The sequence below is a fragment of the Apus apus genome, chromosome 6 (genome assembly GCF_020740795.1).
Source record: "Apus apus isolate bApuApu2 chromosome 6, bApuApu2.pri.cur, whole genome shotgun sequence".
In the NCBI taxonomy this organism is placed as follows: Eukaryota; Metazoa; Chordata; class Aves; order Apodiformes; family Apodidae; genus Apus; species Apus apus.
The window spans coordinates 24,945,394-25,017,482 of NC_067287.1; the positions used below are offsets into that span (position 1 = coordinate 24,945,394).

The 72,089-nt window shown below is 40.9% G+C and overlaps 1 protein-coding gene across 2 annotated transcripts; it reads left to right on the forward strand.

Annotated features, from left to right (window-relative positions):
* The first annotated feature begins 5,713 nt into the window (after positions 1-5,713).
* On the forward strand, positions 5,714-59,125 carry UBE2E3 (ubiquitin conjugating enzyme E2 E3). Of its 2 annotated transcripts, none has more exons than XM_051623563.1 (6): positions 5,714-5,910; positions 7,128-7,330; positions 9,562-9,612; positions 55,403-55,535; positions 57,299-57,446; positions 58,490-59,125. In XM_051623563.1, the coding sequence occupies exons 2-6, from the start codon at positions 7,137-7,139 to the stop codon at positions 58,585-58,587; spliced, it is 624 nt and encodes a 207-aa protein (XP_051479523.1). In that variant the 5' UTR covers positions 5,714-5,910; positions 7,128-7,136; the 3' UTR covers positions 58,588-59,125. The 2 variants fall into 2 exon arrangements, with proteins under 2 accessions (XP_051479523.1, XP_051479525.1); XM_051623565.1 differs by lacking the exon at positions 5,714-5,910 and adding an exon at positions 6,302-6,361.
* Positions 59,126-72,089: the final 12,964 nt, after the last annotated feature.

A 72,089-nucleotide genomic window follows, 5' to 3' on the forward strand; every position in this document is an offset into this window, starting at 1 on the left:
CCAGTTATTTGCAGTGGTGATTTATCATAATGGGGCCTTGACCTGTCTTTCCTGTCCCTTTGTGGGAGGTTAGGGCTTCTGCAGCAGGAAGGGAATGGATAAATGCAGACAGTAATGTTCCTAGTCAAAAAGCAAGATGCCACAAAGCCACTCCACAGGAGTCTTCTGTAACACTAATCTTTATAGGCTAAAAAAGGTATTACTTCTTTATTGTAGAATAGGCGATCAGCCAAGCTGGCCTTTTATCCAGTTCAGACATGATAATGGAAAATAGGTATGGGCCTTACCCTATAATTAGGGTGCATTTAGAAGTGTCACAGGCTTTCCAGGCAGGCAGATGTAAAGCACCGTGACTCATCACTAAAAGGTGTGACAGCTCTCAGGGATTTGTAAGATTTTCTTTAAATGCTGAGCAGTTCCTTCCTCTTCCATGGGATGTCAGAAATCAAAATGTGAAGAGCCTGTTGGGGGCCAATGTGTCAAACTGGTGACAAGGCAGTTAGGGCTGTTTGTGCCAACTATCACCAGCCCTAAAAGTGATTAAAGAAATCTTTTACCCACCTGACCCCAGGGAAACAGGTTAGCCCAGCTGAAGCAGTAAGGAGCTGTCCAGGATCGTTTTTTTTTTTAATTACACCCTCAGGATGGAACAATTTAGTAATGTGCATTTTAATATTTAAAAGAAAACAAAACAAACACATCAACCAGCTTATGATTAATGCCTGCCCTGTGCGTATTTTTCTTTATGACCTCAACTTGATCAAGTGAGTTTGACTTTATAACTCTCTTGCTTTCTTCTGGCTGGCATGATTGAGGATATTAGCTCTATTACTACCGGCCTATTAACTTTCTGCTTTCACTCAAACTTTGGTCTTCTGGAGCCAAAGGTTTTAGGAAGCCAGAGGTTTCCAATCTAAGCAGACTGTCAATAGAACTTAAAATTTATGCTTGTGAATATGCTTATAAATAATTTCATCTGAGATATTTTAGGGGTGGAAAATCTCTCTCTGTAGCAGGGAAATGAGAAGTTTACTAGGCCTTTAACATTATTCACATCAACAGCTACTACTTTCACAGCAGAATATCAGACAGTGAAAATGACAGGGGTATTTTACTGCACCCCGTGAGCAGAAAAGGGGCAGAATTTTTCTCAGAATTTTTTCTGAGAATGCTGGTCTGCCAGGGTTGTATCTGTACAGCCAAGTTCTCTCTAACTTATGATTTACACACTATGCTGTCAAATGCACCACACAAAATTCTTTTATGGAGTTTATACAGTTGCTCTTAGACTTATCATTCTGACATTTTGCTACAGGTAAATGCCTGACAGTATATGCATTTTACTCTACTATAGTCAAACACACATGATACCGTACTAAAAATTAAGTCTGTCTTGAAGCAAGCTGAAACTACACATATATATACACATCAAAGATGGTTTTTTTTCCAATTAAAATTTCTCATGACATTGCTTCAAAAACAGAGATTTACCTGTTGTGTTTTTAAGTGCTTAACACTAATCTGTCCATCAAAACCTAGTAACCAACTGATCATTTAGTGTTCTGGTGTGTAAAAAAAAAAAAGTCAAATACACTGTATATCATACAGCAGAACTTACTATCTACTTCATAGGATTATGATGAAAATTAATTAATATCTGTAGTGCTTTAGTGTATGTTAAGTATTTTTCTACTGATTTAGATACTGCAGTGCTCAACACTATAAAGAACTCTGGATAACTAGCTAAGTCCAGTGTTAAAATACAATTAGTAAAATTCTTCTCCTGGCTTTATTTAAGCACATAAGAATCCAGAGAAAGTAAAGATATCCTGAAAACTCCTCTAAGTATCCCAGATTCCAGGGTTCATGACAGTGTGCATTAGAGCTGTCTCAGGACTATGGCTGAGCTACAACAGCCTCCAAAAAGTCATTCTTCAAACAACTGAAGCACAGTAGTGTTCTGGCTCTTGTCTTCATCTCTTCCCCCACCCCACTCCCCATCCTTCCTCCACCATATTCCTGTGCCAGGATTTGAAGGCGGAAATATAAAACCAACAGATGGGCTAAACACCAGCTGACAAAGGGACTGGGAGGTGGTTTCCTAATGGTTGGTTCCTGCCCACTGCCAAGCTTCCTGTACTTCTTGGATTGAGGACAAAAATATTACCTCTGCTTTTCTTGTAAATTCTTGAAGATACAAATTAATTGAAACACAGTAGGAACATTGTTCTTTAGAGGCTTATTTTTCATTCAAAAACCCAACTGAACCTATAGCATCACAGTGTAAAAACAATCCTATTTATAGTGGTGATTTTAATTTCAAGACTCGACAGGATGAGCTGTGATTACTGACTCTACAGCAGGCTTCCTGCACTCCATTCTGTAAGTCACTACATCTCTTCCTGGCCCAAGGTTTTTGCCTAATCTACTCTTTTTGTCCTAATTTACTCTCCCTGTAAAAATTTCAAACTGTCTTTGGAAAATATAGGCTGGATACTTGTACAGGATCTTCCTTACAAGGAGCACTAGTTGCTACTATGCCACTAATTACTACTAAAAACAATCTAAATTTTATGTCATTTACTTTTAAAAAATAATGTGTTCCTTTCCTGGCTGTAAATTTTGTGCTCACCTAGCTGTGGCATTTTAGCAGAGCTCCAACAGGTGTTTAAACAACACAGGCTGGTGTGGGAGCACACATGGAAGAGAAAGATGCATTGCTAGGTGGAGATACATTTACTGTCAGGAAGCAACGATTTTGTGATAAAGAAGATAGAGTACACGACTGTAAACATTAAGTAGTATTTTCAATTGAGCTGCTCTTATTAATGAAAAATGTATGCTGGCCTTATCTTACCATCTGTACACCCTAAAAAATCATGGGGGCCAGGAGATCAAGCAATGATTTTTCTGCCCTTCCTGAGAAGCTGAAAATGCCTTTCACCCTAGTTCTGGTGCCAGGCATTGAGTTGTTTGCTATTACAGCATTTCATGTCAGATGGAGAAGACTGAACTGTGAGTTCCTAAATGTAGAAAAATATTTTTACTTGTCTGTGCAGCCCAAAGAAGCTGTAAAACATCCACATGCTGACAGTAACTTCATACCTGTGCTCTAACAGAACACGGATGGAGACATACCCACAAAGATGCAGGGCTTCTGAAAAACATCAGCCACCTCTGTGAGTGTGGCTTGTAAAAAAAACAAACCAAAATCAATGAGCCAAACAACCGAACACCAGCAAACAAAAAACCCACAAGCAACAAAAACAACTGATGGGGGAAAATAATGCAGGCCTCAGCCACTCCCGAGTGCCCAGGACTGTTCAGACAAGTCTGAACTGTCCTTAGGAAGGCTCTGCACATCACAATACCAGCTTCACTTTCACAGTTCAAATAGCCAATAAACTGGCAGAGAAAAGGCATTCATGATGGGTTCATCTGTTAAAATTACACTGACGTCAGGTCACAAGGGATATGAAAAGCCAGAGAGCTTGTGATATGTAGCTTTGTAACAATGGCTGTTAAAATCAGCAATTCTCCCTCTCCTTCAAACTTCAGTGTAACTCTCAGTTCAGCACTCTTCCTACAGTTGACAACATAACAAACATACCCAAGAAAAACACAACCTCATAAGAATAAAGTGTCATCCTTCGAGACCTGATGTCGAATGAATATTCATTCAAATAAACATCTGGTATATCCACATATTTCTGTAGTAAATTTGTTTAATAAAGTACAATTGCCTTGGAAAAATAAAATCTAGACTGGCTTTTCTGTTAAATGGGCTTTCTTTATTTTCACTTTGTATCCTGGAAGCCACAGAAGCCACACAATGTGTAGTAGCTGATGTGGTTTGCAACTCTTGACCAACCTACATACTTTCATTCTGTAGATGTACACTCTTCCAGTATTTTTTTTTTATATATACCTGTGCTAGTTTTAATCTGAAAAAAGAAATTAAAATAAAGACTTAATCCTAACATTCAAGGCTTCAGCAAGCCTCACTTTGAACATCATCAACAGAATGGGAAGGGAAAAAAAAAAAAGGGGGGGGGGGAAGCCTCTTGAAGCTAACTGGTAGATTTTTGATATTGCCATGCTTCCCTTTACTAATTATGCCCAGACTGCTCATCGTGTCAGATACTGTTCATGCTAGGAATTTTCGTCAGCATACCTCAGGGGCAAATTGCCTGTAGTGGTGATTTGGGAATTCTCTATAGCCTACTTTAACAAACAAACATTCAGTATTCCTGCACGTCACATCACTCAACTCTCTCACCAAATTTTCAGCATACTTTTCAACTGAGCTAACTTCAGCTACCCAGAGAAGGGTACTCCCCGACACACTGACAGTTTTTTCCCTCTAGAGAACAATTTATGCTCTCTGCCCCCTTGATCCTGCACAAGTCAAGAAAATACCGTAGTTTTAAGTTATTAGTGTGTTGATAATGAAAGCCCTTGAGGTAAAAGCCCTTGTGCTGGACAGCAACCTTAGCCTGAGATTTCATGTAAATTTCATGTAAAATGCACAAACATTTACAGTAATTGTTAATTCCTTCTCTGCTGAAGCCAGTTATCCACAGCCTCATCTACTTTTCACAGACAGAATAAATCTTTTACAAGTGGATTTTATGGCTAGTATGATCAGGTTCTAAGTTTGGGATATTTATGTTATTGCAACTGGTGGATTGCTTTTACCACATGGCGTACTCTAGGTGTGTGGCATGGAAAGCTGCTCAAGTGCACACCAGAACAGAGCATTTATGATGGGCCAGAAAATAAACTAAATCTCCATCCTATACTATTCTCCTGTGTCACCTATGGCAACTGCTATCAATCATCCCCTTACCTCTTTAAAACATTCAGACTCTGGCACGCTGGCTGCTCATGGAACAACTCCTAACTCGGTTGTTAACCCCAGCACCCCCCTTGGGAGGGGTGAGGCTGGTGGGACAGCCAGGGCCGTTGCTCAGCTGCTCAGGCTCCTGCGGAGATTCTACACCAAACACTGAAGTTTCTCCAGCTCCCATGTGTGAAGATGTGCCAAGAGTGGAGACTTTTTGGAGAGGGACACACGAGGAAGGTGAGAAACCACCAGTGGTCCCGGCTCCTGGGTCGGCAGCCAATAGCTGTCCCCACCCTGACACCGGCCACAAGGCACTAGGGGAGGAATGAGGTGCGAGGCCAGGCCGGCTGAGTAGGCCGGCGGTTCCGGAGGCCGCACGGCCCCCACCAGGCTGCACCGTCTGCGGGCACCGGCCTGGCAAAGCCCGCTGCAGGCCCGGCGGGCGGCGGCGGGATAGAGACAGGAGCCCCTTGGAGCCGGAGCTCGGCTGCAGCGGGGCTGGGCCGGGCCGGGCCGGGCCGAGCAGCCGTCGAGGACCACCCGCCCCCAGCACCGCTTTGTCCTTGCCCGGCCCGGAGCACGCGCGCCCCCGGCCGCGGCGGGAGAGCGCCTGCGCGCGCCCCGGCCCGGAGGGGGGCGCGCTCCAGCGGCCGCCAGGCGGGAGCGAGCGCCCCCTCTCCCTTCCCCCCCTCGCCGGCAGCTCCGCCGGCCGCGGCGGCGGGCGGGGGCGGGTGGCGGGGGCAGCCCGAGGCTGCCGGGCCCCCTCCCCTCCCGGCGCGCTCCCGCCCGCCGCCCCCCGCCCCGGCCCCCCGGCCCGCCGCGGGAGCCCGCGCCGCAGAGCGGGGCCCGCCAGCGCCACCCGCCGGCCGCGGGGCCGCACCGCGCCTCCCCCCGTCCCCCCCTGCTCCGGCTCTCAATGTTCCACACTGCCCGGCCACAGAGCCGCCGCCGCCGCCGTAGAGCCCCCCGGCCGCCTCCGTCCCCTCCTCGGGCGCCGCGGGCCCGGCCCGGCCCCCCGCCATCCCGCCCCTCCGACCCAGCAGCGGGACAGGACGCCGGCGAAGGTAAGGCAGAGGCGGGCGAGGCGGCTGCCGCGGCGGCTGGGCGAGCGCGGTGGGGGGAGGCGGGGAGGAGGCGGGGGGGCTGGTAGAGGAGCTTTGTTCTTGTTTTCGGCGCTCGCTGCCTGCCGGCGGCCGGGGGCGCGGAGCCGGCCCGAGTTCACGCCTCACTTGGTGCACACGCACGGTGCGGTGCGGGGCCGGGCGAGCCGCCGCCGCCGCCCGCCGAGCCCAGCCGCCCCGAGCCGCGCCGCGCCGGGCTCTCCCCACAAAGCGCGGCCGGGCGGGCGCCTCCAGCCCTGCCGCAGCTCCCACCGCGCTCCTCCTCGGCCCCCCCGGCCGCCGGGGCAGCCCCCTCCTTCCCCCCTCCCCCCCCCCTTCTCTCCGATCGGCGGAAAAATGTCGGTCTGCTGGTGGAGCTGCGCGGGGAGCGGCGGCGGGGAGAGCTGTGCAGAAGGTGCGGTTTGAATTATGCTTCTTCCCCCTCCGGCAGGTCTGTGGTGGCCGAATGCAGTTCTCGCTGCTGGCCATGTAAATAACCGGGGCTGCTGCTGCTGCCCGAGTTCCTTTAAATGCATCTTGGGGTTTTCCTTTTTATTTTATTTTTTTTTTTAAACCAAACAACAAGCAATAACAACAACAACAAAAAACCCTCGCCCCCTCAACCACCCACTTCCCTATCCCAGCCCTTTAAATGCACAGAGCAAGTGAGCATTTCCATCTGAAATCAACCCAAGTGTTATTGGCAATATATTTTCTCAGAGAGAGGGGGAGAGGGGGGGATCTGGCGTTTGGACCCAATAAAATGCTCTGCTCCAGTGTAAATATTTACAGGGTATTACTGACTTTTTAAAAAACATTTTCGAAGAGGTCTGTTATTTACAATGTGTCATAAGTTATTAATGTTCATTGCCTAAGTACCCAGCTAAATCTGTCTCATGCCTTAGAACAAAGTCAACAATTGGCATATTGTTTAAAGTATGAAAAAAATGTGAGTGGGTTTAAAAATTGGAAATGTCTGTATTTCCAGGAGTGTAAATATTTCTTTGTAACTGTCAAACTGAAGCCCTTGGGGACCAGACAAAGAAGTATATTTTGGTTAATTTTGCAGTGAAACTAAGTTGTCACTGATTCAGGTGTTCTCTGGAACTTGGGGAACGGCAAGAAAGCGTCCTGCCTGTTGTATTAACTCTGCCTCTTTTCTTCTCCTCCCCAAAAAAAAGTTCCCCACAATGTCCAGTGATAGGCAGAGGTCAGACGATGAAAGTCCAAGTACCAGCAGTGGTAGTTCAGATGCCGATCAGCGGGATCCACCTGCACCTGAGCCCGAAGAGCAAGAGGAGAGAAAACCCTCTGCTACCCAGCAGAAGAAGAACACCAAACTGTCTAGCAAAACTACTGCTAAGCTATCAACTAGTGCTAAAAGGTAAAAGGGACAATGAAATATTCTGTACTATTTTTGCACAGAATTTTGAATCACAGTATTTGCATTCCACTTTTCAAGGCAGAGGGGTTTCTTCTTGTAAAGCTGTGTGAAAAAGGGTGGAATACCAACTTTTGTAGTCAGAAGCCTGCCAGGCAGTATCTTCATTAATCCAAGTCTTATTGGGGTAATAATTACACAGACTTGTTAGATGTTGTCGCAAGCTGGTACAGTTTCCCACACATGTCTTTTGAAGAGCTGTTTGAGAACTTGGTAACTTACAGGCTGGTTGGAGGGGGGGGGGCACCTAAATACATTTCATATTTGCAAAAATGTGGGAAAGAGTGTCAGCTTCAGGTGTGTTTTCCAGAGTTAGGTCTGCATGTCTGGTTCGTGTAGGGTGGAGTCCTCTTGGTGTGTTTTAGTGTGGTCTGTAGACTGATGACAAGCTCTGCTCTTTAATTAAAGAAGTCACAAAACCCCAGGGGCTTCTGTGGGTCTTAGGAGTTGCTTTTCATGTCAGTGTATGGAAGAGTCTTGCACACCTTTAAGTAATGGGTTCCATCTGCAGTTCTTTCAGGAGAAACTTAGGGAGTCTTCTCCCTTAGTATCTGCAGATTCAAACTACAGGGTTCTACAGGTAGCCTCTGCCTTTAGGTATTAAAATCTCCAGAAACCTTGTTTAGTTACATCTGTTGCATTTTTACTTGTGTATAAGATTTCTGGTAGTCCAGCTCTCAAGATATGCACCCTGATAACTTTCTGCAAGTTCATCTGTGTGAAATAAGCAAACTTTAAATCCCTTGATTCCAGTGGTCTTCAGAGACACAATGTAACTTTCCAGTCCTTTCCCTGGAGTTAATTTTCAAACATTTACATATATCCTGTCCCAAGAAAAATTATTAGCTTCAAGTTTTGCTTATTCAGCATCAGTACTGTATTTCTAACTTTTAGGAACACTTTAGTAATTTTGTATGGAACTTAAATTCAGTAAGCACTTTTTGAAATGTGTTAAAATTCCTGCAAAGACTGGGTGGCTTTGATGACTTTTGAGCTTGTTAAAGAAACCCTTTGAAATAGAACTGGCCAAAGGAAGATCCCAGAGTTTCTATGTAGTAGTCATTTGTTATTACTTTGTAACTTGCTACAACTTATCTTTTTTTAAAAGCCTGAGATGCAGGCTTTCCAGATGAAGTTTTCCCTTCTTGCCTTTATTTCTCTTAATTGCTGCAAGTCTAATTCTGTACATCCCAAAGAGTTCATTAGTCTGACTGAACTTAATGTACTAGTGCAAAGATGTGCAGAGCATCTTCTGTTAGCTCATATTTTAACATTTTAACATGTGCTATTCACATGAAATTCATGGTCTTGCTCTCAAGAGGTCATACAGGTTTTCTTCTCAAGAGAAATCTTATTTGATATTTTTGAGAAGATTTAACCATGTGTCCTTTGAAATTACACCTCTTATGTATCTGAAAAAACTATTAAATTGACAAAAAAGTTTTTGGTATTTCTCTTTGGGATCTTAACACATTGGGAATGGTTGTAATAGAATAAAGCTAAGCACAGATTATTTCAAATTATTATATAACTTTTTCTGTAAATACAGCTACTGTATAAGGCTGGGGGAGGAAAGGCAACAGAAGGCGTAGAGAGAAGCAAAGTTGATGCCGAGAGATTATTCCAGTAACAGAGACAGCCTGGGGAGATCTGCAAATTCACTTTTTAAACACACTGCAAAGTAGTAGGTAAAATATTGTGAAAGGTGTGTGTCTGCTGCCAGCAGGGTTCACCTCTTCAGCCTCAGTCACAGGTCTGTAGCGCTGGTTTAAAGTCATTGTCACATTTGCCTGTGCAGCACCCCCCAGCCCCCCCCCCCCCCCCCCCCCCCCCCCCTAATTTGCATATTAGCTTGAAAAGAAAATCTCTCTGGTAAGAAGTGCTCGGACGTGAAAAAGAGTTACTTTTCTGAATACTTGTGGGAAATTTCTACCCAACTCGGTTGTAAGTGTTCTGTTTACATACAGTGTGGAACAGGAAAAAAGCTGCAAAGTTTCTCAGCTGTGGGATTTGGGTTCTGCCTCTGAGAACAAAGAGGAAGCAGCCATGTTAGCATTACTGAAGGCAAAGCCAATCTTGCATTTAACTGCATGGTGGTAGAGGGCAGTGTAATTCCCTGATTTATTCTATAGACTGTCTCAAATGCTTTGTGTCTGTTCTCATTTCACCAACAGAATCCAGAAGGAGCTAGCTGAAATAACCCTTGATCCTCCTCCTAACTGCAGGTATGTAATGGCTTTTTAAATTGTGGACGGTAGTAGGAGATGAATGTGCTCAGGATAACAAGTGGGAAACTTAGTGTTTATGACTGGTGACTGTTAGACAAAAATTGTGTACAGCAGCTTGAACAAGCACAGGGAACGTTTGGTACTGGAGTTTGCTGTTTTGTCTGCATGTTGGATGTGTAGTCATTAGTGATTGATGTACATAGTAAAGTTATTCATTTTGGTTTTTGTAGCTGGTCACTGCCTTTGTGAAACATTAATTATATGAACTTCAAAATACATGGAAGCTTTCAACTTAATGTCTATAAGTATTCTGAACTGGCTTTTTGAGTGCCAGGTTTATAGAGCTATCACTTAATTCTGAAGTAAAGAACCGCATGTGATTTTTATGTTCTTTGTGTGTTGCTTAACAGCTAGATAAGCTGAAGTGTTAAATTTATATGTCTGTTGGTCAAAGTTGTAGTCTCTTGATAGAAGATATTTTTAAGGATATTCCCAACTTGGGAGACACTTGTGTTAGGTTTTAGAAAACAAAATTGTAAACTTGCAAGATTGAGTAATTTAGTCTTAAATAAAGTGATTCTAACTGGAGCACTTGAACTGCAGGGAAGTGAAATTGGCACATAGCTAGCTAGTTTCTTTTAATCTTTTGCACGTTTTGCTTTTGTTTAAAGGTGACATAAGAATGGTCATTCGCTGTGAGAACCCAATGCTCAGATTTGCAGTAAAACTGCATTTAAATAATGTTCCTTTCATTTGATGCTTCTCAGTAAGATTTCCTACTGCAAGGTAGCTTCAGATTAATAGCTGATGTGTAACAGCAAGCCTCATAAACGTTTTAAAAAATGCTGGAAGTGCTTTCTGATTTTGTGTTGGAATCATTTGGTTTTTTGAACACTTGGGAAGGTTGGGTGCTGGTTTCACAAATTCAGTAAAATGTGCATTGTTCTCCTATGTGAATGGTCTGTGAGAGCAGGGACTAACTAGAGCTGTGATTCATTGAATTTGTGGTCAAGGTGCTTACCCTGAGGACTGTGCCTGGGAATGCCTCTGGCAGTCTGATGTATTTGCATGCAGGATCAGTGGCTCTCCTCAACAGAGGCGAGAGAGCAAATGTCTGCTGAGTTTGGGGTTGTTTCTTTTTGGGGGACAGGTGGTTTTGTGCTGTTTTGCTTTGAAATAACTGTTTTAAATAACTTATTATATATTAGCTCTGTGTTGTCCACTTGGACCCCTGGAGGGGCCACGTAGGAGAGATAGTATTTAAATTAAATAGGACACAAATACTTTGCCTTATAGTTGCTAAAAAGGTAATTGTAGCAGTTTCGGGTACAGCAAGTTGTGGCTTGGCTCTCAGAAAGGGAAGCCTCCCCCCTCACACTCCGTCTGATATTTAGCTCCTTGGGAAAGCGTGTTCCTGTCCTATTAGCACAAGAGTGATTTTCTTGTGAGCTGGTACTACCAGATGCCCAGGAAAGTGTCTAAAATTAGTTAAGTTTCTCTCCTATAGAGCGTAGGGGAAAATATAATTTTTTTGCCTGTGAGGAAGTGATCTTTTTCCCGTAATTGTTTTTGAAGAGGAATTTAACCCTTTTGCTCAAACTGGCAACTGTATGACAAGTGCATTTTTGCCTTTTGCAAAATCAAAAATATTTACAAGTGACATTTGCTTTTGTAACAGAAAATTCTGTGTTTTCTGAATGAACAGTTTGAACAGAGTTTCAGTGCCTGAAGGATTACCGTTACACTGGGGCTTACTTGTTAGAAGTAGCCTTTCTGGTATCAGAAGGTAAATACAGCTGTGTGTTATGCACAGAGCAGTTGAAGCTTGTAAAGCACTTTCTTCTAGGGTGCACTAGCCCAGGTTAGGTAACAGACTGACACAGCAGGCATATGACACCTCTCCATAGCTTGTCATGCAACGAGCAGCAGAATGCTACTTACGTGTTTCTTGTCAAAGAAAGTGACTTTGTTAAAAAAGAAAAAAAAAAAAAAAAGAAAAAAAGGCATTTAAAAGTCTGTATAACTTGGGCATGTGTTTTAGAAATAAAAAACCTTGTGTCAGGAGTTCTTTGCAAAGTTGTTTCTCCTCCTGTTCTAGAGCACACCTTTATCATTTGCAGTCCACATGTTGCAGGCTTCACAGAACACAACTGCCAACTCATGCTTTTGGAGGTTGATAGCCCTTCTGGTTACTGAGTTACTTGAGTTATAAAAATTATCAATTAAAAAAAGCTATTATAATGATACATGTAAAACATGTGTTACTTTAACAAGATCCAGTGCAAATACTGAAGAGTGTGTTGAGCTCTCTTGTATTGTGTTAAACGCTGATGGCTGCTGCCAGTGTAACTGCACCTGGAGTCACTCCCTAGTCCAGTTCCATCAGAATGATCTGAGGCTATTTTAACTACTTAAAAATGACACCGACTGGTTGCACTGTGATTCTCATGCAAAGAGGTTTAGATTTCCTCCACAGTTAAATTTCCCACAGTCACATCTATTGCTATAACATCTGTTCTATGAAAATGCCAGAGCCCCTGAGAGAGCCCCGTTCCTGAGTGTGCTGAGCAGGCCTGGGCTGCACAGTAACTTCTATTTTAGGCGCTGGGATAGCAAAATGACAGGCACAGCAAAAATGTCTAAATCGCAGGTTTTTGCTTGCTTATCTCAACAGTAGAGATTGATTTCTGATTCTGTTCATTGGACAACAAACTGTAAGAAAAATTGTGTTGTCATGCATCACGTTGGCATGTTTGTGAGCAGTGAATATGAACTGCATCTTGGGGTACCAAGTATAAAACTTAAGTGTCTTTCTGATGATACTCTTTAACATCCAGTGATACTAAAAATTCCTGGGATTTTGGTTTGATTTGCAAGGAAGACAGAATGTTAAGAACAATTAGATTTGGTGTTAAGCCACTAAAGATGCTGGGGGAAAAATCAGGTCCTGCTTTCTCCTCATGTTTTCCCCTGTCCAGCAGAAGAGTCAGATACCATCCAACGTGCACCGTAGCACTAGGACAGATAGGTAAACTGAGGACACAGGTGTCTGATCCTGTATTTTCTTGCTTTTGCTGGCTTAACTCATAGCTGTGCTACTTAGTGCAGTGTGCTGTATTTAATTTCTTTTGTGCTTTTAATAGCATAAAGCAAAGCTAAAAAGGTCTTGGCCTTATTGCTCCTAGGCAGCTCAATTTCAAACCATGGCCAAATGCTTATACATACTTCAAGGTATGGAAGTGTGCCAAACCTTACGGTTACACATTCTCAAGAAAATGCTGCAAAGATCTTGCACGTAATGTGTGGTAAATCTGGGCTGCAGAGATGCTCTTAAATAGGTTTGACATATCTGGAATAACTATTTTCAGTTCATGGCATAAAACTGTTTAGATCAGAGGTCACTGCTCTGTATTTAAGGTTATATCTGAAGCTGCTGTTCTGAATTGCCCAACTTGGAGGTTGCGGCTCAGGTGGACCAGGGCACAGCTGGTGCTGATGATCCTTGTACTTCCTGGATTTTAGGACTGGCACAAGTGAGGCTGTTCCCAGGGGTACTATGATTAATAGCAGCCTCCTTTCCTTATTCCTGGCTGCCCTGCTGATCCACAATAGCAAAATTATGTACTCCCTGTCTTCTTTCCTCATTCCTCCTCATCTCCATTCCAAAATTCATCATTGTTCATCTTCATGGGAAAATTTTTCAAGTTCAACCCAGTATTAAGTAAATTTAGTAACACCTATGTCAACTTAGTGTATAGTTTACAAGCCATTTTACAACAAATCCAGTTTGGTGTAAACTTTGTAGGAAATGAAAGCAAACACCACAGTCAGTGTATCCACTCAGAGCTTAATTCATGTGGTTTAAAAGAGGTGAGTTGAAAGAGTGTATCTTTTCTATACAAGTGTGAGAATTTAAGCATTTTGTAGTCTGTTCTGACAGCTGGCTTTACTTCTTATCTTCGTTAAATTAAAGATCAGATATCTGATAGCAAGCAGTTTTAAAAAAAAAAAAAAAAAAAAGTCAGACAAAGCATGCCTTAGAGCACTGGTCAGAGGGACAACTTTCCTCCGTAGCTGCCGGAAAATGGTAATTCTTACCAAGGGAGAGCTCCCTGCTCTGTCTCCTTCTCTAGCTAGTGAGTGCCTGACCTGATAGGTCTGTTGAAATTATTTTCCTCAATAGGGATTACTATCTTGATTACTATTTCTTTTCAGGCCTTGTATGCTAATACGTACAATGTCATTTCCTGAGCAGTGCTAGCAATTGATGATTTTTGCTGTTCATATCCTCTCCAAGTCTTGCAAGTAGGTTGATACTTTATGAGTAGTTAATTTTAAAATTACTTTAAAATTACACTCTAATGTATGTGTACTGAGCACAATGGGAGCAAGACATGTAGGGGTTTTGTTTTAGTACAGGATTCTTCTGCTTCCTAAGGTCTGCATTTGTCCCTTTCATTACTGCCACATCTTGGGCTAATTCTACCCTGCAGAGTGTTGCCAACCCAACCCCACAGCATGGAGTCTGACACAAAGAAAAATGCCTGCAAAACCCTGGCAGACAAATGCTATTACTGGTTTAGTTATGGACCCATGAATCCAGATGTTTGTAACTGTCTCACTCTGGTTATTACCCCATCAGTGGGGACGCACTGCAGTATGTATTTAAAGCAATATTCTGAAGGTATTCTTCAGACCAGCAATTTAAACTCTTTCAGTTGAGCTGTCTGAAACAATGAGGAGCAATGAGTGATTGTGCTAGTGGTGCAGGCACTTCCGGGTGCAGAGGTAGCACTGGATTTGAGCTAATGCGGCCCTGTGTTAGGAAGGAGGGTGCTGCAGCCAGGCTGGTAGAAAAGCCTTCCTCTTGTTAACATACTCTGTCTACTGTAAGGTTATAGGCAAATGTTTACTCTGCTAACAGTTGTGCCTGTTGAAGATGTTACTGCACAGCTGTGGTTTGCTTCAGTTCTGCCATGGAGGTGACTACTCCAGTCAGTAAGTGAAGCAGATTCATGTGATTACTCCACAGTGCTCCCTGGGGTGGGGTCTGGAGGTGTGTGAGGAAAATAATCTGTTTGCTTAACTGTTTTAAATAGGTGATTCAAACTAACTCTGCTGGATTTTTCCTTCCTCCCTTCAGAGTAAGCATTGTTCACACAAAGCATTTTGTCAGGCACACCAGGATATGAACAAGTCAATCCATTCCTTTGTCTCTCAAATGTAATAAGTTACCATCTCTCCTTTGTCAAAGCCAGGCATTAGTTCTCTTGGTTGTTTGAAATCAGTAGGATTTCAAGTAGGAGGAAGAATATTCTGAATGCAGTCAAATGCCAGGCCCTTATACAGTAGCACAAATGTGTGCTCAAGTCTTCACATGTACTTTTTTTTTTTCCAGTCAAGCTGTTGACTTTTCAGATCAATGACAGTCCCACAATTTTGTTTATTCTGTTAATTTCTTATTGGGCAAACTACTTCATATTGCTAAATACTGAGTCTCGCTGAGAAGAAAAACATGTCAGTTTTGCTTGTTTTCACCTCTACAGTTGAAACTCCAGCTGTGAACACTGAATAGTTCCCTATAGAAGGAAAACTTGATTAAGGTATGTAAGAGACAAATATATTAGGAGTATTTGCAAAAATGCCTGTGCTGAAACTGAATGAACAAAACATAGAAATCAACTGAACTCTACTTGATCATGCATAGTTATTGTATACTTTTTATTATCTCTCCCTGCCCTGCACTTTCTCACTACTGAGTGCAATAAATGCATGCTACAAGAAAGCTGAAGTTTTCAGAATGGTTCTGAGAACACAAGCACACACAATTATTTCTAACACTTCCTTCCCTTTATAGAAGCTTGCAATTACAAAAATAAAACAAAGACGGTTCACAACTCTTGTAAGAATGTGCTTGAAGTAGCTCTCAAGTAAATGTTGAAATACTACTTTTTAGTATTGTTCATCTCTGAACAAGAGCTCCATGGTTCCTTCTGAAGTAATTCCTTCATTAGTAGTTGCTGAATGTAAATCCATGGCTCACAGTGATTTAAAGATATCTAGCAATAGCCTTGATTTATATAGAACTATTTCTACTAAGCTTTCTTCCATTCTCTTCCATTATTTCTAGTAAGGTTTTTTCCATTCTCTTTCTTCCCCCCCCCCTTCTTACTAGAAGAGGATAGCTGAGATCCAAGTAGAAAGGAGTGGTATCATTTAGCACAGAAATCAGATGTCTGTTATTTTTGTATTTCTCTCCATTCATAGTAACAGCCTGATTCTGCCATCTCCTCTGTGTGTGCAGTGGCTTTTACCTTATTTGCCAGTAGCCACTGAAGCTTCTTAAGGAGTAGTGATGAAACAAATTTTAAAAGGTGTTTCAGTAAAAGACTTAAGTGTTAAGTAGCACTACAGTACACTGATACTTAACATGATTTTATTTTAAAAATGCAACAGTGGAAGACTTTGTAATTCTTCCATGTATTGAATTGTTAGAATATTTAAATTACTTTCTTTTCAGTTGAGAGTAGATGACAGATCCACTAACTAAAAATGCCTCTGTATTTTTTCCCCTGTGCTAATATTGACCTCTTGCAAGCTATAAACCAAGTTTTTTTTACCAACCCCCACACAGTGAATTTCTCATGCAAGTAATCTCAGTGGCATAATTAAGACAGGGTTATGCAACACAAATCAACATGTCTACTCATAGGAGTAAGTTTTCATGCCTACAGATTTGCAGGTTAGGCTTTGTGTAAGCAAAGCCACAGTGCTCTCTAACATGCTCTTAAATGTGTGTTAATCAAAAGACTGTATAAATCTTTCACTTGTTTACATTAGCATTACTGTTAAAATGAAAAGAAGAAAAAAATCATAGCTAACTGTCTACCCTCGTGTTGTAGAAACAATTAAAACACCTTTCACTTAGCTACTGGTGTTTGAGAACTGACCCTCATGTCTAAGTTTTATCTGGAAACAAAAGAAGAGCCTAAGCTGGACGGGTTTTTTTAACAGTTCTTTAACCATTGTTGTGCAAAAATCTGCAAAAACCACAAAGTAATATGTTCTTAGATTTATGGACAAATCTGCTTTTCAAATATCCATTTGTGTAATTGTACAAAAGGCCTTTAGGCTTTGTGGTAAAACTGATTCAAATATGCCGTGTATATATTCCTTTTTACTTGCAAAGCATGCATTGCTCACCACTGCCTGCCTGTCATATTTTGTTTGTGATAAACAGTATGTATGGCAAGGTCCTGGCACACCGAATGTTTCCCCATCAGACTGATTTGTCTGTGTGTACCAGTTACTCTTGGATTTTAATCTTTACTTTTATAGGTTTGGGACACCTAATTTTAATTCAAATTAACAAAGTACAAATATAAAAGAATCAGCTAAACTACATTAAATCCTTTATTTAAAATTAGTGGACTACTTCACATAAAACTCGTGTGTGGAGATTTCTGGGAGCTGATATAAGTAGGATTTGCTTATATGAGGAACACTTTGAAACAAGTAATAGGGACATCATGAAAAATACCTTGAGCATGTTTTCTGAGTTAAGGGCTAAATAGGCAGGAGCAAGGACACCCAGCTGCCATCTAGGACAGGAGCATGCACACTGTCAATCTAGCCAGGAACTATGTTGTAACTTTAAATTGATTCCTTACTTCGAGCCAGTAGTGATAAATGAGTCCTAGCCTGTTTGCTTTAATTTGGATTAATTTTCCCTCTGCAGAGTGCACTTACACTGTTATCTAGTTCGGGTCTGTGGCTGAAGCAGTTGTTAATTTTCAAGAACTTACTTTAAAAGAGACTGGCCAGATCTTTTAGGAACTCAGATACAGATTCAGTTGATAGTGTTGAAACTAGCGTTGTAAGCATCACTTTCAGAAACAAGTGACGGGAGACATTGCCTTGATGAAATACCACGATGATCTGGAGTTGCCAGTGGGTCACTTTCAGGTTGGAAGAATTTGTAGAGAGGGTCTGTAAAGGACCATCCTGCAATCAGTGTTTGATGTTATCATTATTGATATGGATACTGGACTACAGCACATAAAAATTGCATTTGCAGGTATCAGCGGGGAGGAAGGGGTTGTAGGCACATTGGAGGACAGGACTAGAACGCAAAGTGTTGTGAGCAAATACAGGAAGTGACCTTAAAAATAGAATGTAATGAGAACTGCAAGGCACAGCACTTTAGTAGGCATAATCATCTGCATAAATCCATGGGGAAAAAAAGACTGGATGTGGAGCAGTTCTTCAGAAAAGGTGTAGCCACTCTTGAGGATCACATACTTTCCAGGAATCAACAATACTAGGTCACAGAAAGAGAAATAAATAGAACAGCAGTCATAATAGAGGAGTGTAATAAAAAAAGTGTTGGAGACATGGTATATAAAGTCATCCCATTCAGTTCCACACTGGTAAAGGCCAGCCCTTATCTAGTTCAAAGCACAACACTGCAAAGTGACATGGGCTAGCTGGAAAGAATACAGAGTAGAGGAAAGGATGGAAGAGTAATTTTTTAATGTAGAAGAAAGTTGCTGCAAAGGCAGTAAGGCAATTGTTGCTAGTCCTGTCTGGTGGTTGTGGAGAGCAAGTTAAGTTGGCATAATGAAGACCTAGTTTAAACATGAGCAGTATCTGGCTATAAGGGCAGCATGGATGCAGAGGTGGCAGATCTGCATCACCAAAGGGTTTTACAACTGATTAGACAAATGACTGGCAGAAGCAGTTTAGATGGTTGATTCTATCTTTAAGCAAAAAATGACCTCTTGAGGAATAGTTTGACCAAGGTATCTGTGATACCAGATTTAAATTACAATGTTAAAGGAAAGCATCAGGAAGTTATTTTCCCCTCATTAGAAAACTATTTTAATCAGAGTTTTGTAGTATAATAATCCTGGAAATATACAGGTTTTATGATTTCAAACAAAAGCAGTAACAGCTATTATTAAAAAAATCACTGGAAGTGCACAGGTTTTGTCCTGTTGTCAATTAAATAAGAAAGCTAAGGTTTTGTTTGGGGTTTGTTTGTTTTCCCATTTTGGCTTTGTTTTCATTTGGGTCCAGTCCTACTTTCCTTATACAGAGTTGTCACGTACTGCTAACTAGAAATAAGCTATGGACATGTCATCAGTTCTCCAGAGGTATATCACCTTTGTGAGAAACTAATAGCACAGTTGTGCAGTAGATACTGATTTTTGAGACTTCATGTGCTCTATGCTTGTATTCTCTGTCTTTATTCAACAGGCACATAAGTACCGCTAACACTGAGCAAGGGACATCTTTTCCCTGCTTCACAGAGGCAGTTTGCAGTAGATATGCAAGCCCTAATGCATCTGCACACAACCCCCCAAATGGATCCAAGCACATCAGAAAACAGTTGAATAGCATGCTGCCTCTGACCATGGATCCTGTCTCAGCACCCCCTGGAGTCAGGGCTCAGAAGGTTGTAGTGAAAATGTGAGCAGTCTGGCAGGTTTCCAGCTGATGAGTTAATGCTACTATAAACTTCAGTAGTTCCTCTCTGAGGCATGTAGAAGGGTGCAGGCACTGGGAAAGTAGCCAATGAAGGCAGAGAGCATATGGCAAAGCTACAGGCCAGCCCCAAGGATTCACAACATGTTTTTCTTGGAGGTGGGTTCCTTCCTTGCCAAAAGCCCTCCAAGTAGCCCCAGTGGCAGGGCTGGAAATTGGTAAGCAATTTAAGGTGTGCATTCAGTGTGAAGCCAGCCTGACTTGTGGATGCTATACTAGCTTGAGCAAAGGTAGCTATGCCCAGCACTGAAGCCACCTCATAACCAGATCAGCAGTACAGGGTGCTGCAGAAAGCTAGGTGTTCTCAATCATGCCAGGTCAGTTCATTGAGCTTGAAGCTGCAGTGAGGCAGTTTAGGTTTGAACTCAGGTTATCACTACACCCTGAAGCCTAAACATGGAAGTCATCAAATTATTGAAGACAGAATAAATCAATATAGCATCAGCAGGTCAGATTCCATGGGGCAACAGGAAAATAGAAAGAAACATTCTGAAGGGGAGGTTAGCAGCAGAAAGCTGTTTTTGTTTGCAATTTAAGTAGAGTATTTAGACTGTAAATACTTTGAGCAGAGTAAGTTTGGGGAAATAAAAATAGAGTTACAATAGGTTAGTAGCTGTGCAATAGGAGATATGTTCAGCTGATGGTGACCCATGCTGTGAACCCGCAGCTTTTGTTGCTGACAATGGACAGCCAGAGTCCTCCCTGCACACAGGCACCTCTTCTAACAAACAAAGGACTTGCCTACTATGCAGTAATCGCCTGGGGTATGCTCATACATTAACTAGCTTTTCTCTTTCTCCCTGGTTTCTCAACATCAGAGACCTCATCCAGGCTGAAGGATCCACAGGACAAGTGAAGTGGTGCAGGGATGGTTATTTGTCATTGAGTTGTGTGTTATCATTGTACATCAGTGTTCATCCTCACTTGTTCATAGACACTCAGGGCATATCTGCATCTTCTTTATTAATATTGATGGCAAAACCTGTAGTGAGACATTACAGCTGTAATGGGACACTGCAGATTAGCCACACCTCCCTCTGCAGACACTTGAAGGGTCCATTGAACCAAACCCATTATGCCAAAACCCAATTTTGTGTTTAAAGTTTTGGACTTCGACATCTTGGGGAGAGGGACGGGAGATATTTGGTTTAATTTCTAGCCTATAAAGCGAAAACAGAGATGTCTGAAGAGACTAAAATCAGCTTGTAATGAACACAGTAAGAAGCACTGTATTCCCACAGAAGCAGATTTAATTGATCTAAGTTACACAGCACAACCTACTACATATTAAACATACTCCGCATGATTTAAGAAACTTCTTATGCAAAAGGTAGAAATGCTATACAACTATTAAATTCTACAGGTGGGATTAAACAGTAATCAGATCTGAGAGGGTGTTCTTCACCTGATAAGCTGTTTAAATCACAGTCTATGGGTGCAGAAGTGTTTGCTTATTTGGAGTAGATCTTTTGTATGATATCCATACAGATTTTATACAGCCAAGTAGAGCCTAGCTGCACATTCCTCCACAGAGTGCAGGGATTGCTGGGTTAGTGTGAAGAGTTGCAACAGCAACCTGGGATTTGCATCTTTTTTCTGACTGAAAACCAGAATTACAGCTGATGTACTTACTTGTACTGGGACAAACACACTGTAAGGTTTGTTTTTTGTTTTTTTTTTGTTTTTTTTTTGTTTTTTGTTTTTTTTTAAATAAGTTACTTAAATAAAAGGGACATCAGCAAAACAGAGCAATAAGAGAGCCGATTTGCTTGGTAATATACAGTACTAAACCTTAAATAGGTCAATATGTAGATAAATCAATTACTTTCTAAATTAGTTGAGAACAAATATGGTGAATGCATTTTTCTTTCAAGTGTTGATTGGCTATTTATCTTTCATGGTAACATAGTAGACTAGCATTATTTTAAGTCTTTGTTTTTTGTTAAGTCTGCTTGAGTTTTTTGTGTTAAAATAGAAGGAACAAATAATTACTTATAGTTGTTGATACTAGAACTGCTGTTGTAGGCCTACACACTTGAGTGTGGTTCTGTTAGATATAAGGGACGTTCTGGGCAAAATTCCTGTGCTGTACTAGAATTAGTGAAGGTGGGGTCAGGGATGGAGGAAATAGAGATGTGAGCTGTATTAATAGCATATATGTTGTTGTTCTTTCTGTGCTGAAAGAAACCTCTGTAAGAATATGCTTTTTTTAGACTCCGGTAATTCTGATCTGGGGAGAAGGAACTGGGTACTGTTACGTCCTGTGGATTGCACTTGTTTGCCTTTTGTGTGCTTTTTCTATGCTATACATACAATGTCTAAATAAAGCTAAAAATAATTATTTGCTGAAGGTCTAATAAACTCAGCTTGGCCTGGCATTGTTTGGTGGTGATCTTCACTGTTCTCTGTAGTGCTTTAATGCAGGTGAAAAGGAGGAGCCGGTTCTGCATATTGATGCCAAATGATAGAAGCACCTGAGAGATGCTTTGGGCTTTTTCTGTGGAACCATGAGTGCATAGCACTGCAGCTGTTGTTGCCAAACACATAAAGCTATTTTCAGTAGTAATTCTCAAACAGGTACTAGAATGTTAAGGGAGTGAAAAAACCCAAAGTTTGGGTTTTTTTCCTTTGCAACAGTTAACAGGGTTGCTACTTTAGGCACTTTACATTAGGCAGTTGTTGGGTGGAGAGATTGAAAAGGTTTCTTCTGCTGTAGCTAACCTTCTTCACCTTTAGCCTTCTATCCCTTCAGACATAACCAGTGAGAAATTGCATTTACTTCTTAATTGTTAAGACATTTATCAGGTGTTTTTAGATTCTCCTGAAAGTGTCTTTCTGTCCCTTTCCTAAGGGGAACTGGTGGTTGCAACAAACTACATTGTTTGCATTGTGGAGGTTTTCTGTCTCAGTGCTTTGTTTCAGGGGTGGGTGTGGAGAGGCCGGGTGGAGCTGCCCTGCATCAATGATGTCCTAGTCTCTGTGGCCAGGTTCTGTGCTCCAGCATAATTCAAATGCTGGAGAATCTTACGCAAAATTTACAGATTTTTGTTAAATCTGCATGGTGGCACCTCCTGCTTTGCATGGAGCATGGTTAAATATGTATGTTGTGTGCTCATGTCTGGATTGGCACTTAATGAGAAAAGTTGAAGCATGGGAAGGATTGAGTTAGGTGGAAGTGTGTTGTGGATGTGTTTACTGGCAGCTTCTGTTTGGTGATCATAAGTGAAACTGTGAGGTGCTGACATTTTCATTTTCACACTGAGTTTTTACTAGAAAATTTCAAATTCCCCAGGTCTTTATCGCATTTAAGCATGAGGGAGAGTTCTGCGTTCTGAGGCAGACAAAGCTTTGCTGGCCTAGAAATTATAAGTCAGAATGCTGTCTTCACAAATACCTAGGCTGTATGTAACATTGGAAAAATGCATCTTTTAGCCTGGGACTCAGCTTTGTTGATTTCTTGGCTGCCCAGTGTATGTGGCTGTAGGCACATGGCACTGGTGAGCTCCCTGGCACAATGCTGCCAACTGAAGTAGCCTGAGTCCAGCAGGGAGGGAGGGCTGTGTGCTGGCAGGTCCTCTGGGTACCTATACCTTCTGCAAATGACTACTGCCGATGTTTCATTCAGGCAGGACTGTAAGAGAGGTTTTAGTAACTCTCTGCTTTGTTTTCTGACAAATGCACTACAAAATAAATTACAATTTCACCAGCAAAAGTGAGTTACGTACAAATTTGGTGTCCTTAATTTTTCTTCATTCCTATATTTAGATTCTGACCTTTGAAGAATAAATGTAAAAAACCCCCTCTACCTGGCTTGTCAGACTCAGCTGTGTTTGCACTCTTTTTTTTGTTTTTAAACATGGGAGTAAGGAGAAAGAAGTGACAGTGAGTGTACCTCTTCCTACCCCTGAGATAAACTGGATACCTCCCCTCTAAAATCCTCCATCCAGCCATCCAGGCTGGGCAGCTTTCCAGCAAAGATGACACTCGCCCATCAATGTGATAGCAGCTAGTTTCAGGAGGTGGGGAGATAAGAATGCTGATAGAAAAATACTGCTGCACCACTAGAAATATCACTTTGATTTTCTGCTTCTTGAAAGTGCTTGAAGAAGGACAAGTAGTTATGAAAGATCATATTGCCCCAAGTCTTTGTCCAAATCTGTTTATGCCCAGAAGCATTCCATATTTGTTAACGTTGAAAGAGCCATTGACTTTTGTATCCTGAAGGATAAAAAAAGGCAACATTAAATCATGCTGTAAACAGTCCATGCACTGCACTGAATGTTATTTCTGAGAGGAATTCTCTTGATCTTTTTCTGAAGTTGGTCACTGATGACAAAACGGAGGGGTCAGTTCTGATTAGTTTTGCAGTAGATGTCATTACTTGACGAGCAGCATCTGTGAAATGCTGTGCTGCAGCTGCTTGTGCTTTCCATATGCAACATCTCTGTTTGGTACAAAGTCAGCTGGCACGGTGCAAAGCCCCATGAGTCATCCTGGCACTGCTGGAGTGTATAACTACAGCCTCTAAGCGAGGTGCAACCCAGACCCTGGATTTTATCCAGTCTGCATGCAGAACAGGACAGGGAAACACACCTTTCCACTCTTCTGTCCTAGGGTGGGTGTATAACCTGCTGTATTTGGGGTGCTGTTTGAAATGGCACCAGCTGCATGCAGATCCTAATGGCTGAAACCTGTGTTAGGAGCCAATGTGTTTCTGGGGTGCACCAGCTCTGCTCCAGAGCCAGCAGCTCAGTGCCAGCCATGGGCACCCTGTTCTCCTTGGGAGAACAGTGTTGACCCAGTGTGCTGATGGGGTAGCCATGCTCTGCTTGTGGCCTTGCTCAAAATGAGTGTGCTAATCAGTATTGTGCCTCACAGTCTCTTGGTTAGTAAGTTTCTCTGATCTTTTTCTTATCTCTCAAGTTTTAGTGTTGGAGTCTGAAATGCCACTGGTATTTGGGGAAAAAGATCTTCTTAAGTGAAGTTTGAAAGAGAGAAGCTTTACTATAAAACCTCTCTGTTCTCTATTTTGGTGTCTGCAAGAAGTTGTTCCCAATATTATTAATTCTTCTGGCAGGTGGAGTTAATTTATTTGTGTATTGGTGTTCATGCTGCTGGATGAATTATAGATTTAATTATGGTCCAGGTGCTCATAGCTTTGCTGTTTTTCTAAATGTGAAATATAAAGAAAAAGTAAGTCTGAGCAATTTTTTGGCTTACTGAATAAATGTAAACATTGGGAAACCATGCCTGGGTATAAATAAAGAGAGGATTTACTTTGAGAGAATATTATCTTCTCTAGGGTATTCTGCTTTGTGGAGAGGATTAGTGCTCTGTCTTATACTGAGACATACCTTTTCACAGCTCCTAGTCTATGCACCAGAAATGTAAAAACTTTTGCCTGTAATTCCTTGTATTTTCAGACAAAGTTTCTTTTACAATTACAGCTGATTACTAGTGGCCAAAGATTGAATGGAGTTAATGTAGTCATAACAAGAAACACTCCCTGGTAGGTGTAAATAAACTGCCTACAGTATCCTTTATCTGTGTTAGTGTTTCCTTTTCTGCCTGGCACAGTTTTATTCATAGCGCTCAAATATTCTCATACTGTAAAGCAACTTTTAAATGTTTGCTTGTTTCTTGTCCTGAAACACTTTTCCATCATACTTTCCCTTAATGTGCATGAACATTTCCTTTTTGGATGACATTTAATTCCATGAGAGTTATTCTCATAACTGGCTGTTCACGGTCACGCCAGAATAAAAATCCATGAAAAAAATCATTTTTTACTGAGATTTCGTAGGATATTTGGGCAAGGGGCAAGTGGATGAGCTATGTTTATAAACTGGGACTTATCTTCATTCCTGTTTTGTTTACCTTTCTAATTATTGTCTTTCTGCTTTGTGGCCCTGAGTCAGAAAAAGCAGACCAAACCTTTCTCACATTTTTCAGGAAAAAGTGCTTTTTGTAGGGAGTGTGAATTGGCCCTGTTTCAGCTGCCACAAGCCATCACTTGGCAGAACCTATGCAGTAATGTGCCTGTGTGTCTGCTACAGTATGGACTATGCTTCTTTAATATTTTTCACTATTATAATATGCTACTTATACATACAGTAGTATGAAATTCTCAGGTGAAAATCAAACACTTTCTTCTTGCAATTGTCTCCTTATACTGCTTTTAATGTGGGGTTCAGAAAATTTTGTATCATGATTTAATTTTTCTTTTTGGGGCTGCTTCACAGCTATCCTTAGGAGGCTGCTGGTCTTCAGGCAGAAACCACGTATTTGATGCATCTCCTGAGGAAGCAGCTGAAAGTGCAAGTTCTGACCTCATCTTCAAGCTTTTTCGTTTCCTTTGCTGAGAGTTAATTAAGTTACTATCACAGTCATTAAAGATAATTTTGTAAAAGAAGATTTTGTAATTATTAGTTTCTTGTTAAACTGTTTTTAATGCAAAGTCAAGTACAGAGGCTGATGCTTCATTTAGGTGCAGTAAGGCAGTGCCACTTTGCTCTGGTTGTTAGATAAGAAGTGTGTGTTGGGAGTTTGAGGTTGAGGTGGGTAAGGAGTTTGTTTTAGGAAAATCTGCATGTTTTAGAGCACTTTGATATTTTTATTTGAGATAAGAAATTAGCTTAAACTGAAGAGACAAGTTATTAATGTCTCTGAATTCTCCCATTTTTCTGTGATGCTCAGTGCAGAGGATCATTTCCAAATGTTGTGTCAGTATCACTGGGCTCAGTTCTGGTTCATTGGTTTTGATGTTATGAAGAGCTGTGCAACTGTCTTCTTTATATCACTGGTGCTAGTGGGCCTAAAAGTGTATTCCTATATTTTTTTTAATCTCTCTTTGTTATACTGCAACTTTTGGTTAGGGAAAGAACACCCACAATTTCTTAATTTGAATACATCTTTAACGTGGTTAAATTTAGATTAAGATTAGGAAGTAAACTCTTCATAGGGATTTTCCTATTACAAAGCCAAAATTTAACTTCTCTTTTGTATAAGTGTAACTTTAGATCATGAAGTACCTACACTGTGTGGGAAATTTCTGAATGAATAGAGTAGGGGCTGGCAATGTATAGGCTTTCCAGTCCTTTACTTGAGAAGGAAATGCTGTTGGTGTCAGCATGTTAGTTTGATGGAGTGCATTTATAGGAGACTTTATATAACTCCTGGGTGTTAACTTAAAGCTGTGTCTTCATTTGGTATGTTTGTCTCTTTGTTGTGTTCTTAGGTTATTTAATAAAACATGTAGTGAAAGACTGGACTTTGTCTTCCAAATAGCTATTACTGTCAGTATTCAAGTTCTTCATGTTTTCAACAGGACAGTCATTTTTCATTACAGACTAAGTGTGATTCTGAAGAGTTATTTACTCTTCGTGTATTACTATATATTTTTATTTTAAAACTTAATTATATAGATTGAGCCTTTTCCCAATGTTGGAAATCAAATTGAGTGCACTGTAATTTCTGGAGATAAGAATAGTACTGTACAAAATCCTTACTAATATATAAAATACACAGAAACAATTCAAGACCGTGCCACACACTTCTCAGATTTGTGTTGTTACTAATACTGACAGCCTCTGTGGGCTTCACATGTATTTTTGTGTCTGGTTGTGTGTAACTGCTTTCAGTGGTACAGTGCATTAAACAGGGTTGGCTTTGCACCACTGAACTGTAATCAGTCCAATCTCATTATTGCTTGGTTCACTGTAAACACACTATAGATGCTTCCTGTTTAGTGCTCAGGAACTCTTTCCTTGAAAACTGTGAGCCTTTTTCATGTCATGGCTCAATTATCACATTCCATTTTGGCTGCCAAAATAGCCATCTATATTGTCTAGCAAGTGACAGCCTTAGCCTCTATCTCTTCCTGGCTGTTTGCCAGCTGTTTCATTGAAGGCCTGTGTTTGCTGTGTCACATCTTATGGTGGTCTATTATACACAGCTAAAACAATATTTTGAAAATGTTTCAAATGTAAACTAATTCTGTGAGACTTTATGTGCTGTTATTTACATGATCTGCTGAGGATGTAATGTAGCAGGTTGTTTTTTCCCCTACAAATCTGAAGATTTTTACCTCCTATCATCTCATGAATATCCAGGGCAGAGAAAAAACAGGATGGGGATGTAAAAATGCTCTCTCGTCCCCTTGAGAGATGTAATTAAAGCTGTACACTTTGCATGTAATGTTTCATTTGTAGTTTCCAAGGCATCTTGAAAGCCAAATATTATCTTTGTTCTGCTCTTTAGAAAAGAGCAAGCATACAGAAACTGAGCTGAGATCCCAATGGGAGTAGCAAAGCTATGGGCCATATTTCTGCTCAGATACTTTGGGTGAAGAGGACGTTGGGTTAAGAATGAACGGTGTCTCAGAGCACGATGCAGACACTGTAGGCAGCACGTTTGGTTTGGCAGCTGCCTGCTTTCCATCTGGAAAGACTTCAGGCTCATGTTGCTCATGGCAGAGCTGAACTACTGAATTGTGTGTGTTCTGCAACCCCACGGTGCCTGGGGGATGGAGCCAGGCTGCCCGAAATTGGGATATCAGAGGGCTAAACGCTCCACAGCAACTAAGTGAACATGCAATCCTCGGACTATGTATGAACCCAGTTTTCCCTGCTCCTCTTTGTGCAGCTATTAATCTCTTGTTCAGTCTCTCTCTGAAGAGCACGTGTCTTGGAGATTTTCAGCTCCTGGGTGAGATTCCTATCTGATGCAAACTGCTTTAGCCTTGACAGCAATGAATGTACATCAGCTAACATTGTTGGCTGTGTAGATTTTTTGGCTGAAACTTTGCTTTTCCGCTCTTTAAAGAAGAAATCAGGATTTGTTCTATTGCTTGTTTAGTAAGAGGAATAACTATTTAACAAGAAAAACATGATAGAAGTCTTGGGAAACAGCTTTGCAATTTTAAGTCAGAGGAACTCAGAGCACAAGAGAGCTTAAGAAAAGTCCCATTTTTGTGCAAAACTCCAGATTTATAAGTAAGTAGTAAGTGTTGGCTTTTTAAAAAAGAAAGAAACAGCCTGTAGGCAGGATTAGATCCACAGAATGTTTTCTTCTTAATTGCAGGGGAAAAGATCTCATTTAGCTAAAGCCATCTAGCATGCTGGTAGAGTTTTGATATTAAAATGGACTTTTTTAAAAACAGAAATAAAATTGTTAGAGTGCTCTTAAAACTGCTTTCTGAAAAGTGTGCGTGTAATATAGTCAAGTGTGTGCAATTTTATTTTTTTTTTCTGGTTAATCTGCTAGAAAAGTTCTAGTAAATAACCCCCTCACACACCATTTCCAGAAGCTGACCCATTTAAGTAGGTTTACAAAGTGAGTATTAAAATATATTTAGGACACAATTGTGCATATATGGGGCAGCTGGAGTATGAAAGGTTGTGGCAGTTCTGCTGTGCTGTCACTGCCCATCTTCTCAGAAAATGCATCAAAACAGTCACTGTCGTCACTTTGTTGTAGCAGGACCTACATAATCCCAGTAGTTTACAATGTGACCAGCCTATCTAGTGTCAAAAAAAGGCCACTTTGCTGTGCTTGAGTTTCTGCTTGAATAAGCTCTTCCCTGTTCCATTAAGCTTTTGTGTAAGTGCTGTACTTACTATATTTTATATATATGTCAAATCACATAACTTTCTGATGAGTCTGAAGACATCATTGACTACATTTTTAGTATACTGAGAAAGTGAATGCTGAAAGGTAGCCCGACAGAAATCCTTACTGTGTACATCCTGCCTGGTTTGATAAGGCAGGTGTGCGTTTGTGCCGTTGACATGGAGACTTTAGGCAGCTCCCTGGTGTAGATGTTTACATGGTTTGTTAAGAAGTTATTTCTGAAGAGTAGTTACAACACCCAGTTCTAGATACCATCTTGTTGAATACAATTGCTTACATGTTAGACACGTTCGTGGCAAATTAATGGTGGCCTTGGGGAAGTGAAGCATTTCTTTACCATTCAAAGTCTTCAGGTAGCCCTGGGAGTTAGATACAAGGAAGTTAAATCCCAGCAAGTCTTACATAAAGCCCAGTGCTGGTAAAGCAATTGATGCCACTTACTCGTCACAGCTGAACATTAAGTATCTGCTTGACAGAGTTGACATGAAGGAGGACAGTGAAGCTCAGGACAGGTCACAAGAATCCACAGCCCATACACTGCTACAGGCTGATGACGCCCTGAATGTTGAAATAATGAAATATTGATCAAACACAGAACACTGGGGGAAAGCAGAGTGTGCAGCACAGAGATGGGTGAGAGCAGGTACCTGTGCAGCAGTTGCTGTGGTACTATGGAAAAGTGCAATATGGTGCAGCCAAAATAGAGAACTGTTGTGAGCCCATGGCATTTGGGGTGAGTGTGAGCCAGCTGCAGTACTTGTGCTTGAGGGTTTTGCTTGGCTTTCCACACACTGGGCACTGCTTCTTGCAAGTCCTGTTTCATGTGCTACCTCTATTCTCAGTTTCTGACTTTTCCCATCTTGTCCCTCCCTCTCCCATCTTTACAGCTGTGAAGTGAAAATAATTGGGGCTGAACACTGGTTGTTGTGTTTTGTTTTTTTTTTTTCCTGAAGAGTATTTGTTATATCTCTGTAGTTACTTTCTTTGGCAATTCAAAAAAATGAAAAAATGAGACATCCTCTCCAGGAACATGCAGCACAGTCAGGGTTAAAGCAGGCCATGAAACGGGACATTTCCCTTTCTTGTCAAATTGGCTTTGGTTTCTTAGATCCATCATGCTGGAATGCAGCCCTGAAATGCCAATTTTCTTGTAAGAAGGAAGCAGAGCCAATTGATTTAAACTTCTAGTTGTGTCTGCTGGCAATTTCCACCAGAAGCTAATTACAGCTAGCAGCTATCACTAGCAGATGACTGAGCGAGCAGTTCCACCTCTTAAAGAAGGACAGTTAAAACCTGCACAGGGTTTCTTTTCCCTTGGGATTGTAAAGCTGGGGTTGAATTTTTCAAGCAAGTATTTTACACACACCAACAGAAATTTTAAAAAATTAGGTAAATTTTTTTATCACACAGGTAATATCTGTAGCTATTACCAAAGCTGGAAGGTAACTTATTTGGATTTGCACTGTATCTCTGCATCATTTCAAGACTACATGGTGTGCATGTTTCAATTCTGATGTGATTAACCCAGCTCACTAATTCTCTGTTGTCAGTTCTGAAAACTACTTGGTTCAGACCTTTTTGCTAAATTAACACTGTAGGTTTGAAAATGCTCATAGGTACCAAACATTTTACATCTCTTGAACCTGTAGTTCCACTAACAAGAATTTTGCAAGAGTGAATATTTTTAATATACAGCATTATTTTTTTCCACTAGTATCACTAGATGGCGTTGCCTGGTAGTCCAACAGTGGAGTGTTAGTTTGAAAATAGCTAAAATGAATGTAAATGGATAGAGTAATTAAAAAATATTTAAATCTTTCAGTGTGTATGACTCAAAGTTTTTTCCCTTTTGAATCATGCTTCTAATTGTTCAAGAGGAGGCGTCTCATTTAAGTGTTATTTCTGCATGTACAGCTCTTAGGCAAGCAGCCTGCTGTAGTCTCCACTGTGGTTTTCACTCTTCCTTGGCTCACTTGAAAACTTCTTGAAGTCACTTGCTGAGAGACTGAGGCTCAGCCAGACCCCATGCTGCTGTTTTGTGCATGGTTCCCTCTATACACAATTAGCCTCTTTTAACTGTATGCTGAAATATTAGCAGAAGGGCAGCTTGGAGGATGCTAGATCAGACACATGACAACAAAAAGCCATGCCAGTCTTACTTTATGGAAAGCTCCTGGGATGGCATGTTTTTTCTAAAGTATGATGTCCACTCTTATTACAGGCAATGAGAAATAAACAAAAGTGTTGTTTGGTGTTTTTGTTTGGGGGTTTTATTCTGTTTGTTTATTTTGTAGTTTAGACAGCATATGGTTTTTTTCTGGCTGGTTTCCTCTGTTTTGTTAGTGGTCAGTCATGCTCCTGGCTGCAGCACTGGCTTGACACCACTGTGCCTGCACATAGGGCATGACCATGCTGGCCCACTGTTCTCTGGCATGCTTTTTTTCCCTGGGCAAGGCAAGAGGAAACCTGCCTTTCACATCAGCAGTGTATTTAAGTGAAAGCAGAAAGACATCAGGTAGGTGGGTTTCTTCAGGATGGTAAGGAGAAATTTTGAACCCAAGCAGCTTTTGTCCATTGCTTTCAGTTCAGCTCCTTCATCTGCCTCTTCTAAAATGTAAGCGTGAATTTGGCATAACCTACTCCCTTGTATTGGTTCACCAGCACTTCTAATTTAAAAGATCTCCTGCTTGAAGTTATTTTAAAATTCTTTCTTAACCCATTGGAGATGTCTTTATCAGTCTACTAAAAACTAAAGAATTATCCTTGTCAGGAGTTGGTATAACTTGCTTGTTTGGTTTCTTTGTTTAAATAATGGTTCTTTTTAATGTAAATCTGTTTTTCCTGAAATTCTACATTTAGAGGTAGAGTGTGCACACTTCTGGTTGCTCTTACACTTCTAGTTACAAAACAGTATTTTTGAAGCTTTTAAATAGAGTTTTAGTTGTAGAATAATGTTGCTGATTTACATTAACAGCCCTAACACCTTTGAAGGAGTATCATATTTTGCAAAAGAATGAGAAATTAAACGGCAAAATTAAAGAAATTACCAAACAGTAAGCATGTACCAGAATGCATTTTGATGACTGTAGGTCACCAAAGCTACTGTTTACTTAAGAGATTTGATATTGGGTGCTAGACCTTATTTGAACAACTTTCTGAACACCACTGCAGTGTATTTCTGGAGGTTAATATAGATTTTTGCGAAGCCTAACTTTAAATAACTGGCAAATAAGACCTGGGGAGAGAGCAAAGTTGTTTGACAACTGCAGCACAATGCTTAACAGCCTCCTCCTGTGTGCCAGGGGAGGGGTATAAAAATACCATGACAGAAAAACCCGTCATCTTCTTTTATTTGTCCATGTTTTTAAGTCAGAATGAACGTGAGTAGCTACAATGCAAACCAATCACTTATGGGCTAATTTGTCATCACTTTATACAGGGTAATTGATAATAGAAGTACAAAATTTGTTTCAAAAGAGCAATGATGGGTAAACACCCCAGTCAGTACAGTACTGAAGCATGTGCTTATCTCCTATTGAGGTTGGTGGGTTTTAAGCACATAAAGAAACAGTTTCCTGAGCTGGGTCCAAGGGAGAGGAGTCAGGTAAGCAGGGTCAAGAGCAGAAGGAAAAGGGGAAAGCACTTTCGTGATTGCAAGTTGGGAATAGCTACTACATTTGATATTTGACAGGAGAAAGCTCTACCTGTACCTGTGCAATACCCTAATTATATTTGTAACAGATTTCAAAGCCTCATCTTCCAAGATGTCTGATCCACCAGTGGTTTCACGTGGGGCTTAGCCCAGTACTTTGGAAAGCATAGCCTTTGGTACCTGAGCAGGGTGCAGAGAGAGAAAGTGGGGAAAGTGAAACCTACCTGCTGTCCCCTTGCCTTTGCCACCTTTCTGTGGTTCTCTCAGGAATATGGCATTCAAAGGAATACTATTTCTGCCACACCTCCACCCCAGTATGCTGTCTGCAAGCAGCAGGAGGCAGAAATGGGAGCCAGTAGTTGTCAGGAGCTGCTCACTATATTGCTGTTAGGAGGGACTGTTTCATGAGATTAAAATCAAAGTACACATTCAGTGTCCATTTTTTCACCTAACTTTTACATGAGGCCTGAATGCTCATCTAATCCTGTTTATTTGGGGGCATTCAGCACATAATACTAAATGTGCTTGATTTTTTTTTTTATTTGCAGGTCACCTTTTAATGGAGCTGTAAAAGTAAGTGTAAACTGCACCTTCTTTGTCATCAGTAAGTGCTGAAGGGCATAATGCTCAGGGCAGGAGCGTCTCTGGGCTCAAATGTGGGAGAAGGGTGGGCACCCCTAGCACTACCCAGTAGTTAAGAGGGTTGAAAGGTAATATGGGCTCTTGTTCCTTTGCACTGTCTGTACAGGTCTCCTGAACACTGCAAATACCTCCTTTTTTGCCTTGGGATGCCTGTCAGGGGACCCTGTTATGATAATCCTGACACAAACACATTCAGGACAGTTTTTGCTCTAAAGAGTTTACCCTCTATAGTTAATGGTTCTCCTGCTTGGTTGAAAAAGAGGGATAGTTGGCTTGTCTTCATGACCTCCAGGTCAGACATAATTAGGAAATAGAGCTCAGCCTGTTACCCTGCAGAAGGCTGTAGCACTTACTCCTTACACAGTTTCTTACAGAGGATCTTGGTTGTTGGTAGAAGTTAAGTACATTTTCCATGCGATACAGGCACTTCCTGTGGTCAGTATCCAGAGAAGAAAGCGTGATCTGGATGCACTTTGCACGTATGCCAGAAATGCAGGTGTAAGCCAGATGAAGCAGTCATAAATCTCAAATGCCCTTTTCCTCTGCCTGATTTGCAGCTGTTGAATTCATTAGCAGTGTACATAAATGGACAATGGCCCAAACAGGGCGGAAGGCTTTGGGTTGTATTCTGGGTGGGTGTTGGCATAAAAAGTCACATCTGGAGTCAGCATGTCTTTCTGAGCTGTTGTCTTCTGTAGCAAGAGCAGTTCATGACCCGTAGCAACTGCTGCTGCAGATCCTCCTCATTCACTCTGTCCCGTGCCAGCTCCTGTTGGAATAGGCAATGTCTACATATCGATGGTGGTGGGAGGAGATGAGCCTTAGGATGCTTCACCCCAGAAGACCAATCCCTTTGAGGCACCAGGCAGCAATGGGCAGTGTCTGGAGGTGCCTGCCCAGCTGCCAGTGCTGTGTGTGTCTGTCTGTCTGTCCGACATGCCTGGCCTGCATGCTGAGCACTGCTATTACTCTAGCAGTTGTATGGTCACTGAAATAGGGATTGAGTTGTCATTTTCAAAAGAAATTTTTTGTGTTTATTTTAAGTCACAACTTTTGGAAAAAAAAACCAAAACAAACAAACAAAAAAACAACAGCTGTTTAACCATAGCATTTCCAGGAGGGTGGGGGAAAATGTCAAGTGGAAGCAAATATAGTTTTTAGCGATTGTGAGAAGCAGGTTTGAGGATCTGTGTTACACGTGGCTGCCATCACTGCAAAAGTTGTCTTCCTCTGCAAAGAGCTGAGCAGCTCAGTATAATGTCAGCATTGCAGCAGAGCATCTAAAGGAGACCTGATTTATGACCTTGGTGCCAAGTGTGTGAATGTCTCTTTTTGCTTTGAATCAGTTGCAATTAAAAAAAAATAAAAATCTTTGGCTTGTCCTCAGCACCTGAAACACACCTTTATGAGCTTGCAGGTGATTTCACACCACTCCTGTTGTTTCAGAGCCAAACAGCTTGGATGACATTTGTTGGGTCTATTCTGTGAACGTGGAAGAAAGTCGTGTGAAGTGCCAGAAGCTGGGAGCTCAGAGGGACCTCAGCCCTTGTGTGGGCAGGGCTGTGGTGAGAGGCACGGTGGCATCAGCGAGCTCTTACCTGGAGTCATGTGCGTATTTTCAAAGTGTAGACCAGGCTTACAGGCAGTGGGCAGCTGCCAGAGGGTCTGTCTCTATTTGCAGTCTCCTCGGAGAGCTGCTCTCCTTGTGAAGCAGGGTATGTGGCTGCCAGCGTTAGGAAAGGCAGAGCGGAGCTGGGGCGGCAGGACCTCCCAGCCCGTGCTGCTGGGAGGATGGGGAGGAGCCTGAAGCGCAGGTGAGCAGCCAGGCCTGACGATACACACTGCAGAGATGGCCAAAAGGCGGAGCTTCATACGGGCATGAATACTCTTAAGGGAAAACCAGCTGGCCTAACTTCATCTTGAAGGCTGCCTGCTCGGTACGGAAACATTGCTGGATCCTGTGAGGAGCTGTGTGAATACACCAGAGACCAGCACAACCGAGGCAAGGCAGCTGGTGCCCCTGGGAGAGCGTCCTTCCACATCCTCCACTAGTGTGAAGACAACAGGAGTGGCTTGGGGTGGGAAGACTGGCAGAGTGTTTCTCAGGAGAAACTCCCTTGCCTTATAGTGCTCCAGAAAAACGGCAATATTGAAGTAAAAAGGAAAATGTTTGGGGTTTTGTGTTGTTGTTTGGGGATTTTTTCCATAAAAACAAAGCACTAGAAAAAACAGAAGGTTCAACTGGCACTTGCTGGGAGGAAACACTCATGATTCAGGTGGGGACAGAGTGGTTTGTGTGGGACATTTTTGTGTAGGGCTGTGTAATGAGACTCCTCTGCCTGTCCCCCAGCTCAGAGGCACTGTGGTGTAGCTTTATTTTATTTTTTCAGACACTGTGTGAATAAACTCAGGAGCAGGAGGTTGAAGCAGCAAGACAGCTGTTATCCTCTCCTTGGAGACTGGGAAGTATCAGCATGCCACCAGACCTGCTTATATTACATGTACTGACCACACTTGGCTCCTTTCTTCTGTCTGTTTTTCATCAAAAGGTTAGAGCACAGGCTGAAAGAAGGAGGACTTTGAAGGGCAGGGCCCCCTGCCTAATTATTCATTAGGCACCTTACAATAAACAAATGAGCTGCAGACTGTCTCCTGAGTGTTCTAATTCCTAATGTGGTTGTACAAACCCACAAAGAGTGGTAGTGTTCAGTTCCTGCTTTCTCTTTATGGTCATGGGTGCTCCACTCCTGAGTGCCTTCTCTGCCTGGAAGCCAGCTCTCTGGCCAGGGAGACACGCTCTCACCCTGTTTGTTGGATGTGAGACAAGGAGGGGGAGGTTGCAGTTTCCAGGGAGAGTACATCTCCTTTGTAGTGAGCATTTACCTGGGAGAGCCAGGGACAAGCTTGGGTGCCTGCCAGTCCCTTCCAAAGCTGTGATTTGGCAAATGGGAGGGGAGGTGGGAGGGGGATAGGAGGGACAGTGCTCAGCAGGAGTGCGGAGAAGCACACCTAAAAGACCAGCTTGTCCACCTGTGTCCCTGACAACTCGCTTTTCTGCATCATCTCAGGATTTCTGGGATCTCTTTTATAACCCCTGGCTTTTAGCTGGAGGCTTCAGGACTGTCTTTTCTTTCATAGCTTTTCAAATTGTCCAGAGGTATTCTTGGCTGGCTTCCAGGTCAGGCATGAAAATGAGCTGAAGTCTCCACTCTATTCCTTTTGCTGCTGGACAGTCAGGTAGTTGCCTGCCTGAAACACTCACTTCCCCAGAGAGAAGCTGGGGATGCAGGGAAAGGCTGAGCAAGGACACGGAGTGTAAGTAGAACAGGGGACAGAAGCATCCACCCAGCTAATAACACTGACAAATGTTGCAGGAGAAGCACCATATGTATTTGTATTAGAAGGATAAGGAAGCATTTATGGAGAGAAAGGAAAGCACAATTTAAGCATATATAATATATATTTGTGTTTAAAAGCACATAAATGTTTATAATCAGATACTTAACGTTTCTTAACGTGTACCTTCAACAAGAAAATGTTGCAACCTAAGGAGTTTGTGATTACTTTGTTGATGATGGAGGATGGACTTTGATGAGGCTGTTACAGTATTGACTGGAAGAGAATGGATTTGCTCACAGGGTGGGTGAGGCTGTCTGGTCTCACAAGGAAGAAAAAAAAAAAAAAAAAAAAGGAATAGAAATGAGGCAAGTCAAGACACTGGTGCCAGCTTGTGACATTGGATGAGTAATCTCAGACAGCCATACTGATACTGTAGCTTTAAAGTTAAATATATGGGGGGAAAAGGAAGATTTCATTCACTAGACAAGATAGTGGCAGCCAAGAGGATTAGTTTACATTCTTACTAGGCATTCTCATTAAGGGAATGGGAGAGCAAGATTTATATTCTTCCTGTCTCATAAGGCCTATATGGGATGTTTCAGTACTGGGGTGCTTAAGCATCTCAAACTAATGAAAAGATCATTTCAGGGCTCTCGAACTGCTTTATAGCTTGTGATAACAGAAAAGATGTGTTTATTTCAGGAAAGATTATTTAACTGGTAGAGAAATGTGTTCATGAGTGCTGCTAGAGCGATATGCCAGTGGTTGTCACATGCATGTGTAACACAGTAGCTGCATCTGTGGATCTAATCTGTTTACCAAGAAACCCAAATAATAAGATTGTGGATTTTGCTTTTGCTCAAAATAACAATGAATTAACCTGAAGAGATTTTGTATTTTATGCTAAGAGATTTTATCTTATTATAGGAGATTTTGTGTCTTATTAAGAAAGATTGTAGAGGTTCTGAGAGAGACACTTTTCTGTAAAATAAATACTAAATCTGAAGAAATTATAAATCAGTTTCTGTTTCATGAAGCACTGGAGGTTTGTTCCATTTTCAGTTTTATTGGCTCTTTTTTGCACTGTTTATTAATTCATTAGACATACTAATTAATTAGCCATAGATTACTGATGTTAATTATTGTTAATTATTAAACATTAATTATTAATGTTAATTCATTATCTATACATTATACTTTTACTATATGTTTCTAGATAGAAACACAATATGCTGTCTTTATAAATTTTGAATTAAGCAAATAAATTCTTACTAGCATTTCCTAGTGTCTAAAATATTATATTGTGTTGGTATAAAGCAATTCCATTAACTTCAGTGACATTAGTCAAGCCTCAGATGAGGCTGAGAACAGAATTCAGTCAAAAACACTGAGTTCACTTGTTCATTTTACTAATGCTCTGCAGAGCTAATGCCAGCAAAATATTTCCTATACCAACTAAAAATACTAACCAGTATATACCTTCTGTAAATCCTGTGAAAAGCTACATGTTAAAATAGCTATGCTGAACTCTTTTCTACCACCTCCATTAAATTTGGGGGCAGCATTTATCTAGAAAGCCTTTAAAAACAAAATATCTGTTGGTTTGGGTTTTCATTGCCTCCCTCTCCTGCCCTGTTGCACATCTCTTGCATTTGCAACTAAAAGCCATTAACAGCTCAAGAGCTAAACCTGCCCATCATGCTGACTAAAGCAGTGGCTGAGAGAAAACCAACTCTTCACACCAGACCCCCCCAGTTCCTTGAGAGCTAGTCAAAGTGTCTGGTAAATCTTGAGGAAAGGGGTGAATAGAAAATCCTCCTGTACTATGTTCTGCATGGCATGTTTCTAAAATTGTTCCACCCAACAAAAAATCTGTCTCTTTAGGAGCAGAAGGTAATACTGTGTATTATGCTGATCTCCTTTATCATTTTGAGGCTCCTTTTAGTTGACCCCTTGCTGCTGTGACATGTGTAACATTTCCCAGATAATAAAACTGAGCTGCTCTCTGACTTTCTGTGACTACCAGGAAAGTGGTCCTTTCCTCTCTGCTCCTCTCCACCAGTTCCCACAGACCCACTGCTGACAGCTCCTCAGCAGTCAAGTGAATTCCCTCTGAGCCTGGTCCAGAGCACACAGCTTTTGGTTCATTTTTAGACATGCTTTTGAGTGCTGCTCTCCTAAGTAAGAATCAAGATTGCATCCAGCTGCTCCAGATTATTTAAATTTTTCTGAATGTGTGTTTATTCTGAACAGCCCCACAGAAATGAACAGAGGAGTGCGACATGCCAAGTGTATCCTTGGCAGCTCTGAACAAGTCCCTGCCTGATAACATGTTTCAGTTTGTTGTTCAACAGTGGAGTGAGTTTATTGAAATTTCAATGATCATAATTAGACTTCAAAAGTTAGCACTGAGTCAGCATGTGGAAAAGAAGCTGAGTGTTGTCTTGGAGTCAAATTTCAGACTTGGTATCTCTTGTTGCTCTGTACGCAGTACTTCTCTCAGGACAAAGACATCTGTAATCTCTCCTCCAACAGGTATTCCCATCTAAGGCCAGTAATGGATGTTGTGTAGGGTACCTTGTTCATCCTTTGGGGCAGGTCCCCAGGGCTGAGGGAACAGTACTGTCTACTTTCCAGCCAGAATTTCCTTTCATTAGAACCCTATGTGAGTGTTTTCATTTGATGATAATTCCTTGGGATGCAGTGAGTCTGCTGACATAGTCTGGTTTACTTCGTCAAATAAGCAAATTACTCCCTACCTCAGCAGAGTTTGTTTCTGATATTTCCGAGGAAAGTGTGATTTAAAAAAAAAAACAACCACATAGAGTTTGAGGGTTTAGTTTTAAGGTGTTTGGTCTTTATGGTTTGTTGTTAGTTTTTTGTTGTTACAACACCAATGGGATCCATTGAAGTCTGAAAGTGGCATTTCACTTTGAAAACTCTTTTCAGTTACTGAGTAGGGCACAGCCCAGGCACTGCCCAGCTGGTAGAGACCTGGATCAATATTAAAACCATGTAGGGACCTTTTAACTTCCCCCCAGCATTACCTGTCTTATGCCAGGTGGAAAACAGATTGATGCTGCACTCAGACACGAGCTGGCTTTTTTCCAGACATCATTAATTGAGTCACCACAGACAAGGCCAAGCTTGTGCCTCCCTCAGACTCTGATGTAGTTTATAATCCCAGAGCAGAGCAGCATGGTGACACTTAGGTGAGTTTTGGGAAAACCAACTTTCATACTCGTCCATGTTATTTTATGTACACCACACACTGGTGGAGTTTTTCTGCTGCTTCTGCTTCTTAGTAGTTGCTTGTTTCTACTGCTGGAGCCTGATCATTTTTGAAGGGTTCTGTCATGATGCTGTAGTAAGTTTTAACTGGATTTCAGGTGCTTTTGCCAATGTGTTTTCTCTGGGTGCTTCAGAGTGGCAAGACTGGGATATCCAGCCTCAGGCTCCTGAAGAACTTCCTTTGTCCATCATGAAGAGCTGGTTTAGTATTATGTCTGCTGCTGCTGGGATAATTTTTTGCCTTCTTCAGTAATACAGATACATTTTGAATCTGAGTACTCAGCTAAATGAAAATAAACTGTTTGAGAAAACTAAATCCAAAGAAAGCAAACATTTCTGTTGTTTACAGGTGGGGCTCTGTAGAATAAATTGTTCAATCTTATGTCTTTTTTGTGGATATTTGAGTATTGACATGTATTGTTTCAAGCTCTGATTTAGCTACAAGTTGCAGGAAAGTAACAGCAGCTGAAAGAAAGGAGGAGGCAGGGAAACAGTCTTGTGCTTGACAAGTGTATGAAGTGTAATGGTCAGGGGACTGCGAGCAAGCAAGCAAGCAAACTCAGATTTTGTGACTGAAGTTTACTATGAAGAAGCCTGAGAATTTTTTATATTTTAGCATTTTTCAGCTTTCTTAAAAAAAAAAAAAAAAAAAAAAAAAAAAAAAGAGGATTTAGAGTGCTAAGCTTAGAAGGAATGCAGCTGCTGCTTGGATGACTTTACAAATGCCCAAGTGTAAAACAACTGTAAATCTGAATTCTTATACACATGCATTATTTTATGTTAAGCAGACTTCCTGCAGTATTTCTAAAATTTTACATACAACCATCCTATACTGTACAGTCTCTTTAAATTACTGTTTATTTCTCAAATTGATGGTGTTTCTTTTTCCTACATTTTCATACACATTTAATACATCCTGTAATATTTTATTTCTTGTATATTTGCATCATTCCTATGTTAAAACGCTGGCATTTGATGTCTTTTCTAGAAAGATAAACAAAACACTATTCTCCAAGATTTTTTCTTTCCTATCAAGTTTAATAATCATGTAACACATAATCCACTTTAGCAGTGGAACCGTTTTCCTCATATTTGTTTCAGGATGTGTGAACTTGGCTCACCATAAGAGCCATAGGTCTTCTTTGGTAATTTTGGTGGTTTTGACTGGCAGGAAGCTGGATATAGGCAACTTGCTCTATAGGTTATAGATACAAAATATTTGTCTTACTAAAAGGTTGTGTCTCTAAAGCTATGAAAAATTATTTAAGATAGATCGTATGGTCAGGCAGTTAAAAGCAACTTCAGGAACTTGTTAGGAATATTTAGAATTAAGATTGCCATGTGTAACTTCAAATTTAGCTTATCCTAGTTAATGAATATTCAATCAATCTCTAACATTTCCTTGTCATTTTTCTATTTCTATTCTTCACTACTGAAATATTTCTAGATTAAAAAGAAATACTTTTTTTTTTAAGGAGAAATAAATGTTGACTGTAGAAAGATAAACACTGTTAACAGAGCAAAGTATTGCAGGTAACTACAGCAGATTTACATCGATATAGTTGTTTGAGATTAAAATGCAGACAGCTAGAGGCAGTGTGCCATCCTCTCTAGACTTATAGTATAAACATGATAGATTGTTTCTATATTATATGCAACAGCCATAAACCAATTAAGAAGTATTTTACCATGCACAAAGAATTCATTTGACTAGAAATTGGCAGAGAAAAAAATACCCTAGTTTTCAGTAGGTTGTGGTTGTTATGTGGTTATCTCAGGCATGCTGAGAAGAAAAGTTTTGTAAACAAAACTTCTTCAGTTTGAATGTGAGTACAAAGTGAATAATTCAGTCTGTGCTGGAATCAGCAATGGTGAAACATACTTAGGTATTGTGTCTGTCTATCTGATTAGTATTTTCAATAGATATGAAGCAGATAACTAAGCCATATATAATTACCACTTCTTCCCTGGGTCTGCTAGATTGTCACAGAAAAGAAATTTTGTCATAATGAGATGAAGATTGTCTTCATTGTAAGATTAGTAACAGTTTGAAGGAGTAGTAGGGGTGTATTCAAGGGAAGAGGAAGGTCTCTTTGAGACTGAATGGGAGGCATCCAGCTGAGACAGATGGAGGGAAAGAGGTAAAGCAAATGTAGGCACATTCTGGGAGAACTGTGGTCAGTCTCTGCTGGCTGAGATTTTAGCGGGAGACATTTACATCCCTTGCTTTTCTGAAGGGATGTTGGAAAGGCTGTGAATGGAGTGGGAAGGTGTAGAAGAGCTTGAAAATTTGAACTCTGAGGAGGCAGAAGCAGTACATGAGTTTTGTGGACCTAATTTGTCAAAATCAATCAAACAGCAAGCAGATAAAGACAGGGTGAAGAAAATGTTTGAAAGTTGTGATTTATTTTCCTGCTGGATGCTTTCTGATGCCAGATAGACAGCTATGTTTAGTTTATTTGTGCTTGGTGTATTGAGGGTACCATGTTGTTTTGAACACGGCCCTTGCCCATACCTGCTTCACCTTGTGCCTCAACTCCATGATACACTACTTGGAGCTGTGCCTAGAGACTGTTCAGAAGCTAAAATCCAGTCTGTGTCTGTTTATTAGGCAGCACTTTGTCCAGAGTGCCAACATAATTTCCTCCAGGCTTCCAGATGGATTCAAGGTGGAGTTTGACCTTCATAGCATCAGAGATTTTCACAGCCCAAGTGCTTGAGAGGTGGCTTCTCTCTGCCATTTGGGAAAGACGCTTGGGTTTCCAAGGTGCATCCCAATAGCGTCTGCTCTCCAGAACCTGGCAAATTCACCCTTTTCTGTGCTCCAGAAAATTCTCCCCCTGTCAGACTGCAGGTCTGATCAAGATTTGTAACTGCAACATAATTGAGCTGAGTGGTTCAGTTTATGGCTGTGTAGGCAGCTGATGTTCAAGTGACTAAAGTAATTCTTGTTTGTAGGAAGGCTTGGCATAGCCACTTAGTTGATCTGAGAAGCAGAGAAATGCAAATCTGCAGAGTATATATAAATCTTTAAAAAGAGAAAGAAGAAAGCTAAGAAGCTTTGTCAAGAAAATAGCACTATGGTGTCCTCCACTTCATATTGCTAATCACTGCCTTCAGTCCTTCTGTGATTTGGTGCCTTATATTTAAGGTGGACTGCATGGCTCAGATGAGTCAGTGGCTAATGAGGTCACATCAGGTGCTGGAGATCCCTTCAGGGCAGATCTTTAAAGGGACGTGCTCTGAAGTGCTGTAACTGCTCTGAATTGTTTGAGAGGAGCATGGAAGTGCTATAGGATGACTGTTTCAGTGCATGTGAGGAAATGTATCTTTTCACAAAGCCACGCTTCTAAAATTATTGTAATAATGACTGAAATTTGTTAACATTTAAAGAAAAGAAGCACTCATAAGTGTTTAAGGTATTCAAGATAGCATGGGGAGCCAAATGCCCTGGAAGAAAACAGTGTAAGTCTTTAATACACAAAAACTTAGGCTGGGCTCCTTAGAGCTGATAAGAGCAACTGTTCCAATTGAATGCAAGACAAGCATATGGAAAAAGTCAGAAATTACTGGTGTCATCACTTCAGCATTGACCCTCAGCAGGAGAATAGTAACAGATTTTGCAGTACTTCCTTTAGTAGAGTATATTTTAAACAGTTTGTTGCTTTTAGTCTGATTGGAAAAAAACACCGTTGCTGCCTTAGCCTTATACCCTAGCTCCTGTCTGGCACAGCTGGGTGAGCCTCGAGTCCATCATGGTCAAGTCATTCAGGAGCAGCACTGTCTGCCATGTACTGCAGCTGCACTACTGTAACTGGAGGCAACTCTTCTACCCTTTTATCCTGAATTAAAGGAGTGAGGCCTCGTGCTTCCTTTCTTCCAAAGAAATTATAGATGTAAAGTGATAGAAGGATCCAGTCCTCTCACTGAATTTTGCTGCCTGGGAGCTGTGGCCATACTGTGGCCAATCCCCATGAAAGGATTTTGTCATTCTGTGCCTGCCAAAATGGGAGCTTCATGTCACCATAATCCTCCTGGATAGATGTCCACATGTGAATGCATCCACTAATTCTATGTTCGCCACTTTTCTTTTTAGCACCAGAGGTTTTGTAGTTAATACTAGTGTGTGCTTGCAGCAGCAACAGCTCAACTGAAAATTGTGATTTAAGTGTCACTTGGTTTGGGGCATAGCTGTTCCTTCTACAGTGGCAGTTGCTAGAAACTTGATGTTTCCTGAATCTACTGAGAGTAAGATTTTAAGAACTTTAGTTAGTATTTCAGCAGGGTGAAAGATGCTACTTGTAGCAGATCAGCTGCCAAGAACTACAGTGTATTTTAGGCTTATTATCCAAAATGCGTGTATCTGAATACATGTAATACTGAATGCTGAAAAAGGTTGTTTATTTTTACACCATGTAATCTGCAGCATCCATGCAGTAGAATTTGTACAAAATAAAAGCAAAGGTACTGCTTCCTGTTTTACTCATGACAGACTTCCTGGAGCAGGTGGCATCCAGCAGCCTGGATGTTTTGCTCAAGGTGAAAGTTCTTGCTTTGTTCCTCTTGGCTAAAGGGGTTTAAATAAAGAAACTTTGATGTTAAACAGGGCATTCCTGCCTATAACTAGCAAAAAGCTACATGCCACCCATTCCTCTTGGCCATGGACATGTTTCCTAGGTAGTTCAGAGTCATCTTTCCTTCCATAGCACAGTCAGAGCATGGTCAGACATTTGCTTCACAATCAGCTGCACCTACGGAGATGTTACCACACTTCTGTGATGGTTCAAACACTGCCCAACTCTGCCAGCTGAAGGATTCATGTGAGTGGAGGTCTACACTCCTGTTTCATACTTAATCCATATGGTTACTTTGTATGGATCTCACTGAAATAGGTTAAGGAGAACTGACAGTCTCCTCTGTCAGCAGTACTGCAGGAGCAGAAATACTCGGCTGACTAACTCTTCTCTCTTCATCTTTTTCACTAAATCCCCCAAGACAGGGCAATTGAAAATCATTTCCATTAATGTAAATTATAGACATGAAAGCTCAATGCTCTGCAGAATATCTCTGCATTGCCACTAGCAGTTATTTGGAGTAAAATTTTGTGGACAGAACAGTTGCATCTGAGCAAATATCTGATTTGGTCCTCTTTTCCCTTTAAGGTTTTCATTTAAGTTATCTTCTATAAGCACAGCATTTCAGTGGCCATGTGTTTGGCAAAACACATAAATTATTTACAGCCATTGTTTGTTTTCATTTTTTTTTGTTCTAAAGTTATATTTTGAAGAAACAGCCCAAAGCATTTTTTTTCCAGAATTAATAGATTTTCACATAAATCTGGAAATGCCTGTACTTCTGCTCAGTTCACCAGAAAAGTACATTTAGTTCATTAGTTTCATGCTGAACTGTTAACATTTCAGGTTGTTTTATTAGGAGAGAACAAAGAACTCCTGGCTTGTTGAAAACTTGTTACTCAAAAATAAGGATGGAAAGGTTCCAAAAGAACTGATGTTAAGCATTGCAAACTGGATGAAGTTGTGAAGATTGGAGATTTACAAGACATCTGGTAATTAGCTTCCAGCTTCTATGGAGTCCTGCCCTGTGAAAGCTGCTGCTGCTTGCACTGGAGGGGAAGCAGGAGGGAGATGAAGCATAACTCTGAAAAGATAGATCTTCGCATTCACAGATTATCAGTGGGCTGTTGAAGTGTCTCCAGGTTCCTCTTTGAAAGACTACGTCCAATGAAAAAAAATCCTGACATCCTTCCCTTTGCAGGATTGTCTTCTCTGCTGACATCTGCTTGGTGAGGTGATGGGTGAGGAACAAGCTATCAAAGAGCTGTTTATGACTTTCCCTGCCTGAGCCAATATTCCAGTGTCCCCCACACCAGCCTGTTGCACTCCCGGGGGATGGTGTGGCAGCTGGAAGTTGCTGAAGTGGGACTGGCTGAAGTTACCTCCTTGTGTCCATCCCAAAATGCCAGTGATGCCGGGGAATGCTGTTAGAGCTGGGCATCTCTTGAGTAACCTTCCCCAGGGAAGCACGGCAGCATGCTCCAGTGCAAGGGACTCATATTAAGGCCACAAAGTTTGATCCTTTTATTGTTGTTGTTACATTAGGAAAGATTTAAACAAGAAAGAAAACTTTCCATTTGGATTAATTTTGTAAATTGTCTCTTGGTAGCACCTTCCCACACCCTGGTTATAGGCTAAGGTGTGTTTGTGTAGGTTCTGAAATTTAGGCATATAAACCTTCAGGCTCTGAATGGGAATCTGTCAGACCTTGTGTTTCTGTTACTTGTCAGAGACTTAGGAGACTTTGCTTCTGTACTCTGTTCTGTCCCTTATCTATACAGTCACCTTTATTCAGCAAGTCATTGCACAGTCATGTTCATTATTCTGTCCATAAAGCAGAATACTGATCTTGTCTTAGGCACTTGCAGTAGAAGTGGTTAAGATCAAAGTGATACATTTATTTTTTTTTTATTTGTTTAGTTACAAATATTTTATCATCTAAACATCAGTAATTAGTCTCAGCAGGCTAGCTATGAGTAAAAACATTTGTCCTTTCAGCGCTGGATCCGTGAAGTACAGTGAGCAGGCAGCCTGTGTTAATTTTTCTAGCAGGACTATACTTTAAAATTAGGGATTTGCAGTAAAGAGCAAGCTTTATTGAGACTAGTTATCAGAAAGAACATTATTTTTCCTAGATTGCAAATGTAAGCAAATTTGTGGTTAATGGCATTCACCAAATTGACTGACTGAGAATGTGAAGAAAGTAGTTTTATATCAATATATAATACTAGGACATGCTGGAAGAGATTATACCTAATTTATATATAACCTGATGAATTTTGCAACTGCTAGTAATTAAGTTTATTCTTTCCACTGATAAGCTATGCTTATAGTCTCAAATAAAAACCATACAGTCTGAGCCTTTTCTTCTTGAGATTACAGTTATTCTGTGTACATTGTTGTAGCAGTATCTAATTCCTGAATGCAGTACAACTGGTGCTGCAATCTGATCTACTGGAAGGAAGGGTTAAGCACCCAGGAGGAGGTTGGTGCTGCCCATGTGCTTTTGCTTTGCCTGAGGTCTGAGGTGCTGTATCCTTTTGCAGGCATTGAACTGCCTCTTTCCTAACAGCTGCCTTCATCTGCCTCAGTCTGGGCTGTGGGGGGAAATTAGGTTTCTTTTTAATCATAGTTCTGAACAGAAGGATGTGTAAAAAGGTGGAATGGAGTGAAATGAAAAAATGGAATGAAGCATTTCTTAGTCCAGTGGTACCAGTGATCCAAGCTCTACAGCAAAGCTCTGTACAGATCACAAATTTCTTAGCTCACCCTTAGTGGTGGCAGCTGTCTTAGAGCAGGGGTACAAAGCCAAGCACCCAGGACTAACCCAAACAGCTTCTGCTCCATACACTACAGCTGTCTCCACGGAGAATGCTCATTTGGAAGAGTTACTGATTAAATTAACATTGTTAGAGAGAGCAATAGTTAGGCTGGAGCTGTTTCTTCAGTAAGCAGATCTTGCTGAGTGAGATTTGTTTCACTTAGATGATTTTTTTTTTTTTTTCCCCTGGAGTGATTATTATTTTCACATTTTTCTTCAATGTAGTACACTTACGTGGAGTAAAATGAACTCACATCAGACATTGATTTCTCTGTATTTGTATGCACGATCCTTTCTCTGTTCCTTTGAATTGCTGTGCATTTGGAACTAAAGCTGGTATTCACAGGGTTTTTTAATGCTTTTAATATACAAAGTTTTATTTATATCTACTCTGTACCAAGTGTTGTCTCCACTGCTACATTATACAAACATGATTCCTATCCTCAGCTGCTTTTGTTTTGAAACTCTCCAAATTGTTACATTCAGCCAGTGAAATGTATGTTGTTGGACTGATGTTTTAGCACCTGAAACAAGTCTCCTTTATGCTCAGTGCAGGACAGTTACTGCTCACAGTGTCGAGTCACTTTGCAGCTTATGTGTATGAACTGGAAAAGGTCAGTTTTATTATTGAGAAATACAAGCTATTACAAGTTGAAGAGGTTTCCATCAGACTTCTATGGCTTCTAGTTAGGCATCTGACAAAGGGCACACCGTTTTCTGTTGTAATGTAGCAAACTAAATTCTGGGGTTAGTAATTAAAAAAACAAAACAAAACCAAAAAAACAGGAATTTTGCCTTCATAATTGACTACAGTTGTTCTGGAAGATCAAGAGAACCTAAGCAGACTTCTAACAGCAGCAAGAAAGGTCCTAGGAACTAGCAGGAATACAAAGAGGAAACTCAATTTGAGCTATTGTAGCAATCAACTAATTTAATGGGCCTTTTGGCAGTGGAAAAACTATCAGCTTTCCAAAATATATTACTTGGGTTATTTACATATTACAGTTTTGATGGAATTACCAAATGATTTGTTACTCAGCTTCCTTTAGTAACAACAGTGTATATTCTTCTACTAATGGCAAGTTTAGTGCTGGAGGTTTTAATTGTCTAAAACTCTACAATTTGACACCTTTCTCTTTAGGGTGATTAATAGCAGGTCTGCACATAGTTAGATTCCCCTAATGGTACATTTTGATGTGAACCAAATACAGCCACAGGATTGCATTTCTAAACCAGGCCATGCAATCTAAAGTTTATGCCCTCTTTATGCTGGCTGCAAGAGGACAAATGATACCTGATTAAGCATAAAGCCTGGTGCTACAAAGCTAATCCATTGACATTTTTGGAACGTATACTGTTTGGCCAAGTTAGTTAACACTGGATCAGCACTTTTCTTTGAGTAGCCACGCTGCTTTTGATCTGGTAGGAGGAGCTCTCAAGTCGGATTTACTGTTGCATCGAACCATGGCCTCAGGCACAAGTCCTGCACTGCTTTACAACCAGCTGAATTAGCAGAGGATCCATGAGTTAAAAACAGGGCACTTTTTTCAGCAGTAATTTCTAGATTTTAGTCTTAAGGGCAAGATAGACTTTAAGGAAGGTGACAGAAACAAAGATTTGCACAATGGACTAAACTCCATGTATCCTCAGTTACACAGAGCCTCTGTGAATCTGTTAGAAACAGTAAATAACCTATTTCAGCAAACAGATGTAGCTCATAGTTCAGTGGCAGGTAAAATAAGAATAGTTGTAGCTATATAAAGAACACAAGACACTGAACCTTTTTCTTTTTAAGAAATTGCACATAACCTGGAAACCTGAAGAATAGTAAGTACCTTATCAAAAAGCATTTTCAACACAGATTTGATATATTGCTATAGACAACGTGTCCAACCCTAGAAAAATGCTGTAATCCAAAAATTAGGGTTATACTTGAGGCTCTTGCCAGTGAAACCAATATGCTTTCTATGTATAGAGGATGTACTACCCAGATTCTGTAAGAAGAGGTGCTTAGGCACTGGTGCTGATAATGTGAACACTGAGAATAAGTACTCTAGAAATCCCTGTAAATGAGGTATTTTAAAAAGAAAGAAAATAGAAATTGCTGTCCATACTTGTTAGTTTTTAAAGGTCACAGGACTAAAAGCCACAAACATCTGTCTTTTACGTAATGTTTGTTTCCTTCCTTGTGCCATGTAACAAAAAGTACAAGAACACTTCCACATATGGGAAAGAGGATTAAGAAAGGTAGGTAATGGATACATTTTCTTCAAAATGTTGAAAATATCAAAGCAGAAAAATAATCTGAGCATCTTTCTGTTCCTATGTCTAACATTAAGAAACAACTACTGGTAAGCGATTGGTGCTCTCTTCAGGCTTTACGGAGTAGTACTGAGCTAACTGTCACACAGCTTGCACCAGACAGAGTTCCGTTGGTTCCTCTGAGATTTTTTTTTTTTTTTTTTTTTTTTTATTACCAGCAGCATGGCAGTATGTATCTATGTCTAGATAGAAGCCTAGTGTGCCACAAGGTAGTATGCAAATACAGAGCCAGAAAGTCCTTTCTCCCTGCATAGAGTGTAAGGAGAATTTTCTTAAGTACAGAGCTTAGAGGCTTGAATTAGGAGCCGAGCTCCCTGTGCAGTCAGTGAAAAGTAGGTGTCAGTAGAGGGAGATGGAGAACTTTGGTATTAGGGAGTATTTAGATGCTCCTCATGCGACAGAGTCACCAAACTGTCTGCCCTGATTGTCTGGGAAGTCTGAGGTGCAAACATGAGCATCCGCAGTAGATGCCCTACATGGCAGACATGAGTCCTCACCTCTGCAATAACTTGCAGGTTACCTGACCCTGGGGCTTTCTCCTACTGCAGATGAGTTCATCAAGTTCAGAAGCTTGGATGGTGAGGCAGGCAGACTCACTACAGGTGGGATCTGTGTATTTGCCTGAATTCTGTATGCTGGCAGGATCTGTTGCAGCTCCATTAGCATCTAGTGGTATGGTATTGAACTAGAACATCATCCAACAGCTTTACCTGAGACATTGTTTTCCAAAGCAAAGCCTTTCATGAGGGGAACATGCTGAGTGCCATTCTTACAGCTGGATTTGTAAAACTCAGTTTCTTAATTGTGTTGTGGATTTTGCAAAGCTCACTATGTATCTTTATGAAGTAGATTTTTCAAGCACGAGATTGTGGAACATACTTAAGGACCTTCGTTCTTCATTTCCTTAGTTGAATTATATCTTACTCTTTTCTTAAAGCAGTGTTTTCATTTACATTTCTGTAAAAATTGCCACTATCTCATTGTGACAGAGTCACTGTGGTTGAGCTTTACTGAATCTCATTTTGAGATAAAAGTTTGGGGAGGATAGAGGGAGGGGGTCTATCCTTACGTAACTCTGACTCCAAGTACCCCATTTGGTTTGTTAGCAGCAGCCTTTGAGATATCTTCCTGGGTATCAGACCTAACAGTGGGGCCTTTGAAAGGAAAATGTAGTAAAATATTCCTCCACTTAAATCTGTGCTATGTAGGCACCCCCAATGCCCAATGGGCATTGTGGGATATACAATAGTACCTTTAGTTTTATGGTACCAATGACATTTATCTTAAGACTGTTCTTGAAACTGATGGACTTCACTTTTGGGAAGCTTTCTTAAATACAGATTATTTTTTCCCCTCAGTCGTATCATATTACAGACCCGAATTGTTTCTCACAGTAAAGCATAACAGACAGTTAACATCAAATCTAGCTAAATTACATTTTCCTTCACCCTTTTTCTTCTTAATTATCAAGTCTCAGTACTATGAAATCGCATTCTGTCACCAGATTTAGTGCCCCATGTTTCAGAGGAGTACTGTTGACAGGAAAAGCACATTTAGCAAGTGCAGAAAGGCAGCATGCTACTAGCATTGTGTAGATTTGAAATTTCTTGTCCTAGTTTCTCATCCTGCAGCTAATTCCATGTCGGCAGCTTTAATGCATTTTGATTTAGTGAATTGTAACAAATGGTGAGTTCTGATTTCTGTAACTCTACATTAGGACTCTAACAGACTTCTTGCTGGTGTGAATGCTGCTGCATCTGTGTGAATGCACATAACACTGTACTGGGAAAGCTGTTCTTCATCTTTGTGGAACCTGAGAGACAAGGTTCAGCAGGGCTAGGTTTAAAGGACCTGGTGTGACCCCATGGTCCCCTAGAGTTTAACCTCATGTCTTCTCAAATTCACCATCTGAAGTCACACTTGTAAATTAAATCTGTTCAGTGGACTATCTCAGAGAGAGCATGGTTATAAATCCTTTGTGTTATCTGGATCAGGTTTATATCCCTCAGTGAAGTGGCATAAGGAATATCTACTTAGGAAGCAGATGTAACCACTTAACTTTATTTAACTAATTAAAAAAAAAAATTAAAAATCAGTCCAGCTTTTATGTATGAAATAAAAACCCCCTCAATTTTGCAAAGGCTATTTTGTCATTTCAGTTAGTTTTCTTTGTTATTTTGTCTGATTTTTTTTTAGACAGAATTTTTAAAATAATTAATTGAGTGGTTCTTTTGTTGAGAAGATACTGGTAGTGCCTTTACTGAATTTGTGATATTCTGTAAGCTAATTTAGGAGAGCAGCAGCCTGGTAGCTATGAACTGCACATGTAAGCTGTGTAGTCAAAACACTGAAGTTTTCATCAGATCTGTTGCTCCATCAGGATTTTGTGTTTTAAAAGGACAAAATAGAGGAGGGTTTTGTATCCTCGTGGATTCCATGGGTGAAGTCAGGAGCTGAATCTTTCACTGAGGGGGGGAAAAGGAAAGGGAAGAAAACCATGGAAGTTCCCCATTGTAGCATTCTGCCTGGGGTATTCTGTCCAGCGTGGCAGACAGTGAGAAAGATTCCTAGGCTGTCACCACAGCTCTCAGGGTTTAAGGTGAGATTCTTGAAGCCTGAGCTTGCAGTAGGAGAGAGTCTCTTGAATAGCAGGAGAACTTCTGAGAATAAAGAGCTCAAGTAAAGTCCTTATAAGCACCTCCCGTGCCAGACTCTTCAGTGTGCAACAGAGGGAGGAGAACAATTTTTCTGGGTGTTTCATGAAACAGAAAATTGTGGACAGATTAAAGCTTCCTTATTCTCACTTTTTAGCCCAGGGGTTTTGTTGCCCTCTGTGAGAACAGAGAAGTTAGATTTGCACTGGGGAGTGGCAGTTCCCTCTTTGTGGCTTTCTGCAGCACCAGGACAATACTCTGTGGTGATAGAGAGTCAGAGGCAGTGACTAGCGGGGCTCCAGCACTTGCTTGCAGCTCGGGACACACCAACGTGTTGCCTGAGGCAGGTCTGCGCTTTCTGCTCTTCTCTGCAGCTGTCCCTTTGGGTGTTACCCCCTTGTCTTGCCGTGGATGGGTCTGGTATGTTTTGTTGAGTCTTAGAGACTGTGGGTTGTTTACTTCCAAAAATATTACCTTCGTATGTATACAAAAGACAAAGTAGGGTATGGCTGGCTGAGGGTGATCCCCACCAGAAATATGCAAGTGACAGAAGCCAAGAGTGATGTCTTGTCTCTGCTCTGTAATCTCATGTCTCCTCACACCAGTAATGTAGTAATGGCAGGGATTTTTAGGTTGTTAATAAAGCAGGGCTATCTTTTGCATCACTGGAAGTGAGACACCACTTCAGCTGTTAAATAGAAATTTCAGAAACCTTAATAAGGCGTAATGAAATTGTTTGATTTAACAATTTGCTCCTTTATCTGAGTGTGATTATTGTTACAGCTTTGTATTACTTTTGACATTGCAGCAATCTTTTCTCAGCTGTAGGATGGGTTTCAAACAAAGTGCTTTCTTCCTCTTACAAGATTAGGAATTTCCCTTCTCATGTTATAGCCTGATCCCTTTATATATTGCTCATGGTAGCCTAGAAGAGTATTGCAGATAGTAATAGACCAAAAGTTATTGCACTTAGCTTCTGGCTGCTGGCTGATAGATGCCCTTGCTCTGACTCGGTGAGTGATTACCAGACAGTTTGGCACTGGACTGGGGCCACACTTACTTGTGACTGATTCATTGGGCTGAAATATGTCACTAATTTAATTCAGCTATTTCATTAATCTGATTGAATTGCATCCAGCTGTTAGAGGTGCATGAAAGAAAGGTACCTGACACATGAAGCAAGAGCAGTAGCCTCTGCATTAAACTATAAAACAGTCATTAGGACATCTAATGCTGAAATTTAATTGCTCCATAGAAATTTGGTTTCCAAGCACACTACTAATTAGCTGTAAGCTTGATGAATGTCAAGAATTAATTAAAACATTTCAGTGGCCTGTGCAGGTTTTAAATATTGTCATTATTGCCCCAATATTTTCAGTTCTTACAGTAATTGCTTTTTAGAGAGCATGAATGGAATTATCTTCTGGAGTGACAGAGGGTATGAACGGTTCATTACATCATCAGAAATGGACCTCCTTGGCTCTGGATTTCCCTTTTTTTTCCTAAAATATATCTTCTGTTTTTCTTCTGCTTCTTAGTGTGCATTGCATATAGCAAAGTAAGATCAGTGATTTTTAGACCCAACTTTATTTTAACCATACTTCTAGTTTTTCTTTCTCAGCTGTACTCTGGAGGCCAGCATGACGTTGCTACCTACTGTTATGTTGACAACAGGAAAATAGCTCCAGCTCCATCAAATTAATTTTTTTTTTTTTTAATTAAATAGAAAGCCAAAATCCATTATTATTTTGTCCTGTTATGAAAGGCTTCCAACAATTTAAATATCTGGTACATGAAATGTCCACAAGATAAAAAACATGTTGGGAAATTATGAATTGAAAGGGAATTCATAATCAAAATCAGTTTTTGATTGTTTCTTGAATATTATCTTAATGTAAAAACAGCTAAATTTTTTGCACAGGAATTGCAGATGCATAGTGCAGACTGCTCATATTCTTTGTCTCTGATGCATGTCTCCACATGTTTGGCTACATAGTAAGGATGAATGTCCCACATGACATGTGATATAGACTGCGGACATATGTCTGACAAATACATGGGGTGACATGACATGGGAATAGCCTCAACACTTGGAGGACTTTTAGGGAAGCTCCTCTGAGTGTCGAGCAATGCCAGAAACCACAAACTCCCAGGCTACAGCTTGGTGCCATGCCCTGTCACTTGCTTCATCTGCAATCTCATATGACAGTCCTCAATGCCTGTTCCTTGGGACCACAGAGGGAGAAGGATGGGGATGCTTCACCATGTGTCTGTGAGATGTAGGTGGTGCCTGGGAGGCTGCCGAGGTGGGGAGAATTGGAAAGATCTTTTGCAGTGCCACGTTTTTCACTTGTCTGCTTATATGTGATGAATCCACTGTGCCTGCATGAGCTCTGCGGTGTTGTTTTCCATAGCAATCAGTCTGGATCTCAGCAGTTCAGAATCAGGACCTTTTGTGGAAGGTTAGGTTAGTTTTCACCCTGAGACTTGCCTTGAGAAATAAGATTATACTTTGATTATTTTTGTGAGGAGGTTAGAAGGTTACTTTGTGATCATAGCATTGAGTATGGTGTCTCAGAAGTCAAGAAAATGCTCGTTCATTATCCCTTTTTTCAAATCTTTACTGTAATAAGTAACTACTCAATAGCCTTTCTCCTAATGAGTAATGCATTTGGTATTGTACTTGTAAAATAAACTATTTTTGGCTGGTAGTCCCAATGCTGATTGCCTGGAGGCATAACACAAATATATCCTGAAGAAAACAGTTATTTGGATTAACAGTGCTGTAAGAAGCTCAATTCCAGGTTACTTGATTCTGTCTCTCACATCCCCAGTTTTCCTGCCCAAAGAAATTACATCTCACTCTAGCCTGTGAAACAAGTGGCAATAAATGTGTATCAGTATACATGTAAGTTACAGTTTTTATGAAGGTATGATCAGTTTAATGCTTGGAGAATATGAATGTGGTTTAGATATAGAGCTCCTCTTGTGTATGGGTATGATGTAATTGGAGGGGCATGATGTAGAAGCTCAGCAACCACAGACTCAAGAGAGCAGATCTGAGGGTATGTTTCAGACAGTGATAGTCCATGGTCAATCTGTTTCATTGCTGTTATTTCCAAAGTGACAGTGGAGTGTCCAGCTTTCATGCCTGTGTAAAACACTGAACCCATTGAAATCAGTTGGAAATTATGCAGATGTTAAAGATAGACAAGTGGTTTTTATTAAACAAAATTAAGGTAGAGAGAAATCCATGAAATGCCTTTCTCAAAAGTCCACCTGACTCTTTCTTTCTCTCTCCTCTTTTTTTACACAGTGCCGGTCCTAAAGGGGATAACATTTATGAGTGGAGATCTACTATTCTTGGACCTCCAGGTTCTGTGTATGAAGGAGGTGTTTTTTTCTTGGATATCACATTTTCATCTGACTATCCATTCAAGCCACCAAAGGTAAGGGTATGGTTTTTATTGTGTTTATCATTTTGTCACATGTGAGAAGACTAACTTGCAGTGAGTGAGTGCTCATCACTTTCTGAGTATCAAATTTGTTTATGGTCTTTTGAAAGCTAAAAGGTCCAAAATCTTGGGTTGCAATTTCAGAAAAATCCTATGTCTAATTTATTAAATGATTACCACAGTCAGTACCAATTTCCAAGCTTTACCAAGCGATAAATGAGATAATTCTGATTAAGAGTTAAGATTCATTATATTTTAATTTTGATAGAAGACAGTGCAAGACCTTCTTATGCTTCTTCTAATTCCAGCAACTAAAATATATTTATAATAAACTTTTCTTGGTTATGAACCAGATTCTATATTATATATTTTCACTAAATTTTTAGCAAAATAACAGAAAGCTAAAATAAGTTTAGACAACTAGAGTGTTACATTATGACTTCAAATTGAGTATGTTACTGTGATGATTTCCATTTTAAAATGTCAATCCATTTACTACTGGCAAAATCAGCAGCCTCGTCTGATAATATTTTTAAACAAAAGCTCTTTTTATTAAATTAAACTAATCTTAACATAATCGAATGTTTCATTTCCTTGCTCAGAAATACTATGAACAATTAAGAAACCATAACTTACTAACAGATATCAAAGTTAAGGGTTGTTCCCTTCTCCCCTCCTTTAATGCCAAGTTACAGCTCTTGACCAAGTCACCAGAGGGGACATTGCTGCCATTCACAACGACTAAATACTACAATTTATGGTTCTTACAGCTACAACATTGTTATTATAAATCAGGTATCTTTTTTCATTCCCAGAAGGGTTACAACATAAAGAATAATATATCCTCCATGTATTTCACACTTCCCTGAAAGCCACAAAATTTAATATTCTCTGACTAAAGATGTTTATAATGAAACTATGCTGATTTTTAAACAAATGCCTCATGAAAAACTTGTGGATTTTTTTAGTGTGAACATGTTTTAATTTTTAGTAGTTTCAGAAAACATAATGGATTTTTCCCCCTTTTTCAGAATGAAAAAGAAAATTTTCCTAATTCTCTTGTGCTTTTTATTATTACCACTTATACTTTTATTTTTTACACTTATATTTTTAACTTCTTACATGTGCAGAATAGTGCTTACATGCTCTACTGAAATTAGTCTGAAACCATATAAAAACAAGAATGCTGTTAGTGTGATACCAATGTTTTGGATGTGTATCATGTCCTGCCTAAAAAAGGCTCAGGCAAAGATTTCATTATTAATTTGAACTACAATAATGCAATACTCCAATTCTAAATATTAATTTTAATGGTCTATATTTAAGCTTTTGAAAAAAAGGAAAATATAAACTAATACTGCTCATGCAGCCAAATTCTATTTCTTCACCTTCAGAAACCACACTTAAATTATGTTTGTGATTAGATTGTTCTTGACATGCAGTATGTTCATTAAAAAGTGTACAGTACTATCAAGTAGGTCCTAATTTTTGTGGGTACCAGGCAGAGGGCCTTGAGAAAGCAGTTTGTGCACCAAAGATCTCCATTGTAGTTTTCTTAAAGGTAGCCATGACTACAGTAAATATACACTCTTCTGTTAAATAATAGTGTTTTAGAAAATGAGCAGCAAGGAGCTGTCTCCACAGAAGCTCTGCAGAACTGGGAGTGCCCCAGGCACTGCGGCTGCTCAGAGGCAAGGAGCAGTATCCCTGGGCAACACTGAATTAAGCTCTTTCTTTCTCTTTTGCTGTGATTTTAGGTTACTTTCCGTACCAGAATTTATCACTGCAACATCAACAGTCAGGGAGTCATCTGTCTGGATATTCTGAAAGACAACTGGAGCCCTGCTTTGACTATTTCAAAAGTTCTGCTGTCCATTTGTTCTCTTCTGACAGACTGCAACCCAGGTAAGGAGCTGATATTTACTGAGCATCCTCTCCTAGCAGATTTACTTATTTGCCATGGAATATAATTTATAAATTCGATTGTATACAGATTAAATAAAAATTAATGTTTTTAAAACGGGATGAAAGACACCTGCTTCAGTGCACTTTTCACTTCTGTGTCACAACAGAAAGTAAACAGCATTAAGCCCTTTTTTTTTCCCAAGGTATGGTGGAGAAAATAAGCTGATGTCATTGAAGGTCTGTTTGGCAAGAGATGCAATGCGTGAGCTGTTGATCCAGGAAAGCAACAAAGTTCTCTTGAGTTACAAACTCATAAATCCCACAGTTTGGAAGGGGCCACAGGAAGTCCCTTCTCTTAAGACAGCAATTTAAAAGTTTAATCTTGCAAATGTGAGGGGGGAAATGTTCAGAGAGATTTTTCCCTTGTTCAAAGAGAGTTCCTTGTTCCTGTCAGGAGAGGAGGAACTCCACTGCAAGTAGTGCATTTTCTCAGCAACAGCTGTGTGACTTGTGTCATTGGGAAATGAATGCTAATTGCCAGCAGTCAGGGCAGGAACTGAGCAGTAGAAGAGAGTTAATTTACAAAAGACTGGTAATGATCAGGGAGGAATGGATTAGCCTCTTTGATACAAAAGTCGGATGACTCCGGAAGCAAACTGGATCCCCTCAGTGTGTGTCCGTAGTCCTGATACCCTAATGTACAGTAGTCTTGTCCAAGCACTGTGCCAGGAGTGTGCCAGGCTGTGCTCGCAGAATGTCCCCTGCACCCATCAGCCCTTCCAAAGGGGTGAAAGTGAAAGCAGGGCACCTGGCTCAGGCAAGATTAATGAACCACAGATAACCCCAACAGATTTTTCTGTTTTCTTTTCCTGTTCATTGTGCCTTTTGTGTTTTCTCTTGGAAATTTCTTGTGTGATAAGAGTTCCAGCATTTTCTGGCCTAACAAAGACTATATTTTGGAAAAGATTCTGTTATTTCAAATCATGTGGGGATTTTTGTTATTGTGTAATGGTTTATAATATATCTTCTCCTGCCTTCTGCAGCTGACCCTCTGGTTGGAAGCATAGCCACTCAGTACCTGACCAACAGAGCAGAACATGACAGGATAGCCAGACAGTGGACCAAGAGATATGCAACATAAATGACAAACTACTTGTGCAGTGTGAAGGTGCAGAACGCAACTTTGCAGTGTGCAACAAATCTTTATAGCCTTTACAATACGGACTTCTGTGTATATGTTATACTGATTCTACTCTGCTTTTATCCTTTTGAAGACTGGGATACTGCCCCCAAAAAAGGTAAATGCTATCAAGAGTAGAAATTTGTAGCTGTAGATTAGTTGTTTAAAATGCCTACTTGCAAGTCTTGCTTCTTTGGGATATCAAAATGTATTTTGTGATGTACTAAGGATACTGTTCCTGAAGTCAACCAAATATTATAGTGCATTTTAGCCTAATTCATTATCTGTATGAAGTTATTAAAGGTAGCTGTAGATTGCTAGGAATTATGTCATTTGTATTAAACCCAGATCTATTTCCAATATGTGGTACATGCTGTTGTGAAAACTGTTTTAACTTTTACCTTTGTCAGTTTGTAATGAAAGGATTTCCTTTTTCCCTTTGTAGCTCAGAGAGCACCCAGTGTATCATCTCAAACACAATAAACATGTTCCCCAAGGAGTAGTTGCTTTGTTTTCCTATTTTAAATTAATATTTGAATAAATTTAATTATAGTAACAAGGCAGGGCCAATGTATCACAGATCCCTGTGAATAATCTATAAATTAATATACATGAGCAAAGGCTTGCTATTAAATGTTTAATGCACACCTGTGGATTGTATAAGTTTTCTCTGGTTCGTTTTTTACAGAACATATGTCATTTCTATGGTTTCCTTAAATTTAATACTCTTGGGCTCTTTCTCAACCTGGAATTAGAGCATTGCAAGTGCTTACTCCAGAAGTTAATGTAGCTGGTTGCTTCAGGGCCAGGCCTGCTTTCGTGACAGGCTGCCTGAGTCTTACTACATTTTTTTTTTTTGCAGGACAAGGGCCAAGTTAGAGATAATCTGATGCTTTTGTTTCCGAGTAAAGCAAGTCGGACTTGCTGATCTAGAGAGCTACAGTTACCAATTGAAAATGGTCTTCCAAAGCATGATTGAACACTATATCATCTGTCCAGAAAAGAAAGCAGTAGAATTTAATCAGATTTTTGTGATATAAAAACAATTGTGGGGGAAATGAACCTTTGTTAATGAAAATTAAATCTGTAAAACTTTTAGACTGTGTTTCCCCCTTTTAATTTCTAACTTGGAAATTTTGTAACATCTGTAAGTAACAAAGATATACAGCTTTATAGTACATACAGTTTAAAAAGTAGAGTCACTAATAGTTTTATAATTTAAGCTTTTATAAGTTCCCAGTTACAATATTGATTATAAAAAAGAGACTTGATCTCTGTAAATGATTTTTAAAATTACACTTAATTTTAAACTTTACAGTCTCCCTTACTACCTGGTGTTTTTGGAGATAATATAACACTTCCATCATTAAGATGCTCTGTTCATTAAATATATTAAAACTGAATGTTAAGTTTCAAGATCAAAGCAATAGAAAAAAGGTTCAGATCTAAAGACAGTCATCGCTATATAGGTCCCTGTTTTTTGTATCACATAACCTTTGACCATGAATTGTCCACCCTACTTTAAGTATTTCTACAGATTCCTGAAGGTGGCTTGAAGAACCGTGTATCCCAAATATCTTAACCTAGAAGTCAGTCTCTCTTGGTAGCTACAAGATAGCTTTAGAGTTCAGGTTATAAAGTGCAAAAGGGAAAGAGAAACAGGGGATCTGGCAGGTGAATATGCCTAAGTCAGGTAACAGACTAATGCCAGGAGATGAAGTGCTGGAAATCACTGCTGAAGGTGACCACTTTCTCAATATGTCACTGGACATGTGAGAAATAGCACAGATTGGCAAAGAAAGAAGGGGCTACCACATGTGGGCTGGTATGTCTAAAGTCTGCTTGCTGCTGACCATTATCGCACCTGTGGGTGACACGGTGCTCATACACCACTCCAGTGACTTTCCAGTGAAGAGAAAATTCTGTATTTCACATGTTAACTGTGTTGCCTACAGAATTTACAGATATTTGTATCATAAAATATTATGGTATGAAAGTACAGGTTTTAATCCTTATTTTAATGTATTTTGGTTTTGTACTGTACCTACAACTTCAGATACCTAGGTGTACAAGTGGGATGCCTTGTTAGTGTTGCCCCATCTTGCCTTCCTTGCAATTGGATCCTTTACACTGAATTCCCATCCTTTTTTTTTTTCCTTTTTTTTTTCCTTTTTTTTAATCCTTTTTTTTTTTTTTTTTTTTTCTGTTGGTTTGTCATGATTCTGTTCTTTTTTTAATGTAGGGGGTTTTGTGTGTAAATTTTATATTTACTGAAGTAAAGGTTGTTTTTGTGTAAACATTTAAACTTTTAAAAAAAGAAAAGAAGCTAATTTTGTTTCTCAAGTTCTCTCTGCTAAACCATGCAGTAGAAAGAAATTTGTATTGTTAAATAAATCAATTAGTTGTTAAATGAGAATGTGTGTCTGTTTTCATGGGGAGGGGAGAAATCCCCACTTGGAAATATATCCAAAATACCAGTTGCAAAGAGCATCTGGTGTTTTCAAACTGTTTCCTTCCAGGCTGTGCTGGGGTAAATACTGGACACTACCAAAGCACAGCACTGACCATTTAACAGTTTTAATTTTCAGTTCCATCTTCTTACTACCAATCACTGGGTTCTGTATTTGAGAAAAAATTAATTGAAATTACACTTTTGTGGAAAGTCCATCTAAACATATGGCACATCCCCTCTTCCTCTCCCATTTTGTATGGGGTTTTCTTATTCTGTTGTCTTTGGAATTTGTGTGGGGAACACAGGCAGGTGGCTGGAAAGGTGCCCAAACTGGCCTCTGTGATATCCTGGCACAAGGAGCACTTGAATGGGAACTGTCTGCCCCAGCCTTTGAGCTGTGACACTGCTGAGGAATAGAGAGGGACAAACCAAACAGGCAAACACGGTCACATCTCTCTGCTTTTCAGCTGAGGTGGTGGGAACATTCAGAGCAAATATTTCATCATATCAAATGAGAATGTATGGGTGAATAGAAATGTATTAAATATAAATATATTAAATACAAGGGAAGGGCAAATATATATCAGCCTTGTTATTTATGTACTAGCATGTTCATGCTTCATGTTCTGTGATGTCTTAGTAAGGTGTGGGGTGCCTTTATGTGGAGACAATCTCGCTTACTGATCAATGCTGACTAGCAGTGGATTGTTCAGAGTCTATAGCCAGGAAGTGAGTCATATGGGGCTAGAAAGCAAGATGGCAGAGTAGCCTGAGCCATGGGCCAGGCTTGCACAGCCTAGCAAAGAAAACAGGAACTGAACCAGATCTGGTTTGTGCTCTGCTCACTCCCTGCCTCTTGCACGGGAAAAGGAAGCTGCCACACTTTGCTGCACACTGGTTCCTTCTCTACCAGTTTGTTTATGGCCATGGGTACTGCAGAGAGACCAGTCTTCTCTCTTTCTTCACCTGCCTGTGTGGGAAAGATATTTGTGGCCTCACAGCAGCATCCTCACTTGCCTGCACCATGAAAGGAGAACTGCAGGGCTTGGGCTGAGGGGCTTTGCACCAGGTGGGTACAGCCCTGAGCCACAGGGCAGCCCCCACTGCCCCTCTGCTGCTGTGGCTTCCCCATGGCCCTGCCCGGCCCACCATACCATAGGGGAGGAAGCTGGAGACCACAGCAGCTTCTACACTGATCTCATGGTCTTCTGGGGTGTTTTGTCTGTGTAGGCGCAGGTGCCAAAGGAAGGACTCCTGACTCCAGCCTGAAGAGTTAATTTCATCTTTCCTTCATTTTCTTCAGCAGAATTTAGCAATGGATATTTATGTGGGGGGGAAAAAAAAAAAAAAAAAAGAAGGAAGGTCTTTGCAGGCCTCCTGAACTTACACAGCTTCAAAGGACACTGACAGTAGCATAACTGAAATGAGATTTGATTCAGCCATAAACCAGTATTGTATTTCTGCAGCCATGCTATAGCCATGGAAATGGATGCACTGGAGAACCCAGCATGCTCTGCGGGCAGTACCCCTCCACACTCTGCGTGGTGCCACCGCTTGCACTTGTATTGCAGGGTGACTTCTGAGGCTGGGCTGCTGCTCCCTTCCCCTCACAAACCGCCTGAATGAAAGTGGCTGGAGAGGATCCCAAGACAACAGGAGAGACCGTCTAATAGAGCATGTGTTTTAAAGGAAGAAGTAGTGAGACAACCACGCAGCTGCTCATGCAGCTGTCTGACCTTGCTGCTGTCCATGATAATTAGACACTTTCAACTGTAGCTTAGGTGGAAGAGCAGATAATGCACTTGGAAGATAATTGCTGGAACATTTGCAGCACACAGGGGCTTTTGCTTTTTTATCCTTAAAGAGGGAAACTTGCTTCAGCCTGTCTTCCCCCACCTCTCTGCATGAATGTCTCTCTGGAGTGCAGTTACGACTGCCTCTGTTGCTGGGTAGAACAGAAAGCATCCAACATCATAGCAACTATTTGGGGAATCATTAAAAATAAAAACTGCCAGGAACAAATAAAATAAGAGACATAGTACAAAAAATGTACCTATCTCGTCCCCTCAGGGTGTCTAGGTCTGAGCACAGCCCCTGCATCTGGAGGGTGGTAAGATGTGGGATCACATGCAAGGATAACAAAGGGATAGAGTTGTCTCTCTCACAGTTGTTGCTACTGCTACTGTTCTTCTACAGATAATGTGTGGAAAGCCCCATCTATGTAGTGTTTCCACATACTTGGGATGCATTTTGTAACTTTGTTGTCAAGATAAACCTCTCTTTGAACCATCCCAAATTGTTACCATTCACAACATCCCGTGACAACAAATGCTACAGTTTAATTATGGCCCGTGTGAAAAAATACATTATGTGATTATTTCATGTAACCTGTTACGTGAGCACTCAATTTTATGTCTTCTAGTTCTATACTGTGAGAAATAAAAAAGAATTTAATCTGTTCTCCTTGATCCCATGTATGATTTTATGTACCATCATTATTATCAGTCCCTAGTAACCTCTTTTTCCCAGTCTGGAAAGTTCTAATTTATTAAATCTCTCCCTGTAGGGAAGATGCTCTGCTTATCCTGGTCACCATTGTCTGCACCTTTCGTTATTCTGCTCCACCTAATTTAAAGGAATGAGAGCTGTGTGCTGTATGCAAAAAGTGAACTCACAATTAATCTGGAATAATGTTTTCTGGTTTGGTCTCCTTAACTAGTAATTCGTACTACTCCGCCTTTTTGACCATTGCTTATCGCTTAGCTAATGTCTTCCTTAAGCTGTGTTCAGAGATACTAGAATCTCCTTTTTCAGCAATAGCTAATTTAATCTGTTATGTGAGTCTTTCCTAATATCTGCCACTTGGTATTTATCATAGATTTATAGAATCATAGAATGGTTAAAGTTGCAAGGGACCTTAAAGATCATCATGTTCCAACCTCCCTGCTATGAACAGGGACACCTCACTCTAGACCAGGTTGCAAAAAGCCTCACTGAACCTGGCCTTAAACACCTCCAGGGAGGGGACATCTACAACCTCCCTAAGCAACCTATTCCAGTGCCCTACTACCCTCATGGTGAAGAATTTCCTCCTGATGTCTAACCTAAATCTCCCTTCTTTCAGTTGAAAGCATTACCCCTTTTCCTATCACTACCCTATCTGGTGAAAAGCCTCTCCCCAGCTTTCCTGTAGGCCCCAACAAGTACTGGAAGGCCACTGTAAGGTCTCCCCTGAGCCTTCTTCTCCAGGCTGAATAGCCCCAACTCTCAGCCTGCCTTTGTAGCAGAGGTGCTCCAGCCCTTTGATCATCCTTGTGGCCTAAATCACCAAATTAATCTGTGCTGTTATCTCCCAGGTCATAATGAAATACTTTATGACTCTTGGCAGTCAGTTTTAGTTTAGTCTGCCTTGAATATTGACTCTGTGTGTGCTGCATATGCAGGGGGTGGGAAGTGACAGCAAAAGTAATAGCGAAGTGCACTGGACAGGTCTGACTGCCAAGAAGTGATGTGTCCCCGAGGACAAATTATCAGCTGGCTTCTGAATGGCACAAATGAAAGCAGCTGCCAACTGTTTTCATCAGTCTGGGCTTTGTCTCCCTCTACAGAACAAATGTCAGGTCATTATTTAAAGAGGAGTTTAGCGTGGGTACATCTCCCAGAGTGTTGAATGAGCTGTCATCCTGGAGATTAGTTTTCAGGGATATCACATAGGTAGATAGGGGTGAATCGCAAATCCTGTGGGAGACCATTCCTCTGAATGTAGCAATTGGATGTGTCTCTGAAGGATACAGTTGGGTTAGAAATCTGCAGGCTAGTGTTCGTTCAAGGAGCCAGGAAGCAATAGTGGGGCTGGAAATGCGGAGGCAGTAAATGGAAGCAGAATGAAGCTGTTTAAGCACAGCGGTGCATGATGGCATTTCTTAAACTGAGGAAGGTGGCTTCCTGCAAGTGTAGAAGTCTGTGGTTGTATTTATGTATTCCAGCATTTTAAATCTGCCTGCATATGTGAAAATTTCAACCGAGCTGGGACTCTATTGACTGCATGTTAAATAAAAAGGTTAGCAGTACTTGGGGTTCCTAACTTACAGGCAGTGGAATTAAAGTGACAAATTATTTTATTGTTGTCAGTTTCTGAGGGAATATTACTATGTTCTATGCTTTTCTGCCATTGCCTGGGTTTCCCTATTAGCTGTGAAACTGGTGTTCTGGCTTTTTACTGCTGAAATGATTACTTATTATGTACAAATAGCATTTTTCATTCTGTTCAGCTCTAACTGTTGCTGTTTCCAGCTGATTTTTTTCTAAATATGGATTTAAGGAAGAACATAAAACATTAAGGTATCCTTTAAGCTTCATTCATGGACTTGTTCCATATTTTACTGTACAATGACATGAATTATCTTACTAAACTAAACTAAACTAATTGTCTTTCTTAAACTAAGACAGTAAGAATGAAGTTACACAGTGGCTCTTCTGGAAAACTATGCTGCTTATTAGCAGGTCTGTTACCTACCTACTTCAGTACATTATATAGGTAAACCACAGATTGACTACCATTTTCCTTTGCCCACTACATATTATTTGATCCAAGCATTTATAAATTAGAAGACAAAATAATTTAAAAAAGATTAAGTACTGTGGAGTTTTGTTGGAGTAAGAAAGAAGGAAAATAGAAACTGCCACATATATATATAAAAAAAACATAAAATGCCTGAACTTTGTATTAGAGAAAAACTAAAGTTAGGCAAATAAAGCCAAATGCTGTACTTTCTGGCTCAGCTAGTTTCTCCATGAAGAAATAAATAATAAAATAAAATACCCAATGAATACCAAGCTAAGGAAATAGCCAAACAAAAATGTGCAGTTTTCCCTTGAGCGGGCATTTTCACACCGGGCTGTAGCAGAGCCGGTTCCTGCCGAGGGCTGTAGCATCTCCCCGTTAGCTGCGCTGCCGTTCCCCTGCAGCCCCCGGCCGGGCGGTGGGGACCCCCTGCTGCCCCCGCACGCAGGTCACGCGTGGCTCGGCCTGCTTCTCACCGTTCTCCTCCGCCGAGCGGGTCCTGCTTGTGCCCAGAGTCGCGAAGGGAGGCGGGGAGCGCGGCAGGGCTCGGGCCCCGTGCTGCGGGGCGCTGCCTCTCCGCCAGGTGTCGCTGCAGCACCGGCTACCGCCGCCACCGCGCCCGGCTCAGGACGCGCTCTCGGAGCCGGGGGCAGGGGGAGGGCTAAGGGAGCGGCCGTCAGGGGTTTGTGGCCACCCTCAACCTTCAGCTGGACACTCACACCACCTGCGGTTGCCCTCTCGAGGTGGGTGAGTGACTCCAGGCTTGATAATCCCGGAGATGTGGGGCTTGGCAGCGGCGCGCGTGCGGATGCTGGGTGCGGGAGCCGCGGCCCCGGCCCGCCAGCCCAGAGACAAGAGGGGGGATCTCGGGGCATTCCCTGCTCCTGGGGATGCCAGCGGGATAGCTTACTGCCTTGTTGTATTCGACAGCCACTACGTTGCACTCTAAGGGAAGACTATCTGCTTTAAAGTATATTTTTACCCCCCACATTGTTAAAAAATCAGAAATTGCAACAGTTCATCTGAAAAATTACTGCTGCTGCCCAGTACTCGATCTGTCCCAAGTTCATTAAGCTACCTTGAGCTTCACAAAATTAAACCTCTTACAAAAGCCTGACAGCCTGAGAGACATGAAGCATTGGTATGTTGGAGTAGAGTACAGTGCTTCTCAGCCTACTCGTTCATCCTCTCTGAGCATCTCTTTTTTTTCTCAGTCAGAACCATCGATGTGGAACAGTGATGCTGTGCTTAGGTGCCACTGCTGCCACAGAGGCAGTTAAAGAAAATAAATATGCAAGTTAAGAAGAGAGATCCTTTGAAGCTAAATCTTTGCAGGTGGGTAGATTAAGCCCAGAGGGCTGAAGTATCATATATAGTTTTTATTTTCTTTATTAGGTTAAATATTAGGCTCCTGGCATCAGAACATTATTTTTCCTCTTCTTATAAGCCATATTCATTCATAAGCCCCACTCTGAACACTGGCCTTGCAGACGGCTGGTTTCTTTCAGTAACAAAGGATTCTTAGGGCACTGCTTTCTTTCCACGGTCAGTTCTGCTGCTCAGGTCTCAGAGGTGCTCATCCACACCTGTGACTGTTGTGGGGACTACTGCTCTGTAAGCCAGCAAGACACTTCCTGGCCCTCGATTTGTGTTTTGCCACTCGAAGGGTGACATTAGCTAAACAATGAGAATCGGGTGAAACCGACAGAGGTGACTTACGACTTTCTCAGCCTTTCAGCCTGGGTGGCACACTTGCCGACTCAGCCTCAACACACTAATACTATTCCATTTACCCCTCCTGCAGCAGTTCCTCAGTACAACAAATGGAGCTTTGCTGGTCTCACACTCTGCTTAAAAATTATATATGGATAAATATTTTAAATTTACCAAGTTGCTAATGATTTTCAAAGGCTTTAATCAAGTGATTAAAGCAGCCATAGTTTTTCTAGATCTCAGCCTACACTGTAATTCAGACACTCTGCAAAAGAAGTCATGCACAATTGGATTTAGGTGGCATTCAAAGCGAGGCCCATGCAATTATCATCACAAACATCAGGTATTGTGTTTGCCTTATTAACTTCTATTAGGAACCTGTAGTGAAGCTGGGAAATAGCAGTCATCTTAAGATGTTTCCTCTGGCAGGGTTTTTATTAAAGACATTTACAGAGCCATAAACTGCAAAGAGGGGTGGTTCATGCAAGTTGCTGAGATTTTTGCTTAGAACATGCTGTAGGTCTGCAAACGTACTGGAAATCCTACAGAATTACTACCAAGTCCCACAGACTGCATTGGGAGGAACCAATACTTCTTGGTTGTGGGCTTTTTAAATGTAACAATTTAATTAGTCAGCAGCAGTGTTTGGAAAATTGCTTTTAAATTATCAGGATTTTTCCAGTCAGGCCAGGATTCTGGTTGGGAGTTTGGAGTAGGGCAGGATTGTGGGGAGCTCCAGTTGTACTAAGGCCCCACCTCGGGCACTTCATGACACATCTGCCCCATCCATCTCAGTGATGCTCCTTATAGGCAGTTGCTACTTCATGAGAGACTTTTTTGCTCACTTCCTCAGGGTGGTGGACCTTCTAGTTGCTGTTCAGTCCAGGTGTCCTTTGGGAACCTTCAAAATTCCATTCAGAGGAGGAATGACAAAGAGGGGACGTACTATTTATTTGTATAACAGCAGTCATCCAGAACTGAGGAACACTTGCCACAGCAAAATTAAAACTCCCACAAAACAAGAATCAATGAGAGTCTTATTTGAGAGCAATCTGAAAGTGTAGTGACAAGCTAGACCCTGGTATTCAAGCCCGGCTCTGCAGAAGAAGGGAGTGGATGAGCTCTTTGCAGTGCCCTGAGACTCAAGCACTTGGAAAACGAAACTCTGGAGAAGGAAAGGTTTAAAAGTCTCCACGGATACAACCTGCTCTGACTTGCTAGAGTTGACTTTTACTGTGAGGATCTGGCTGTCTGTTGGAATCTAAGTTTTAGGATTTTTTGCTTTCATTACAGACAACTCAGGGAGCTGACTTAGTTCTCTTCAGATTATTTTTTTCCCCTCATTTTATTTTTCTGCCTAAAGGTTATGGTAGTTCTTGCTTTCCAGCTTTTGTTGCCATTCAACTGATGCTGCCATTCCTCGCAATTGTTAGGGACACACTGGGAAAGCGGCTTTGGGAGGTGCTTCTGCTGGTTTAAGAACAACCAAGTTACTGTAGCAAGTGCCAAGCTGCAAGCACCGGACGAGTACAGCCTCCTTGTGATGTTTATACTGTGGTGTTTATGCTGTGCACCAGTACAAAAGATTTTTCTCCCAAGACGATCCTTTCAAACCTTGCTACTGCTTTCTTTTCCTTCCACTCCGATGGTTTGAAAGAAGAGGTAATGTCCTTCAATTTCTTATGAAAAATTGACTAATGTGAATCTAGAGGTTCAGTCTTGAGTTAATATAAGGTTAACACTAATGGCAGCTGAGTGATGGGGAAGCAGAAGCTGGTCTGGCTTACACTGGCTTGCAGAAGGTCCCTGGAGGCCAGCACACTGGCAAGAATTACTGCCTGAAGGGCAATTACATTGGCAAGCATCAGCTGGAGCACCGTGCACCCTACTTTCTCACCTCATCATGCCAATTCATGCCGCCAGCTTTGTTCTGACACCCATCCTCTATCACAGGAGCAGGTGGCAAGGAGCCAGCTACACCCAGCGTGAGGTCTCTGCTCCTCAGAGAGCCAGTAACTGAGGGCCAGCTCAGCCTGCCACTGTGCCTGCAAAAATCCAACACAATGCAAAGGGCAGAGATAAAGCCTGACTAAATAAAACCCAAAAGCTTAGATCAGTCTAAAGGAGTTCTCTGGTAAACAAGAGGAGCAAGACAGTGGGAGAGAAGAAAACAAAACTGACATGCTGGAGCCAGGCCTGACTGGTGACAAATGAACAGATGGATGGCTCTACTCATCCTCCTCCTAGGGAGAGGAACGGTAATTTGACTGTGAGACAAAAGATGCGGATGGAAAGGTGCAGATTTCCCCACCCTGCATGCCATGTCTGCTGCCTTCTGAGATGGCCATAATCCCACTGGGCCTTCATTGATCTTATCCCGTTAGGATTAAGGATGGGGTTGGGAATAGATAAAGCTTGTCATTGGGTAGGAGTGCTGCTGGATGAAGGCCACAGAGGGAGAGGCTGTGCTACCCAAAGTCTGGTCCCCAGATGAGTTTGTCCTCTGGGCTGTGACTGGGGGTCCTGGGCTCAGCCACAGCCCCAGACAAGTACTAGGTTTAGGGATGAAGCTGGTTCTGGAACTGTGGGACTATGGCACTTTTAATTAATAAAATCATATAAGATGGGAAGACTGGAAGCCCAAGATTGAGCAATTACAGAAAGCACCCACAAATGAAAAAAATAAACATTGCAGCCCTACTTGTTGCAGACAAAATGCTATTTTTTGCAGAGCTACCCTGTAAAAGGGCCCAAAATATATTTCTGTTTGGCATCCACAGTGGAGCTCCAGAAATCAAGACTTAGTTGTAAAAAGAAAATTAAAAAAAAACATGAAAATGTAGAAGCCTATTAACTGCACACTAGGAGTACATTAAAAGAAGTAAAATCATTATAAGCAGACTGAAAAGTATCTAAAGAAACCTGCTTCTGTTAAAAAAGCATATTGGGTATCAGAGTAGAGCTCTTATCAGGAAAGATTCTCAAAAATATGAAAAAAGAAGCTAGCTATAGGATAAGGGGAGCTATTAAAAGCAAGCAAGCAATAGATGGCTGAATACTAACGGGACAAAGTTCACTGCTGATTTACATTTATTCAAAGTGGTTAAGAGGAAAGCTGACTCTGAAAAACTACCAAAATTACTTACAGTTACCAGGATTCAATACAACCAATAAAATTCAATGCATTTAAATGTATAGCAGGAGGAAAACAGACTGACTTTATGTACACAATGGAATCTGAGTTGCTGCTTGCCATCCGAGAGTGGTGCCTGGGACTGTTTGCTCACTGTCTCATGCCATGCCTGGGTGAAGCAAGGGCAGACCGGTTTCAAAACAAAGTAAAGACAACAAATATTCCTGAAAGCACTGAGGATGCATGTTAGGAAATTCCTTTCCCCAAGGATGTTGTCATGAATGCTGGAAGTCTATGTTGGGTTAGAAAAGTCAAAGAAGAACAACAACAAAATATTCCCTGACACCTATCTCTTGCTATGGCAGCTTTGAACCAGATGTTGAGTTTTTTTCAGCAAAATATTTCATGTGAGCTGTAACTACACACCTGACTTTTCCTTGTAGTTAAGGCTGCATAGCTGCCATCCCCTGCTGCCATATGCCCCCCCAGTTTAACTCAGCAAAATTTACAGGTGGAGGAGTGCCAGAGAGAACCCAAGAACTGAGATTCATTTCACATAGGATTTTATTGCAAATCCAGGAATTACAGTTCTTTATTTATCTCTCTGACTTCCTTAAAAGATGCAATAGAGAGAAGGGTTTTTAATCCTATTAATTTTCTCCTGACTTTTGAAGGTAAGGGTGGGCCTTTGCCTGTACATTTACATCAACAAGAGGGCCTTTGAAATCAAGTAATATGCTGATAAGAGATTTACATAATAGACTTCTTGAATACACATTTGGAAATTTTGGCTTAAATCCTTCAGATTCTTCTAAGAATACTATAGGTGGTTCGGTATTGTTGTATTATGCTAAAGTCAATGTGTACTTCAATCAGTCCCTTATTTTCATCTTCTACAAAGTTATAATTACATTCAACCCACTTCAGCTGTGCCAAGATTCTGGGATGCCACAGGCTATATTGAGACCAGTGCTTCAGGGTACTTATCTGTGTATCTTTCACTTAGGTATTTCTCAGCACTTTCAGAAAAAAAGACACAGAAAAAAGTTACAAGAAACAGTTTACATGCTGGACTGATTTAAATGATGGCTTGGGTGTTTTGGGACAGGAGCAAGTTCATAAATGGCACCGTGCTGCTCATAAATTGCCAGGTAAATCCTGCTAATTAGAGCTGCTGGTGCTTTCAGGAAGGATTATGTAAAGTACTACCCATCTTTTCCTGTTCTGCTCTTCTGAGTGCAACAGCTGACAATGACCAACACAAAAAGCAGAGAAAAGACTGTTTCCTGGGAGAAGAGCTGCTACTAGAGAAAAAGTGTCCTAAAACCTGCGGATTTCCAAAACATGCCTTAAGACTCCTTCTAATAGCTGAAATCAGGCAGTCGCAATAGCAATTAAAAAACAAAACAATTAGCTAAATCCATGGAATCTCAAACTGGCAAAGAAAAACTCCATTTAGTGAACACACAATGCGTAGTTTCATAGTGAACCTAAAAACTGATGAACATGGTGATATCATTTGGAATTGAAGAGACGTTTATTTCTGAAGTTGCATACGGTATGACTGTAAATCAGAAACATCTGCCACCAGGCAAGAAAAA

Bases quoted from the DNA above. Each gene is read 5' to 3' on its own strand.
- UBE2E3 (XM_051623563.1), top strand. From the start codon at position 7,137: ATGTCCAGTGATAGGCAGAGGTCAGACGATGAAAGTCCAAGTACCAGC. The intron at 55,536-57,298 runs GTAAGGGTATGG...CTGTGATTTTAG, and splicing joins ATCCATTCAAGCCACCAAAG to GTTACTTTCCGTACCAGAAT. The intron at 57,447-58,489 runs GTAAGGAGCTGA...TGCCTTCTGCAG, and splicing joins TCTGACAGACTGCAACCCAG to CTGACCCTCTGGTTGGAAGC.